The following is a 72089-nucleotide window of genomic DNA, read 5'->3' on the forward strand; positions in this document are numbered from 1 at the left end:
AAACTACTAAGCAAACAATAAATTGTTTAATTTGTAGTGTATAATAAATAATATTAAAAATAATAAACAACACTACACAGCAGAACTTGCTTACAAATAAACTGTTGTTTTGTAAATTGAGTAACAGTATTATTAAATATATAAAATAAAAATAAAAATTATATGGATCCCAGTCCGTGCAAAGCCGCCGAAATGGGATCTGTCATTCAAAACAAGAGAAAAATTTATTGAGTAATTTAACCTAGTGAACCTTTGGTAGCATAGGTTCAAATCCTACCGGATGCGCCAATATTATTTAGTATTATTTGTACACGAAGATACTTACAAGTGACTAGAGTTTTGTGCGCATGGCTTACGCCTCGCTCATTAGTTATTTTGCTAGTGTTCACACACAGCATGACGATAACAGGTTTGACATCAGTTGCACGACAGTGCTGCTAGTATGCTACGCTAGTTGCATACGCATTTACTTGTTTCGAGGGAAAATATCCATCTTTATATAACTATAATTCACCAGAATATGTAAGAAAGGATTTAGCGGAGATGGCGTGGAATGAGATTGGAAAAAAATCAATATGACATCATTCTCATATAGTTAGTTTCTTGGCGGTAACAAATGCCTTACAATTAATATTTATTTTGTTGAATGGTGAACCCAAAATAAAATCATTAAGATAATTTTTTACGCTTATTACAAAGATAAAGAAGAACAATTTTGTCTTCATCACTAGAGTCACTTGACATAGTATTAATTCCACGGCTGCAAGAGAACAAATGATAAGTATAATTTGGGTAGTGCCGTGTACTGAAAGCAGCTTTAGAGAATAGCATATCAGTAGGCAACTTGTGGTTGCATCATAGTAAAATAGCTTGCAAGTATACCTGTGAATGACGGGTCTTAGTGTGGTAGGTTATCTTAGTTTATGAACAGTTCTTCAATGATTACACTCCATTCTGATATTAATGTTGTTTATTGAATTGATACACTGTTTCAAGGAATACTAATATTGTGGACTAATGTCTAACTTTGACGATGATCTGGTAAAGAAAGAGGCGGAGAGTGAGATCGTGCTACTCTATAATGTGACAGAATACTCTTTTAATGTGAATACCTACAAAAGTCCCAACTGCTTCCAACCTTTTGGAGCCAGTGAGTCTATGGCATCCCCAATTGGGGTATGTTGTGAGGCTGGAGGTATCGGCGAGGAGAACGAGATGGGGAAGAAGAAGGTGGGGGAGTACCTGTATCCAGATCTGGTCACCAAACACGGTTAAAGCTATTTCTGCTTGTCGAGAGCCCTACCCCTCGAGAACAGAGGCCATCTACTAAATTATATCTTTATATCTACTAAAAAATGGTAGATGCGACAAAACACATACTCACAACAAGCTAACGGATAATGATGACATCGACAGGCAAAGGCGAGTACAAGTATAAAATTTTTATGAGCTTAGTAGAAGATTTCGGCTCTGCAGCCTACAGGTTTTTTAGCATTTTGTACCACCTTAAACCCAAGTAAGCTTGGGGCCAATTTTAAAAAGAGAAAGATTGAAAGTCATCAGGTGCAATACTACAATACGTACCGACACCGTATGATGTTCAGACTTCCCAGGAACTATGGTGCCTCCACCATGTATTCAGAAGGGCGAGTTCCTGGATTTGCTGTTCTAATATTAACCTGGGTGCCTCAATCTTCAATCCGATAATAATACATAAAAGTGATCAATCATTGTTTTTTATTATCTAGTTTTTAAATCTTTAATCTCTAAATAGTATAAAATAAAGTCGCTATCCGCGTCTGTCCATATTAAAACTTAATTAACAATTAATCAACTAGCTGAATAGTTAATTTATTGGCTAACTTAATTAAAATTTCCTCCTAGATCACAAGGCCGGGATGCTGAATCAAATCAGCCTTCTAACTTCCTATGGAAACCTCCAAAAATGTATTTTCATTTGGTTTTTTAAATTAACAAAAACATTTTAAGATGTTTTAATAAATAAGAATAAATATAAAAAAATTAATGGAAATTTTTTGTAAAATCCCATACAAGTTAGGAGGCTGCTTTGAATGAGTTTCACGGCCTTGTGATCTAGGAGTTTTTGGTATAACTCTAATTGAAAATTGGAACCGAAATATTGTGACGTCATATGATTGCATCCACCAATAAAACTATCTAAAAGTCTATGGAATAAACTTTCAAAGTTTTTCATTAGTGTATAGTATAATAAGTAGGCTCCGAATGAGAATTGTACTGTCTATATATTAGCATATCTATGTTTTTTTAGGACCAATTTGTTTCATACAAAAATCCCGAAGATATCGATGTAGTGAGTGGTTTACTTACGGAGGACTTGTCTTGACTCTAAAAAAAATACATTTCATTGTAATTCTAGCTAAGAACTGATTCATACATGATAATAATACCATCCACCGATAAGAGCCCCAATTTGGTTAAACATCAATAAAATTCTATTGAGTTGCTTATTGACATAAAAAACTATATTGCCACATTATAAAACCACTAGCTTCCATGTACCTTGATCGTAGAGGTGATGCTTTATTTTCTTGGCAGTAAGTATTACGAGATAACAAAATCTAACTTGGAATTTTGGCTGCTAAATAATTAATCTGGATTTAATTTACTACCCACTATGGTTTTATAATCTGATAAACAGTTTTGTCGGTAAACTTCACATAATTGCATTGTTTTTATACACTGGGGTTTAAATATTGTAAAATAATGCAATAAAATAAAGATTGTTTAATTGTTATGTATTTTTTGTTTTTATAACCGAGAATAAATATTAGTAAATTGTATGATGCACGTATTTGAAGAAAAAAGGGCAAAATTATATATCAGATGATTGCTTATCGCGATTCATTTTTAGGTTGTTATTCTATTGTTGCGTTTCTTTCTTTTTTAGCCAACGTAATCGGACAGCGTCACATCTGCGCTCTGCCCTGCTAATGGACACTGTGATGCTGTGCGAAACGTCAGGCAAAGAAGGAGGAAGCGTAAGACATTATAATAACCCAAAAAATAATCGCCGTGATACGTTTGGCCGTGAAAATCTCAAATTAATCATCTCAATATGATTTGGTTTAGCAGCCCTCGATACCTACTAGGGGACAATTTCCTGATAAAATATGAATTCTACATATAATCAGATCTGTTTCTGAAATGCGTCTTTCTCACAGGTCGGTAAGGAATCGACATAAACCGAGTGCTGACTGAGTTCCTGCGTAAAGTATGTGAGATAACTGCTTGCAGCGCAGACAATACAATTGTAAGCCTTTTCTGTGCTCGGTTTATTTCGATTCCTTACCGACCGATGAGGGAGCCGACTAACGAACATAAATACCGTTTGAAATTTGCACGGCTAAAAACACATACCTATTGTTTACACTAAAACGTTGGAATTTCGAAAAAAGTATCCTTTTACACGTAGAATCACGTACAGGCCTTTAACGCTACCTTACAGCCCATAATAACAATTCAAAGAATAATTATTCAAATTATCCTTAGGAAACCATACTACTTCCCAACTTTAGAGATATTTCGGGTACGAACTATCACAGAATTGTATAAAAGAAACGCATCATATCAAATTCATAAAGAATATTTCGTCAATAAAAGTCACCCTTTAGATAGCATCAGCAATAGATTCAAAACAAAGGCGTGATAGCCATCCCAATGCTAAGAACGACCACGGCTCAGCACCACTACTAAACTTGTATTTAGTTGTGACATGGTACAATATTGTCCAAACACAAAATTAATGTAACAGAAACATTGAAATATGAACAGTTCAAAATGCAAATTATCTCCCTGAAATTGGATAATGATATATTGTGCCCTTATATTATACGTTTACATAATCTATATTATCAAGCATATAAAAAAAAGTTACAATACTAATTCTCTAAAATTGTGTAGATTTAATTATGTTTGTAGTTAATATGAATATTGAATTTTGTTTGTCGTTAATTTGAATGTTGAATTATGTTTGTAGTTAATTTGAATATTCAATTATGTTAATTTGTATGTTGAATTACGTTAGTAATATAATAAGTCTTTGAATATTGTTTAAGCATTATTTTCTTTTTGTATATACTTACTCTTCCTATAAAAACGAGCTCCTGGATCTCACCTTATGGAGTAGTAGAATAATTAGGATTTTTTTCGAAATATTTTGCATACTGTTACAATTTGAAATCTTTTACTCATTTTGTAATAAATAAATAAAATAATATTTTTGAATATATTTAATATCTCCTAAAAATACGTAATATTATTTTGTTTTTAATTAAGCAGAACTGGGATGATGGTACGATCTCAGTGTGCCATTCTACATGATATAAAAATAATGAATTACATTTAAAGAGAAAAATAAAAAAAAAATATATAAAAAAAGAAAAATGAAGTTACAATAAGTAACGACAACTTAATATAAAAATATTAGAAAATACACCCATCGCTCATTGAGTGGAGAGCTGACCTATGTATAACTATATTTATTATGACCTGAACTATATTTCAAAAAGGACCACCCTACATGGCCATTAAAGTATATAACAACCTTCCACGTAGCATCAAACAAATAACCGACATAATTAAATTTAAATCAACACTAAAAACATTTTTTTTAAACAAATGTCACTACACCTTAAATGAATACCTTACATAAATTAAATACCTCTGTTTCTTATTTTTTATTTACATGCATTTGTTAACATGTAATTGTTGGGTTATGTAATATAACATGTTGGGTTATCTGGAAGAAATAGGATGTAACCTATAAGCTATACCCTTTGTACTCTTTTTGTGCAATAAATATTTTTTTGAATTTGTATTTGAATTTGACCCACTGATAAAGCTACGAGTATGGCGTTTGTTGACTTCCGTGTCCTGCCCCAGGAGCTGGCGATCTCCGCTCCTTTCGGTGAACATCGTAAAGGTACTGTAGAAAGTCGGAATTGCACCTTAGTGCTTATATAAATTATTGTAATACATCCTCATGTGTTTAGGGCAGTGTACTATGTCTCATGGAGTAATTTTTTGACATCGTCGCTACAATGGTAGAACCGCCTTCAGAGAATTCCGGCCCGTTTATTAATTTCTCTTCTTTTGTCGTTTCATATTTTATACATCTTCATATCTTCAGTAAGGATATGTTCCAGGTATTTAACTTATGAGACACCAAGCAGTTCATTTCGAGCAAAGATTTGTGGAATATTTAGCGCATATAAAAGAAAGCGATTTTTTTAATCTCTTACTGTGTGTAGAAATTATTTTTATTATTTGATTCCAGGAATTTTTTTTTATTGGAAATGGTTATTAGGGTAATAATTATTCATATTATCTAACGATTGCCAAATATCTCAATAAAAGCATGTTCTTGTAACCTTGTAAACATTTTTATTGGCAGCTTTTGGCTAATTCGCAAAGTATTTTGTAATCTCTTTTCACTAGCTCCTTGTTCAGAAGATTAGCAAAGTTTTTACGAGTAATTGGCCTATCTAACCTACCTAATCAAGCAAATTTTATAATTAAACTTCTGTATTTTTCAATAATGATTGCTTTATTTCATATTTCGTATGTAGATTATTTTTGATTAGATGTTATGATTATTAGCTGCCTTCGATTTTGACGAAAGTGCGTGCAGTAAAATGATAATAATTTTTTTATTAATTTTTCAATTTAACAATATTTCACTTTTTATCAATGATTTTCGGTGATCCGAAACACGAGATTGTGTTATGCGAATAAATACATCGAAGATGAATGGTTTTTGGTTTTTAGCATTGAACCGCGTAAAGAAATTTAACCTTCTTTAACCTTACACTGAAGATAAATAACTTGCGTCGTGATTTATATAATGCGGTGATACAAGGAACAATATCTTAGTATTGAAAAACTGTTTTTATTTATGCATTGTTTTAATGCTTTTTACGATAATAGATTTTTTTATTTTTTTTAATTTTTTTTTTTATTTATTATAAATTTTTAAAGATACAGGTATATGCGATTAGTTACTTGAATGATTGAACTGGCCGTAAGAATATTATCTTGTATTACTCGGAACTAGATTATCTATTTGGAGTTTAATCCAAACTGAGTCAATTTATTAGCTCACATTTTCCGACTCAATTTAAAATATGTAAACAATTAAACAGAAACATTCTAGATCTGATACAGTACCTAGAAACTCTCGAATATTGAATATAGTATTCCTAAAAATTGTGCTTCTTTCTCAATTTCGAATTCTTAATCTAATAAAACTATTTTCATCTTGCAAAATCATTCTTGTCATGTTCTGTGAAGATTTGAAATATGCATTTATCTGGGACGTCACAGATTTCTTATTCCACCAGTTGATGTATTTTTAGGACACGCTTTCATATAAATAAATAACTTAACTGCACATAACTCCAAAAACCAAAAGGATTTTCCTTTTAAATCTCATTTCGCTAATGATGAAAAGCAAAAAAATCAAAATCACCAAGAAAAATCAGAAAAAACTTGCTCGTCCTCACTGGAACAGATATTGGCAGGTTGTTCCTACAGGCAGGAAGATAAAACAATCTACGCTCACGATCTTCCCTTAGTCATCAGGGGCAACACTAAGTCCCAAAAGTTCTTCGCAATAGTGTGAGGAAGTGAACGACGGCATATCCTTTGCTTCTGAGCTGCAAGGAGTGAAATCCAAGCTTGCCCTGTTGGAAAATCGTTGTATGTTTTTTGAACTCTCCCCACCTCATGAGAATTTCATATAGTTTTTAAGCACTAAAGAGTAGGTACATATAATTCTGTGGGTGTCCTGAAACTCTTACATTTCGGAGAACCAAACCTAAAAAAACCCACCATTCGTGCAGTGAGTGATGCTAAAATGGAATGCACCAAACCATAAATGCAAGGTAATCAATTTATTACATCGCTATAAAGAATTGTCGACGAAACGAATTTATGGTGGGTAGATTATCTTAAATAATTTACAAAGATAATATAGGGTAATTACTATCTTCAAAGCTAAATCTAAGATTTTACGGAAAATAAATTATACATATGAAAATCGGTAAATTTTCAAAGGAAATAACGAATATATAGGAAGCAAAGATCTATATTACAGAAAAAAACCTTCAAATGACTTAATAAAATTTAGTAACATTTTTAACTCAATTATTATGTGATGGGAAAATACTTACAGATAGGCTGATCGGGGAGTTATTCCGGTTCTCTTAAGGATAAGGAATAGTCCTTAACCTTAAATTGGGATGATTTCGGTTGTATCCAAGGATAAGGAATTGTCTTTAACCTTAAAATTAACAACACATTTGTTAACTATGATTAACATGTTCCTAATCCTTATTTAGAACCGGAATCGCCCCTCAGACCTCTTATGGGGAGAGGTGGAACATTCAAATAGGAATCGAAACAACAAATTTTTGGTGTGCTAAAAGTGTTGACCAATTTCATTTGATCACTATTTAAAATTACTTCGAAATAAAGTCGTACATAGTGAATTCTACGACCATAACCACTATCGAAAGCCCTCTATAGGACTTCCCTATAAATATTCAAAATTAGAAATAGAATAGCAGAAAACATTATAAACTTATTGGGATTGGGATTGGATAAATCGGAATTCCTGCAGAAATTTAACAGATGTCTATACTGATACCCATTACAGAATCAGGGAAGACGGTCACACATAGGCTAAAAGAAATGTATCAAATGGTGACTAAAACATTCAGAGTAGATATTATTACCTACCTGGTAATAAGATGCGTAATAATCAACTAGGTTTGGAATTCCCAGCCACACACAACCGGCGTAAACGTCAACAAACAATGTTTTCGTTAGAATCGTACACTTCTTAATCTAATTCGAATGCTATGACGGATCAACCTACATAAACTATAAACAATAGAAAATAGAACGACATTGAAAACAAGTAGGTTTTAGAAGATAAGAAGCCCTTGATAATATTTTATTGTAGCTACATATAATAGTAAATTATTATGGAAACGCTCAGAAATATAAGAAATAAGTACGTTTTCATTAATTTATTTGGTTATTAAAGGTTAATCTGTTGCTTTTTATAAAACTATCACTGATATTTTCTGTTGTTTAACGTCAAATATTTTTGAAATTATGATTTTTGGTCCAAAAAATACTTATTTAGAATATACCTTCAGATTCATGAATTGTGTTCCAAAACAACAACAAAACACCAAGTGAAAGAAAATCACTAAAAATGGAAAAGTTCGTGACTAACATAAAAAGTATTTGGATGTTCCTCAAGGATCGATATTGGGTCCTATTTTAATTTTCATCTGCATTAAACAATTCGCCACACATATACACAGACGAAAAAATTATTAAGTTGTAGCTTTGTCCATACATTTCACACCACGAAAATGAACCAATCCCAACGAAAAAATAAATAATTAAGCAGTCAAAAGAGCGATACCAAGTGCAAGCAATCATTTGCATTCGTGCCTTCCCATCAAGTATTTTTTAACTTACTTGCTAGTTCGGAACTTGCTAGTTGTATGAAGTGCCTTAATTATCACGTGCGTTGTGTGGAGTGTCTGGATGAAGCTATTGAACATTAAAGCGAACAAACCGAAAACGTAAATATGGAGCTAGAAAATAGCCTAACACGATGTTAAATTTGAAAATTAACCATCAACGCGTTGAGGGAATGTATCAAGTTGTTATAGGTAGGCATTTGAATAAAAACTGTCTATCGCCTAACATTTTTAAAAGTGTCTTGAAAAATGGTATGACACAAAGTCTCACGGAAGAAAGAGGAGTAAATTAATAATCATATTGCACATCTCGTCATTCAAACCATATTCGCTTTGTGTTTGATTTTACGATTTCATTTTAGGCGAATGGAAGACAACTTAAATAAGAGTAGGTAAGATAAATATTCTGAAGAAAGGCTAGTGTAAGATGCTGAAATAACATGATTATGGAAGAGGTAATCTAAATATAATAAGTTGGGCACGAATAAAATAAAGAGTGAAGGAACTGTTGGATGATTGATGAGGCAATCATGGCCAAAATTGTGAGCAATGTTGCGTTTAAACAAATGCTCCGAAAAAGTAACTTACTGTGCTTCGTAAAATAGAAAATAAAAATTAATCTTTAAAGACGTTTGTAAACTCATACAATGTACTATGTTATTTTTCGGACGCTGGTTATGACAGTTAATGATGCTGTTGTTGTTTTCTAAAAATTATTATATTTTTATTGCATAAGAAAAAACCCACTTATCGTGTTAGTATCAAAAGGTTGATATGCTTTCTTCATGAAGAAATTCTGCAATTCCAAAGGGATAACTCCCAGAAGCTGATAACAACTACTGATATCAGATAAAGTTTGGTGACTATCCTCTGATAAGCCGTCAATAAACTGCCACTGATATGCCATCTTTACAGCCCCTATTTTGGTATAAATACACTTGGAATCTTCAGGATGGCATAGTCAGTTCCTCGTTCACCATTACAACACATAATGGCAAACTTCCTAGGAATTGCAGTGTGCTTTGCGCTGTTGAGCATCTTTGCTTCACAGGCAACTGCTACCAGTGAGTGCCCAAATCTTGTATTTATCATTAATTAGAAGTTTTTAAAACCAAGCGTGTAAGAATTTTTATCTAATTAAAAAAAAGATTCATAATAGAAATTTCACAAAAAAATTCTTAAAATTCAATTTCTTAGGACGGGTTGCTTCGGAGAATTTGAACAATTCTTCAAATTTCAAAGTTAATTTTCCAGTTCTGTGAAAGATTTTTTCAAGTTCTGTTATTATTTCAGTTCTGTCATGCAACTAGCCTATGATGATATAATAACAGAACTTGAATAAGACTTTCACAGTACCCAGAAATGAACGTTGAAATTTGATGAATTGTTCAAATTCTCCGAAAAAACCCGTCCAAAATTTGTCGATTTAAAAAAATGACGATCTTACGCCAAAGAAAGAAGGGAGAATTCAGATTTATTAGAGTTCTTCGAATATCTTCTTTTGGCGTTGACAATTCAAGGTAGAGTAGAGTAAAGATTGTATAAATTTCACATTGCCTGAGATCACCGTTCGTGAGTTTTTCATTGTTTTCACAATCATTTTTACTTACCATAATATCACATTTAGACGATAATCAAAGGATCCGTATTTTCGATGTGGGTGATTGTGTGAGGAAGATGTTTAAAATATTTGATTTATTTTCCAGAGCGTATGGTATGCTACTTCGGTAGTTGGTCCGTCTACAGACAGAATGGAGGTAAATTCGACGTAGAAGATATTGACCCAACACTCTGCACTCATCTAATCTTCGGCTTCGTTGGACTGAGCGCAGAGCCAGGAATCAGGGTGCTCGACCCATGGAATGAACTTTACGCCGATTATGGAAAGGGTAGGAACCAAATACTTACTCATTTTATATGTGTACTCTTTTTCAAGATGGTGACATTTTATTTAAACGGAGAAAAATGAGTATGGATGATTTATCAAAATAACGTTTAAAAATTTGACTGCATGCCCATTTCCTAATAAAATAATATTCATTCATAATATATCTGAACACATGTTCACGCAGGTGGCGTTGTTATAATAAATATAAGGGGCGAAATGCGAAAAAAATAAATTTTAAGAACACGTGTTCCCACTTCCTCATAAAATATTCGTGCTTTATATAGTTTGTTATCAAATTTGTCAATTCATTCGTTAAAGGCCTGCAGTCCCTCTTTTAACAGGAAAACGAAAAATTTGAATGGATTTTTAATAAATTAACAATATTTCATATAAGCAAGTTATCTCCGTGTAGGTATAAAAATAGTCCAAGAAATAATTATAAAAGTTGAAGTTATCGAATAGATGACCTAACACAACCTAACCATTAATGTGTTGTTTCAGGCGCTTTCGTCCGGTTCAACAACTTGAGGCTCAGGAATCCAGCACTTAAGACCATCGTTGCTATTGGAGGATGGAACGAAGGATCCATCAAGTACTCTCAGGTAAGGTCTTTTTTTTTAATCTTTCTATTTCTCAACCTTTCTTCAAACAGCAATATCCGCACACATCACTGCGGCTATGACTGCATCATAATTTCGTTTGATACATTGTGTTAGACATTCTTTATATATTAATATTTTTTCAAATTCTAGGCTTTCGAAACCGCAGCCCAGCGTCAGACCTTTGCCGACAACGCCGTGGCCTTCATCCAGCTGTACGGATTCGACGGTCTGGACTTGGATTGGGAGTACCCCGGACAGAGGGGAGGAGCTAGCGCCGACAAGGAAGCCTACACAGAGCTCATCAAGACACTAAGGACTGAGTTCAACAAGCACGGATACCTTCTAACTGCTGCCGTCGCTGCCGCTGAATTCTCCATGATTCAGTCTTATGATGTCGTGGCTTTGAACACGTAAGTTAAAATATTTATTTAGTTCAAGTGTTGAAATCCACCATATGTTTTTTGTTTAAAACACATAATATAACATTAAATTTGTATCTAGTTACTTGGACTTCATCAACGTTATGACTTACGATTTCCACGGAGCCTGGGAGAGCGTGACTGGTCACAATGCTCCTCTGTACCCAGCTGCTATTGAGATCGGAACTGAGAGGGAAGGACTCAATGTTGTAAGTTTTACACGATGGACACCTGGCTTAGTTTGATCTATAATTAATTACACACTTCACCGGAGAAGCTAATTTTATGTTCGTTTTTTCCAGGATGAGAGCATCAAGTCTTGGCTGAAGTACGGAGCATCTGCTGACAAGTTGGTTCTCGGAGTCGGTCTGTACGGAAGGACTTTCACCCTGGCTTCTACCGACTGCAGCGATCCTCGTTGCCCCATGTCCTCTCCCGGATGGGCTGGACCAACCACTGGTGAACAGGGAATCCTGGGATATAGTGAGGTAAGCACTTATTAACTTTTTTTATTACACCTGTTTTTAATGTGATATGGTAGAAACTGTAAGGCAGTTGACTCAACAAGAGGGGAAAGCGCGTCATGGCTTCACTCATATAAAATGCTGTTTCATTTTCTATTTGCTAATTCTTACTAAATTTAACCTTTTTAGATTTGCAAGATGGAAGCCACCTCTGTTGTGAAGTACGATGAGGAAGCTCAAGTGCCATACCTCGTCAGTGGAAACCAATGGGTCAGCTACGACAATCTTCGATCAGTTCAGACTAAGGTAGACATGGACGGCAACGTATCAATACTTATGTGATATTGGAATAATTTCAACAGATTTACTGCTAATTTGGTTTCTATTTCCTTCCAGGTGGACTACATCCTGAACAACAACTTGGGAGGAGCCATGATCTGGAGTATCGATACTGATGATGCGTCAGGTGCTTGCGGAAACGGACGTTTCCCACTTCTGACAGCTTTGAGTTTCGGTGTTGGCGCTGGAGTAAGTTCCCCATCCATTCTCCTAATTTTGCTCGATGCTTATTTGATTTTTTCTTTCAAAATGTGTTTTGCTATTAAATTGTGGGTTCATGTAACAAACATCTCAAATTGAAGTGTTATGTTAAATGTTATTGTATGTTATTTTAGGCCCAAGTAGCACCAACCGCCGCTCCAGCCGTTGATCCAACAGCTGCTCCAACCGCCGCCACAACCGCCGCTCCAACCGCTGCTACCACAGCCGCAACAGCCGTCCCAACCGCCGCCACAACTGCTGCTCCAGTCACCCTAGACAGCCCGTGCAGCGGAGCCGGTTACTTCAGGGACGCAACAAACTGCCAAGTGTTCTATCTGTGCAGCGACGGAGCAGTAGCAGGCACCTACAAGTACAGCAAGTTCACCTGCGGAGGAACCTTGGTCTTCGACACCGCCAACAACATCTGCAACTACCCAGCAAACGTAGTCTGCTAAACAATTTACAAGGTGTTATCCAAAAAAATCAACATTAGGTTGGCTTTAAGGCGATTTTAATTTTGTTAGCAATTTAGTATTTATTTACTGTCAACAAAACAGTCCAATAACTTCAGTAATATTATTTGTTTATTTTTAATATAAATTAATGTATCTTGTTGATTTCACATTAAAACAAACAATTCGATGAATGCAATGTCTTTATAAATTAATTTTCACATGAACATTCTCAACCGATCAACATTTTGGGACTTTACGTTCCTGCATCTGTTGAAACGATATGGCCAAGAACAATACTCATAACCCCTCGGGCGACTGGTTGTATATACATATATGTATGTACATTTACCATATTATTTAATTAATATCGTTACTCAAAATATTGATGATGAAACATAAAATTTGTTTACTGTGATTTAAAACCAATGAAACCACCTAGACTTCGTAGTTTAACCCACATTTTTAGGTTCTATAAATTTGACACATTATGACAAGCATATTATAACAAGGGTATCTTAATTATAATATAATTTATTTACTGTGATTTTTTTTTTTTTTTTTTCTTTTTTCATAAAAATATATTTGGATACAGGTTTTTTACATGCTTTTCGACTACCACACTAGACACATGTCCGTATTATGGTAGTCGAAATTTGTGTATAATTATATAAATGTAATCCAATATTTAAAGCCAATGAAACCACCTAGACTTCGTAGTTTAACCCACATTTTTAGGTTCTATAAATTTGACACATTATGACAAGCGTATTATAACAAGCGTATCTTAAAGTATGCCAAAAATCGCTAGAGTGGTTAAAAGTGAAATCCATAAATTATAAAAAAATCTCAACAACATAACAATTTACTTAAAAACAAAAAGAAGTAATACGATTATTTTGGTTATAAATTCACAATTAATTGTATTTCAGATTTTGGATAAATTGAAAACAGTGCAATGGTGCTGTTATTTACAATTCCTTACCATCGAACTTTTTTTTAAAATTATTGATAAGATAATATTTATGAAAATACGAAACAGACAAAGGATAAAGAAAATTTAAAAAAATAAACCCGTAAAAATCAGAGATTCGAAAATATCTATTTTCAATTTTCGACATAGTTGCGCCAACTCTTGGGCTGACAAGTAGCCAATTTAAAATATATACATTTTTTTTGGTTTGAACTGCGCCAAATCCCGATTGGACAGGACCGACATTCATTTCGTATATTAACTGTTATAATTTAATCCAATTTCAGAGCAATGCGTATATGTGCGTGATTGATGCGTATAGCGTAATGTGTCGCCACCCTTAGTGTGCTTGCAATATAGTATAGTGTTTCATTATAATAATAATATTTAGACGATTTGTATAACGCCGTTTTTATGAAAAATGACCTCAAGGGCGCTGTACAAATACATAATACACTTCAACAATGATCTACTAACTATATTAGTACCGAGATAATATACAGTACCATACTTACCTGGTAGGTTACTTGAGATTAACACTTAATTAACATTAACTAATTGTTTATTAGCGAAATTTAGATAAAGGATTTAGGATATAATTGGAGAATTGGATAAAATTGGACTCTCCTTAAGGAATGGTATATTTAATTTAAGGGTTTGTATGACAGCTTCAAAAAATTGTGGACGGTTCCACCTGAAGCAAAGCTGATCTGGTTTCAAGATGATGTATGTGCGACAACTTTAATGCGCAAAGACGCATTCTAGTTCATGTATCGTGCTTCCGATAGTGGAAGATGCTAAGTCACAAGTAATCTTTTACGCCAGTATTTATTTCATTTTTAGTAGGTATTTATTTTATACAAAAACAAATCTATTTGAATTTTACTTTGGGGAGGAAGGTTAAATCCTCGGTTGAACCAACAAATTTGTGTTTTGAAATAAACATTTTAATAAAAATGATGTATTATAGTAAAAAAAAATGGTTAGGTATAGCGACGAATTAAAATATTTTAACTTTTTGCAAGTATTTGGAGCGTCTCACTAGATAGTTGAAATTTTTCAGTGTTGTTTTCTTCCGAAATTTTTTATTTAAATTAGCTCCACACATGAGGCTGGGTGGGGGGTCTTTTTTGGGAAAGGAGAGATACTTCTGGGATGGAAAAAGGTATGAGGGATGGTTAGGAATTTGGGAGTCAATGTGTCCAGGAGTGACGGACGTATGAATCTATAACTCCCACTGCGGTGCAAGGCGATAGGTTGAGAGTCCAGCTGGAGAAGTCAAAAGGTCTACCTAGGTCTACCTAGTCTCTCCCGATCCGACTCGCCACGCAGTAGGTGGGCAAACGCATCCGCCGCCAAGACCTAGACAAACCTTACTCGGGCACCCCTGCTAAGTCACTAAACGTATCAAACCACTGGTGACCTAAGCTTGCTTATGCTCAATTAGTATTTACCCATACACGCCTCCCAAATCTTCTAACTTTTTAACTACATGTAAATTAAAAAATATATATATTCGCAGGCAACCTTACGATTTTTTTAAAACCTCCTGCTACTATGATTTTAAGCTGAATATGTTGCTTGTGCAATAATGAAGGATTTGCTAGGAGAAACCGACGCATTTGTTCACTCGTCTACTAACCGGTCATATATTATATGATTTTACATTTATTGTAATAATTTACCGGATGATTTTAATAATACTGATATGAGAAATAGACTGGCAATTCATTAAAAACATGAATTCTTACTTACGTAAATATTGAAAAAAAACTGCTTTGATTGGTCAATGAGATAAATATTTCATTTTTATTTTCAGTGAATATAAATCATAAAGATTCGGAGAAGTTTAATACTACCCAGGTTTGCCAGATCACCCCAGAGTATTGAATGTGTGGTGTATATCTACCCAGTACCTACCTATGAATCGAATGTAGGTATATCTCACAGGGAATGTCAGGACTGTATGTAAAGGCGGTCGGGGGCAGAATGTCACTTGTACATAACTGAGCAAACCCTTGCAGCTTGTAGTTGCTACCCCAAAACCTATTGCATTGAGAGAATCATTTGAATGACTATCTGATGTAAATCTATCGCCATTTATGAAATCTATCGCCATTTATAAACTCATATAATTAAACAAAAATATTCTTCCAGAGGAGTGAAACAGGCAAAACAAACACCACTAAGATAAGACTCGTCCGATGATTTTCCCCATATTTTTGAAAACATGTCGGTGTGGAAACATGGATACTTAGATTCAGTGAAAAAAACCCTCAAAATGTGGTGCTGAAGAAAAATGCTCAGGATCCCATGGACAGCCAGACATAAAAATGTGTCCGTTATTGAAAAGCATAACGTATTTTAAGATGCTTTGGATACGTAGCTCACCAAACAGAGAACTTCAACAGGAGAAGCAGAGAAAGGTTACCAATGCGATGGAGTGACCAAGTACCACTGGCGTCTGTTACGTCGTTATCCACAGCTCCAGAAATTGGAGTGTGGATACTCAGCGAGGGGGAGTAGACTTGAGAATAATAATCTACTAGTATTATCGTTCGGAAAGCAAACAAGAACGTTATGATAAAAATTGCTACAATCCCGTCAAGTCCTGGAAAGAGCCATGCTATGTAGATACAACAAGAAGAACCTTCGAGATAGAGTTACCATGATATTTACGACTTGATCATCAGAATCACACTAACATCAGATGGTATCTTTGGTTGGAAAGAAAAGCAGAGTTTGGCTTACGATTTGAAGAAAACGGCAGGTTTTGGATGGGTGAGAGCCGGTAAAAACTGTCAAATCTAGAAACATTTGAAGGAGGCCTATATCCAAAGAAAACTTGAAAGCCTAAGGAATAAAAATAATCTTAATGGTTAATTTTAAATTGAATTTTTATTATTATTGTTGCAAATTATTTCTTTGAATTCAACTAGGAAAGAAGCTATTCAAATATATAGTCGACTTTATCCTAGGTAAATATAAAGTTGTACAATCGAAAGATACCCCGCCCCATGCGCCCATTAATTTGCACACAGTTATTATTTTTGGGTAGAGACCGGATCGGCTATGTGCTTAAAAGTTTACAACAAAGGTAAGACCTTATCGTAACCTCAGGGCATCTTATGTATGAAGTGTATACATAACATTTTAGAACTGCTTGTCAAATACGCCTAGGTGGGTGACCACCGTAATCAATAGTATTTGGATGATTTAAATTTTTATGTAGCGCGGTTTTTATAAAAATAATCTCAAAGGTGATGTGTTAGGTTAGGTATTATCAGCGCTTTGAAAATTCGGCGCCCGGAGCGGACTGCTTCAATATCGCCCGCTTAGGGTCGTCCGTGAGTATATAGATGGTTTAATAGAAAATTTAAAGGACTGTGATATTTTACCTATGCATTTCACCCGTAGAGGTAAGCAAAGAAGATTGACTGGACAGTGGACAGCCACGCAACTCTTTCTCGACGCACATACTTGTTTGATTCACGTGTAATCACATTTCATTTTCATTTTCAAGTAATACATTTCCTAAGCACAAGCATCAGCTTACATTAGGAGAGAATCCCATTTGCATATTGCACAAAATTGTAGATTGAATACTGTTATTCATGTAAAATACGAAGAGAAAATACTCACTAATAAAGAATAAAAATTAAATGTATGAAATAAAATCTAGACTTTTAGTCAAAACAACAAAAATTTATTCGACTTTTATAAAATCAAGTATAATCGAAAAATAAGGTACAATGTTTATGACTGAGAACTCAAAACAATTTATATTAACAGAAATTCTGTAAGAACTTAACAAGTAACGCTAGCTGGCCAGTTGCAAACGTTCTTCGTGGCATCAAACAAGAGGGTTCCACTGCACTTGAAGGTGCTGTACTTGTAAACTCCGTTGGTCAGGGTACACAAATAGAAGACATTGCATTGGGTTGCATCCCTGACGTAACCAGCCTTAGTGCAAGGTGATGAAGACGCTTCTGGAGCAACAGTTGGAGCTGCCGTTGGAGCTGCCGTTGGAGCTGCGGTTGGAGCTGCGGTTGGAGCTGCGGTTGGAGCTGCGGTTGGAGCTTCAGTTGGAGCTGCAGTTGGAGCTGCAGTTGGAGCTGCGGTTGGAGCTGCGGTTGGAGCTGCGGTTGGAGCTGCGGTTGGAGCTGCGGTTGGAGCTGCGGTCGGAGCTGCGGTTGGAGCTGCGGTTGGAGCTGCAGTTGGAGCTACAGTTGTGGTTGTTGGACTCTGTAAATAGAGGAATTGTTAGATGTGACATATTTAATGAAATTTTTTATTTTATTCTAAATCGTTTGAATGAAATGGACGGTTTAGGTGTAGCAGATATCTATCACATTTATATCTACCTATCTTCTATGTATATAAAGAAGAGTGGCTATCTTTTATTTATATTAAATCAAAATAAGATAAAAAAAATATCAGTGTAAATCTCGGGGAACGCCGAGGACTTATTTATAATAGACGAGTTTATAATAAAATTGTTTGAAGTGTCGTTTCATCTTGAATCTGATTATTTTTGAAAGTATAAATTGAGTATACAGCAAGCTACTTACTCCAGTGTTAATTCCGTTTCTAACTCCGTTGCTCAAGAGGGTAAGGAGAGGGAAGAATCCATTTCCACAATCACCCTTCGAATCATCAGTATCCACACTCCAGACCATAGCGCCTCCGAGCTGGTTGTCGAGGATGTAGTTCACCTGGAGAAAATCAACAAATAGAATTAATAATGGATATGAAATTATTTTTAAAGTCTAAATGTGCATTATAAGTGCGGTCGTGGACGCTCTTTTCAGAAACACAAGGACACACCTGAAAAAGTGTAGAATTTCGCAATCAATACTCCCAGTTTTCTCTTGTAAACATTTGAATTTTCCTCTTACAGACTCTGAACAAGTGAATACTGCAAGACGAGAAATGAGAAGCAGATAAAACCAACCCTGAAATCGGCCTATGATGATGGTTCATGACAGTCTATTAAATATGGTGGGTTACCTTGGTTTGAACTGAACGCAGATTATCGTAACCGACCCATTGGTTTCCATTGATGAGGTAAGGAACCTGTGCTTCTTCATCATAGTATAAAGAAGATGTGGATTCCATCTTGCAGATCTGTAAAAACAAAATATTTGTATCAACAGAACAGATGGACGGATGAAACAGAATAATTTGGATACCAGGAGGGTTATGAAGAAGAAAAATATCATTATCATATATGTTAGCGTCGAATCTAAATAAAAATATACAAACCTCACTGTATCCCAAAATACCCTGCTCTCCAGTGGTAGCTCCAGCCCATCCAGGGGCAGACATGGCACAGCGGGGAAGGGAGCAGGATGTTGAAGCCAGGGTGAAAGTTCTTCCGTACAGACCAACTCCCATGATCAGTTTACTTGCGGGTGCTCCGTATTTCAACCATGTCTTGATACTGGCATCCTGGATCGAAAAAATACGGAGAGTAAATAATGAGTACTGAATGTCCTTTTTTACTTTGTAATCACCCGATCATTGAAAATGTTCGGTTATTTACAAAACGATACATACAATGTTTAGTCCTTCGTTTTCAGTTCCCTTTTCAACAGATGCACCGTATAAAGGAGCGTTGTGACCAGTCACATTCTCCCAGGCTCCGTGGAAATCATAAGTCATCACGTTGATGAAGTCCAGGTATCTAAAATATACAATTAATACATGTGATTTAATAATCAGTGTTTCTTATGAAATAGAAGTGCATTCATTGTCCTTAACTGATCTGCTCGGTTACAACACCTTAGAAACCCATTCACACGTTACTAATCGTAGAAGGTCAATCGTAGAAGGTCACATGAACTGAACAACTAATGAAATGTTTGTCAATAACGCAATGCAACTGCATTACGATAATGTATCGACCATTGACTGTTTAAAGCTTCATAATAAATATCTCTTGACTGACGTTTTTCCTTGTTCTGATATTTTTTCAATATTTCTTTATTAATTCATATCACAATGGACTGTATTAGAGAAATAACTCACGTTGACAGCGCATTAACATCGTATGACTGAATCATGGAGAATTCAGCGGCAGCAACGGCTGCTGTTAGAAGGTATCCATGCTTATCGAACTCTGTCCTCAAGGTCTTGATGAGTTCTGTGAAGACTTCCTTATCTGTGGTCGCTCCTCCTCTTTGTCCGGGGTATTCCCAATCCAGATCTAAACCGTCGAATCCGTACTGCTTAATGAAGGCAACGGCGTTGTTGGCGAAGATCTGACGGTTGGCTGCTGTTGCAAACGCCTGGAATTAATGTATTAAGAACATAAGCAAAAATCTTTAAATTGTAATCTAATGTAAAAGGGAATTTACTTTATCAGTTAACATACAGATGGTTGACTCCAAATGGCATTCATGAAGGCAATCGCATTACACGCTACCTGGTCGTTGCGAATTCCATAATAGGGAGCTGTGGCTTCTATGCGGTCCTACATAAAATATGTAATGCAAAATTACCTGAGAATACTTGATAGATCCTTCATTCCATCCTCCAATAGCTACGATGGTCTTAAGTGCTGGATTTCTTAGCCTCAAGTTGTTGAACCTGACGAAAGCACCTGAAATAAATTATAAAAATTGAGGTTATGTTCGGTTATATCCATACATTCCATATTTCATTATTATCATTATTTCCTGGACCAAAATTCAAGTATTTTGTTCTTACCCTTTCCGTAATCGGCGTAAAGTTCATTCCATGGGTCAAGCACCCTGATTCCTGGCTCTGCGCTGAGTCCCACGAATCCGAACATAAGATGGGTGCAAAGATTAGGGTTGATATCTTCTACGTCGAATTTGCCTCCATTCTGTCTATAGACGGACCAACTGCCAAAGTAGCACACCATTTTCTCTGAAAAGAAAAAATAACATTTTGAGAATTGAGAAGACTAGTTGTCTTTACATTGGCAGGATTCAATTAACATACCAAAAAACCATTGTCTGTGTAAAATCGGGTACTTCGTTTCACAGGTTCATATAAATTTAATTTAACAGTAATTGCTGTCTTTAAAACATAGACTTGATTTAGGTTTGATTTTGATGCATTTGTTCTATCGTCATTCAAAAATTCTAAAATCCTCCACACAGCAATTCTAACGAATACCTACGCCTTGGAAGAAACTTCAAGTCTTCTCGTGCGGAGTTTTGCTAATGTCGTTAACACATTGAATTGAAAAGTTGCTTGATATGGCTCAAGGTGTGTTTGGTGACCAGTTCTGTATAGCCAGATACTTTCTCACCCTTCTATTTTCCACTTCCTTCCCATATCCACTACATTCAGCCTCACAACATAGTCCAATTGGGAGATGCCATATTCTCACTGGCTCCAGAAGTTTGTGTGCAGTTGGGACTCTTGTGCGATATTCACATAAAAAACCACATAGACATAGTTTGTTTAGGGAACAACGTTAATTGATTTGGCGTTTGTTTGACGCAAACGTGTTCTTTGATACAAAAGCCTTTAAGACGGTTGGAAAAATTCAAAGCTCAAATAGCATGGAATACAATGAAAATAAATACAAACTTAAAAATACTTACTGGGTGTTGAAGGTACATTTTGTCCTACAGTTGTGATTGCTGGCGCTGCGGTTGGAACTGCATTTGTGGATTCAACTGGAGCAGCTGTTGCTTCAATTGTAGTTGTTGTTATTGGCGCTACAGTGGTTGTGACTGGAGATGAACCCTTTAAAAAGAAAATATAATGTTTAGCTAAGACTTTTACAACATAATTAAGAAGATATACAAATAATTTTTAACAAAAAAAATGTAAGGGTGGCCATCAACAGGACGTAACCAAAATGATACATGATGTAATAATTGCAGCTCGATCCAAAATCGAAAAAAACCTCAGAGAGCAAGATTCCGAATCGAAACATTACTTCAAAAAAGTTTTAACCATTTCTAGAAACCAAAAGTAACTATCCCAAACTTTCCCAGCCTTTTCCCCCATTTAACATTCAGCCTCTTAACAATTTCCAAACGTGGGTGCTTTGCTCTCGTACAGTATCATATAAGCAAACATACATGAAGACATATTGTTTATTTCTGAATCTGCACTATTATAATAAGAGGTATAAAATGAGCTACTCACTCCAGTGTTAATTCCGTTTTTAACTCCGTTGCTCAAGAGGGTAAGGAGAGGGAAGAATCCATTTCCGCAATCACCCTTCGCGTCATCAGTGTCCACACTCCAGACCATGGCGCCTCCCAATTGATTGTCAAGGATGTAGTTCACCTGATAAAAAAACAATTTAATCAATGAACACAATCGTAAGTAATATTTAGAAAAGTTTCTAAGGGTACTAGTGGAAATTAGAATGTTCAATCGAAAATATTAAATGTTGTGGTCTAGGTTACCTTGATCTGGACTGAACGCAGATTGTCGTAGCTGATCCATTGGTTTCCTCTGATGAGGTAAGGAACTTGTGCTTCTTCGTCGTAGTTCACAATAGAAGTGGATTCCATTTTGCAGATCTGTAATAACAATATTCGCATTAAAATAATGTTAGCATCATCTGCACATCAAGGAAGATGTTATTAAAAAATGTTACTTATTCAAGTCTCAATAGGATTACGATAGACAATTCTTATCGAAATACAATAAATTATTTTAAATCATCTTTAAAAGCAGTCAATATCTTTAGACAAGGCTATCTTGACGAGTAGAGAAAGTGGCAGCCAATAAACGACAAAAAGGAGATATTTAAAAAAAAGCCTTTATCCAAAGCCTGTTGCCAGAAGGCCCATGAAGAAAAACGAACACCAGGATGTATATTATTGTTCCTATACTTGGGAAAAGAATAAGCAGATAATTATCACATAATTATAGTAGACAAGCTAACCTCACTGTATCCCAAGATACCCTGTTCTCCAGTGGTAGGTCCAGCCCATCCAGCGGAAGACATGGCGCAGCGGGGAAGGGAGCAAGAAGTTGAAGCCAGGGTGAAAGTTCTTCCGTACAGACCCACTCCCATGACCAGCTTATCGGCGGGTGCTCCGTATTTCAACCATGTCTTGATACTGGCATCCTGGTTAAAAAATATGGTCAGTAAATAATGAGTACTGAATGTTTTCTTTTACAACAAAATCATTAAAAATTTTCAGTTATTTTCAAAACGATACATACAACGTTCAGTCCTTCATTTTCAGTTCCCCTTTCAACAGATGCTCCGTACAAAGGTGCGTTGTGACCAGTCACATTCTCCCAGGCTCCGTGGAAATCATAAGTCATCACGTTGATGAAGTCCAGGTTACTAAAATATCAAACATAAATATTACGTTCTCTTCTTTGGTTAAAAAAACCCAAATGGGATCCCCAGTGATAGCATAGATTCACTGAGATTCCGGAAGGTTTACTGTGCAGTGTAAATATAAAATAGAGAAATAACTAACGCTGCCAGAGCCTCGACATCGTAAGACTTAATCATGGAGAATTCAGCGGCAGCCACGGCCGCTGTTAGAAGGTATCCATGCTTGTTGAACTCTGTCCTCAAGGTCTTGATGAGTTCTGTGAAGACTTCCTTATCTGTGGTCGCTCCTCCTCTTTGTCCAGGGTATTCCCAATCCAGATCCAAACCGTCGAATCCGTACTGCTTAATGAAGGCAACGGCGTTGTTGGCGAAGATCTGACGGTTGGCTGCTGTTGCAAATGCCTGGAAATAAAAATATATATTAACGTCGTAGTGAAAAACATTAAATTGTTTACCGAATCGGAGTAAAAGGAAACTAAAAAGTTTATAAGAAATTTTTACCTGAGAGTACTTGATGGATCCTTCGTTCCATCCTCCAATAGCTACGATGGTCTTAAGAGCTGGATTCCTGAGCCTCAAGTTGTTGAACCTGACGAAAGCGCCTAAAAGAATTGGTTTAACATTGTTTAAATATTATTCTTAGAAAAGTTTGGAGTACTCTCATAGATATGATAATAAATTTATGAAAGTCGATTAGTCAGTATTTTGTTTTCACCTTTTCCGTAATCCGCGTAAAGTTCATTCCATGGGTCGAGCACCCTGATTCCTGGCTCTGCGCTGAGTCCCACGAATCCGAACATAAGATGGGTGCAAAGATTAGGGTTGATATCTTCTACGTCGAATTTGCCTCCATTCTGTCTGTAGACGGACCAACTACCGAAGTAGCATACCATGCGCTCTGGAAATAAAAAAATCCATTTATAAAATGAAAAGCAACATGACGGTAGCGTCTTATCATTGTCACACGAAAAAGAATCTTTAGAATTAGTTTCACCACACTTATACAACGACTAAGCCAAACACTTGCAAGTAAAATAAATAAACACTATTTAATTTTATAAACACTTACTGGCTGCCGCAGTTTCAGAAGCAAAAATGCTCAATAGCACGAAGCTTACTACTAGTACTAAAAACTTTGCCATTGGATGTTCTTCTGTTGTAATCGAACAAGACAATGAGTGACAATTGCAAAAAAAGTTCCCATTTTATAGGTAAAAGCGGGTTGTAAAATCTGCACACTATCTCAGCCGGTTTTATTGGAGTATTATCGACTAGAAATTGCAAGATATTTATGTTCAAGATTACCCAAACCAGCATCATATTATCAAAATAACCCGTGAAGGTGATGTATTATTTTAAATTTGTTAAGGTACTCGTTTTATTTACTAAGATTTGCGACAAATTTGAAGAATTTTCACATCTCTCAACGCCTTAGAATTATGTACACTTTTTGACTTTACAGTTTACGCCATATAGCATCCCAAATTGCATATATTTATGTTATTGTATATCGCCTCGTCTTACTCGCTAACTTTAGCTATTTTGACTCCTGAGGTAGGTACTGTAGCGCAACAGAAATGTTAACGGAGGGACGAGTACACTCTTAACTTAAAATATTTCCACTTCTTATGGTCTAATATAAACATACGTTTTATTCTTTAATTATTTCTAATATATAAAATTCTCTGGAAACTTTCCTGTTATTTTTTTAAACTTTATTTTATTGTTCCTTTATTGAAATATAATTCCTACATTTTCATACAAAAAAATAGATTAAAATTATCAGAAATTACCATAAATAATTATCAACGATTAGGTTATATGAAAATAAATAAAATAATATAAATCGAAAATGATAGACATATAAGCAATGCAAACAAAACAAGTTCTGAGCTGTTTATTTCATTAACACCTCCCTAATTGAGAATAACTCGTGTTTACGGAGGGAGTGTCGTTTTAATTTTTTTACATTAATCAATTTTGGGAATACTACCATACATATATACTTTAAAATTATGAAAACATGTGTATAATAACAGATGTCTATACGCTAAATATTGCAAAAATAAATTAAATATATTTTTTTAAAAGTACCGTGTATATTGTATACAAATATTTTTAACACTGATATTTTTTACAATAATTGTGATGTATGGTAATAAGTTGAGTATTTAAGCGATAGATGGCGCTAGTCATAAAGCTTACTCCAGAGCCCGACAGATGTCGCTAGAGTGTAACAATTACTTGTGAGATGGGATTGACAGGGAGCAAGCTTCTCGAACCAGAGAATTACCAACCCTCGGGTAATGAACAGTGTAGCTAAATCCAGACCTATTATTTGTAACGTAAATAAACACAATTATAAGTAGAACCTTTTACTTTTTACAAAGAGTTCCCAACACTTAAATCTGCAAAGTAAGGCAGATATAACAAATAATATACCAAACAAACCAAATTAGTTTGAGGTAAAGTGTATTTTAGGATAATTTAAAAAAAAATTATCTGCTTGTATTTCTTTAGGGAGTTTGTTAAAACATTTAATGACTGAGTATGTGTAATGGTGTTGTTTTGAGTTTAGGGATAATTATTTGTCCCGTGGTTCTTGTTCTGGTGCCCAATGACTATTAGTTTATTTTCATTGATTTTAAGTATTGTGTGTTTTTTTTATTGTTTAAATTTAGATGCCTTTATTCAATAAACTAAACAATTCCGTGTTTTTTTTGTCAATTTTTATATCATAATTGTATTCTAAGTCTGTATTGTAATGTAGTTTGTCTCTTAAGTAAGTTATCATTAAAACGTTTGCATTTTTTTATTTTTTTTTTATTTTTGCTGTGTTTTTCCTAAAAGTCTTTGTATCTTTCTCATTTTATCTTTTTAAAGAAAGAAAAATTTCCCGGGTCATGAATAACCTGACATTATTTGAAAATCTCCTACAACCATCATTAAAAGCGCAAGATGTTACTTGTGCAATGATAGAGGACTTAGACAGCTGATAAATTGAACCCACGATATCTGGATGAGAATCTAACGCATTGGTCAACTCAGCACAGACTAATTTATGTTAGGAACTGCATTGGACTACCACTCCATACCTCCTGGATTTTTTTGTATAATCCAAAGAAAGCGGCAAATTTTGCTAAAAAAATTCTTTTAATTGGCTTCGTTTATGTTTCATTATTTGATTTGGAAGTAGGTGGAAAGGTTGATGAGAAGAACTTTATCTTACAAATCAGTGAAGTTTTCACAAAAGTTTCAAAAATTTTACGTAGACTGATTTAGTAGAAACCATTAATTGATATTAACATCGAAAAAAAAAACACAAACACAATAAATCGTTTGAATAAGTACGTGTCCATAAAATTTTACAAAAATTCAAGATAATCTTTAGATCATAAAAACGAGCCTTTGTTTTCAACTGTTTTTTATGGACACATCATAAACTAATTTTCTTGCAACCGTTTGGAATTTGATAAAATATAAGATGTTTAAAGCACCCTCATAAAATACGTTTATCTGGGCGTAGAATGTGCTATTATTGTACTTACAAAAATAACTAACTGGTTCGGCCATATGATAACTGCATTCTTGAACATTCACGATAATCATCTCCTAAATCAGCAACGTCATCGGAAGTTTGAAGGAACAATATCGCACTCGAAAAAGTTAATTTGGAAATTGCTCTATTGTAGTATTAAAACCCAAATCTTTGGATAGACCACTAGATGAACTCGACTGAGCCAAACTCAAATCCAATCTCTTCGACAAACCACATACACAACGCGATAGAATCGAAAAGCTTATTTACTTTGTACGATTGAAGAATTTCGGTCTTCTTTGTCTTTAAAGCTTTTTCATTCGTTTATACCACAAGTAAACTTTTGACCACCTGTACCAGTACACAGATTATTATTCAATTACAGACTTAATACAGGTAAGAGGATCAAAAATTAAAAGATATTTTGAATTGCAGTTAGATTATTACTAGCTTTGTTACTTAGCACTCCTTGGGTATTTGATGAACTCAGCAAAACACAGATTAATCAACTATTTGTTTTATAACTGGAGCCATTGAATCTTGACGAAATGCATTGCAGCAATTCAATGGGAAAATATTCGATTTGCAGGTTATTCAACTTCACTATGAAGATGAAAACTGATGATGATGGCTCAATTGATCTGAGGGCGGCCACAATATAAAATTTCCTTGGCGCCAAATGTAATTCTATATTCCATTATTACTAAATAATCCTAAAGGAAACAGGACGGATGAATTTAGAAATTCTTGTTTCCAAAGTGGTATCTGGTGAATAGCTGAGCTATGTATAAGTACGTTGTTCTTTGTTACAGTTCCGGAGAGTGTTAATTGTATTTAAGATTAATGCGAAATTGCTTAAAGCCGACGGTCGTTGCACCAAGCTCTGATACTCCCTGGGAATCTTTTCTTAACAACAACCAATTCTCTTTTTGTAATCTAAAATAAACTGGTTATTGTATATAAATAATTACTGCCCTTTTTTATGTTTGAGACGTTGCGTCCTACCCTTAACGAACAAACCAATGTTCACAATTGCAATTTGGATACTGGTGGCACTATAATATCTTTTGCCGATGATACGGTTATAATATTTGCAGATGAAAATTTGAATTCAACATTTGAAAAAGCAAATCATGGTATAAATGAAATAAAACACTGGTTAGATTCCAACCTCCTCACTCTAAATATTGAGAAAACTAAATACTTACTTTTTTCCATACGCAAACCTAATCTCCCTCAAAACTATCATAAACTTACCATACATTCATGTTCACAGAAATTCAACATGGCTACATCACCTCACAAAAATTGTTCATGCGATAACCTTATAATATCAAACGAAATTAAGTACTTGGGGGTCATTATAGACAATCAACTGCGATGGGAGGCCCATATAAATTCTACAACAAAAAGGCTTCGCAAATTATGCTACATTTTCTACTCTCTCAGATCTATCCTTAACCTACAAACACTAAGATGTGTATACTTTGCACTTTTTCAATCAATTACTACATATGGTATAGTGGGATGGGGAGGTTGTGCAAAAACGATTCTTCATCCCATGGTTTTAATTCAAAAACTGTTACTAAGGATAATATTCAAATGTAAGCCAACAAACCCATCAGAACCACTTTTTAGAAAACTCAGAATATTAGATATTCGACAATTATATGTTAAGACCATTCTCATATACATACGGAAAAATGACTTGGTGAATAAAACACAACAAAAAATTAACACCCGTTACTCGTCACACCTAAATTGTAAAATTCCCCAAACGAAAACAGCTTTCGCCCAGCGGCAGTTTTCTTATATTGCTCCCAAAATATTCAACTCGCTGAGTATTGATATCAGAAAATCAAAAACTCACAATTTGTATGTCATAAGTGTTCAAAATTGGTTATTTATAAAGGGAAGGAACTTTTTCAAGGAATGCCTGCCATCATTAAATTAAGCTCATTTTCTTTATTAGTCATTTTTGTTTTTTCATTCAATTCTGTAAAGAAAAAAGTTTAATAATTAATTAATTAATCTTTATTTTCATTATTTCAACAAGTTCATTTTCATAATTTCTACTTTATTTTCATTATTTTAACAAGTAAAGTAACCTATTTATTTGCTGATTGTGTTCATTTTATCTCATTAATATCAACAGTTTAAAATACGGTTGATGTACACTTGAGCAATCTACTGAACTGGGAACCAGTAAAAGTGTCACCTATTATACACATACATTGCATGTAAAAAAAAATACTTAGATTAACAAGTTATCAAATATTACATTTATATAATTATATAAACCTATGTATATAAATTTCGACTACCATAATACGGGCGTGTGTCTAGTGTGGTAGTCGAAAAGCATGTAAAAACTGTACACATTAATATTTCATGAATAAAGGAAAAAAAAAAAAAAAAAAAAAAAAATTGTTCCAACAAACTAATTAACGCTTGAAAATAAGGTTTCAAGAATTTAAAATGGCACATGAACTCGATAATCTTTTGGGAATCCCTTAGTAAGGGATGTGATTAAATTTAAATAATGTGACTTTAATAAAATTGCGACTGCAATGGGCTGGCAATGTGGAAATAATGTTATATGATAGGATACAGTAGTGATATAGATATCCCATTGGAAGTGTTGCAGAGGCAGGCCGAAGTAGATGTCAAGTGCAAATCACTTTTAAAAATATTAATGAATTTAAAAATAAATAATTCAAGTCTCAGTGTGTGATCAAATAATCCACATCAAACATAAGTGTTCGAGATTCACTTAAACGAAGACAGCATAATCACAACGTAATCTAAAGTAAATCCTAAAAAAATTCTCGTCACCAAATATTCATAATTCCTTCCTAAGCCCATGAGCCGGTGAATTACTGTCTTAATCTATAGAAATGATTTCCTTATCAGCTGTCAAGAATAAGGGGGCCAATTCTGAGGCATAAATAGTTAATAATAAATAGATTACTTACTTCCACCCATCTACGTATTCTTGACAATGACGTAGCACCATAAAAGCCAAATTTCAAGCCATAAAGATGACGCCATATCACGTGTATTGTACATCAACATACTAAGGTAGATATTTTGACAACGTTTCAAATTCTTTGGGTACAAAAAGGGATATTCTTCGCATAGAATGCAGCAATAGTGTTTTTTAAAGGTATCTATTTGTGGTATTTTCAATAAGTACATGGTTGTTTGTGTCATAATACAATCCTAAATTGTATTATAATTTAGGATAAAATTATCCTAAAAAATATAAAAATAAATCAATCACATGTTTTCTTAATTTAAGTTCAAACATGTTTATATTTTCTTCTAATTTAATTTCTTATGGTAATTCGAAAATATCTTCATTACTCCGTACATCAACTACTTTTGACTTTGGCTATTTTTCTGAAGGGAAGAATTTATTTAATAATGTGTGTTTTTATAATTTCAATTCCCTTTTTTTAATTTTTTAAAATTATATACTATTATTTTTATAGTTAGATCTAAATATGTATAATTCGTTGACTAATTTAAGTAGGTATATTTTTATAGACATTCATTTTGGTCAGGTGATTTTTTGGCATGGCCGTCTGGTTCATGAGATTTTGTATCTTTTATACCATTCATCTTTCTTTGTAGGTTTCATAACACATGCGATGATGAATAAAAATAAACAATTTATTGATTAGTATGTTACTTTATTTCATATCTTTATGATTTCAGCAAACAACATTTTGTGGGTAGTTGCAGACATTATTTTTAGTATCAAATACGAGGACTCCACCGCAAGTGAAGGTGCGGTACTTGTAAACATTATTGACCAAGGTGCAAACGTAGAAGACATTGCACTTTGTAGCATCCCTGATGTAACCAGACCCGGTGCAAGGTGTTAACGAGGATCCTGGAGCAACAGTAGTTGATGGGGCTTTGGTTGTGGTGGTAGGAGTTGTTGTAGATTGAGTTGCTGATGGAGCGGCTGTTGTTGGAACTGGATCAAGCGGTGTTGTTGTCGGTGCTTTCGTTGTTGTAGATGTAGTTGTGTCCCCCTTTAAACATACAAATATAAAATTAATTTTGTGTTATAATATATATCAATCTATTGAGTACCCGGAGCCAACAATACAAAGTAAAAAAGCAAACTACTCATAGATCAATATAAATATTATTTATTGCATTACTTTTATTTTTCTTCACAAATCGACCTATGAGGTGAGTTATAGTAGAGAGTACAGAAATTTAGCGTTGTTTATGTGAGAGGTGATATTCATCGGCGTGACCTCGTAGATTTAATTATGAGTCTTAGTTCTGTTAACATTTTTATGAATTCATTACATGTCTATGTTGTTTACTTTTTTCATGTATGTTTATATTTAAAAAAAGTTTAAATTTTTAAACTATTAACAATAGTTCAGTGATACAAAAAAACTTGTAAAATATAATTTAAAATCCCACTAGAGCGCGTAATTAATTAATAACAATAAATCAAACGAAAAATGTGCCTCACACATTTTGACTAAATAAATTTTGCCATCTTAGATCGTGAAATACCAATTGGGTATGAAACCATTGTAATATTCCGTTTCAAAGTCTTAAAAACTGTGATAGACTAGTCATCCTAAGAGAGGTGCCGGATCACAAGACCCTGAAAATAATGATCAAGTGGATTCCTCAGTGGATACGACCCAGAGACAAATCGAGGAAGAAGTGAACATTTGTGAAGGAGGTCAAATCCTACCTTTAGATAAAAGTCAGTGATGATGATCTACAATATAAGGAAGGAAAACATTTAAGCGACAGTTGAAGGAAAAAGACGTTGGGTGCATGCCAAAAAATCGTCAGAAAGGTTCCTGATTCGGATCCCCAGAGTCTGAATATGTTTTAAGCAATGTCATGGCAAATAGGTGGTATGGATATTTTTTATGTGTCTGAGAAGACCAAAATAGGTACTAATTTTACTATTAAGAGCACTTTGGATGCGACCTTACCACTTTCACAACGGCGCCCTTATGAGAAACATTTATGCTTTCAAAGTCCGTGCCTGCGGGATTAGTGAGCAGTATGCAAGTACTTAAAATAACATAAAACAACGAAAAGAAAAATTAAAACAGCAACCCATTGATAAGTGTTAGTAACAATAAACAAAAAATAAAAGCCGCAAACCTTCATAAAAGACTTCTGGGTAAGAGCTGTAAAAGTAGAGGATAAATGTAATGCAAGTATTTACAGTGATATCAGTGGAAAATAAAATTTATGTAACGAAAAAAAAAATCCTGAGAAGGTATTCCACTAACCGCCTGGCAGTCCCAATGAGAATGCATCTGGCGATCGGCCCGACCGCTTAATATACCCGACGTCAGCACCTTTAAGCAGCTTTCCGATTATGCCTCGACAAAATGTAAGTTATGGAGAGGGGATAAACCACGAAGATCCTGAGAAAAAATGAGCGTCGGGCTGCCGGAGGAGAAACGGAAGAGCGCTGGGATTGCATAGTCACTCCTCGGGACATTGCATGTCGCTTGGGAAGGTGCGATTGGGTAGCGGAGAGTTGCTCTGAGTATCTAGCACAATTGATCGATAAAGATTTTATCGATATCGTCGGTAACTTGCCATCGTTCGCGAGCACCACTTCAGATTGTTAACGTACAAACAACGTTTAAATCGAATACATTCAGAACACTTGGTCGTTGTGAACTGCTGTTTACGCATTGGAGATCTGCATTCATGCTCGGGAGAGATAACAAGTTACCGACGTGATCGATAAAGCCTTTATCAATCGACTGTGCTATATACCCTGGTGTGCATTCGCCCTATCCTACCCTCTTTTAACCCTTAAAAGACGGCTAATATTTTGTAAATATCTGAAAGCCAAATATAATATTGAAAATTATATTTGAAATAATTGACAGGCATCTACTCAACTTTTTACGTTTTAATTTTCATGGACAATGTTGAAATTTGTTCAAAACTTCTAAAACCAAGCTCTACACACTGCACATTGCAGTGCACCTAAAGGTAGTCATGATTTAACTGAACTGTTATTGTAGTTGGTCGTCCTAAGGGTTAATGGGGATAACGACAATACAATATGTGCAGAGTTTAGTTGAGCAATTGCTGTATAGTTGCGCAACAATTAATGGAAAACTAAAGGAAGACAAATATCAAATTGTAAGGGCATATGTATAAAATTGTATAAGTGAAGAAAAGATATTTTTTACATAATTATTGATACATTGAGCAATGGTATCCTCATTACCAAAGCATAAAACACTTCCTGTTAAGGTAAAAAAGAGAAAATTAGAACTATTAGAAATAAATTGTCGACTTACTTCAATGTTAGTTCCTTGTTTCATTCCATTGCTCAGTAAATTAAGTATTGGGAACACTCCGTTTCCACACTCGCCCTTGAAGTCATCAGTGTCGATGGTCCAAACCATAGCACCTCCCAATTGATTATTGAGGATATAGTCCACCTGAAAGAAAATTTTATCAATGAACAATTGAAATCTTTCAAATTTTTGAAAGTAGAAAGTCACAATACAGTGTAGCTGTTGTTATGTATGTTACCTTAACTTGGGCTGAACGTAGATCATCGTAGCTGATCCATTGGTCTCCTTTAACAAGGTACGGAACCTGTGCTTCCTCGTCGAAGTTCAGGACAGAAGTAGGCTCAAGCTTACAGATCTGAAATAACAAATACAATTATAAAACATTATTAAAGGAAGTAGCCAATAGTGTGGTTGAAGTCCAGAATTATTTAAGTTTGACGTTTTTGTGGAAAATGAGAACAGCAGAAACTTCAAAAAGTTTTAAGAACTGAAGTAAACCGGAAAAGGTAAGATTATTTTGGCATTAACTCCATACAAGAGGCCCAAAGAAAAATAATTCCTCTCATGCCTTACGTCATCTTTGGGAAGCTGTCTGGAGGAGTTTTAAAGTAAATAAAGTAGAGGAAGTTTTGGGATGGAATCAGGTTCTAGGGGTGGGTAGGAATCTGATAGGGCTATGTGTGTCCAGGACGTATGAATCCATTCCAGTGCTGCTGGAGAAGTCAAAACGTCTAACTCAACCAGTGTCCGGTGATCCGGCCCGCCACGAATTAGGTGGGAAGAGGCATCCCCCGCCAAGACCTAAACAAATCTCACCTCCATGAAACCGGGTACCCCTGTTAACTTTCCAAACATAGCGAAAAGGAGTGAAAGATCGCTCTGTTGTTTAACCACCATTGAGAAATGCAAAGTTGCTTAAAATGGGTTTAGCTGTGTTTGGTGACCAGATCTGAATAGCCAGGTACTCCCCCACCTTCCTCTTCCTCATTTACATCCCCTTCCCACAACCTTAAGCCTCACAGCATACCCCAATTGAGGATGTCATAACCCCACTGTCTCCAGACGGTTGGGAGTAGTTGGACACTTGTTCAGTATTCATGTAAAGACAACTTGGGGTGAGTGACTTGATTAGAGTTTATCCAATAAATGGTTCTCAAGACGGCGGCACCCATACCCGCCTCTCAAATCGAAAATCAACCAGTTTTAAAGCTTTATTAGGAATGCACAACTTAAATACAGACGATTAGTGCTGACCTCATTGTATCCCATGAAACCTGCTTGTTCAGTTGACGGTCCAGCCCATCCAGGTGCAGACATGGAGCAGCGAGGAAGACTGCAGGAGGTGGAGGCTAGAGTGAAAGATCTTCCATAGAAACCAACACCCATAACCAATTTTTCAGGAGAAGCTCCGTACGCGATCCAAGCTTTGATGCTATCATCCTGTTTGAAACAATCAAAATTAGATCACAACAATTTTCTTCACCATAAAAACACTGAAAATTGTATTTTATTTTTAGAGTTAATGCTTACTACGTTCAGTTTCTCGTTAAATGTTCCCCTTTCTACAGCAGATGTATATAGAGGGGCATTGTGACCAGTCACCTTCTCCCAAGTTCCATGGAAGTCGTAAGCCATAATGCTAATGAAATCTAGATACCTGAAAAACATAAGATTAATTAATATTACATCGAAAAATGAATAAATAAAATGATTCAATTACAAAAAATTATCAAAAACAACATTTTATTTTTATCTTATTTTGAAGGTTATTACCATCAATGTAATATATAATAGAAGAAGAAGATAAAACCTATAAATTTTAACGAAACGTGCAACAGAACAAGACGCAGAAATAAAAACTAAAGGCCATAGCTATTTGTAGATCTCATATTTCAAATTCGGAATAACTAATTTTTAATCACCTATTAATTTCTTGTACCAATATGTATTTGTTGTAACAATATGTATTTATTTTACCAATGTGTAATTGTTGTACCAATATGTTTTTTGTTGTACCAATATGTATTTGTTGAACCAATATGTAATTGTTGTACCAATATGTATTTGTTGTAACAATATGTACTTATTTTACCAATGTGTAATTGTTGTACCAGTATGTATTTGTTGTACCAATATGTATTTGTTGTACCAATATGTAATTGTTGTACCTATATGTATTTGTTGTACCAATATGTATATGTTTAACCAATATGTATTTGTTGTACTAATATGTATTTGCTTTGATGGGAAAAGTCCTCAGATACTTGAAGAGCAATATTGTGGATCAAGGTAATATTGCCTAATAAACTTTAGTAAATTTTAAAAGAAAATGAGCTGCTATCATGGAATGAAGGGATAAAATAGTATGACCCGAATAATGACTTACGTTGATAAAAATAGAATGACATGAATAATGACTTACGTTGATGAAAAGAGATTTACCTGAATAATGACTTACGTTGATAAAAATAGAATGACTTGAATAATTAAAATTAATTATTATAGAATTAAAGTTGTGGCTGTACAATGCAAATGTTGAATCATTATTCATTTAATTTTTACTTTTTTCTATTTTGTTTCTGTATAGTTATTATTATTTTATTTTGTGTTCTTTTAATTCATATATATTATCTTACAATCTTTATTTTTACTTTGATTTATTTTTAATATGCACCTCTTGCACAATCTTTTAGACTAACTTTAATTATAATCCTACCGTTTTTCTTTATTATGCTTACTGTTTTTTTTTATTTTTACTGTTATATATATTTTTAGGTACAAAAATCTAATGTATTAACTTATATTACCCACGCACAGGCTGCGCCTTAGTGGGTTCCCTTTCCTTTTATTATAAAACTTGTAATGTGAAATATATAAATTGGGAAAAAATAAAGGATATAATAAAAAATAAAAAAACTTATGTTGATAAAAATAGAATGACCCGAATAATGACTTACGTTGATAAAGCCTTGGCATCATAAGACTGAACCATGGAGAATTCAGCGGCAGCCACTGCCGCTGTCAGGAGGTATCCGTACTTATCAAACTCTGCCCTCAAGGTCTTGATAAGCTCTGTATAGGCTTCCTTGTCTGAAGCCGCCCCTCCCCTTTGTCCAGGGTATTCCCAATCGAGATCCAAACCGTCAAATCCGTACTGTTGAATGAAGGCAACGGCATTCTTGGTGAAGATTTCACGGTTGGCTGCTGAAGCAAAGGCCTGGAAGCAAAATAATTTTTTTAATGGGTTTCCAATGGTGTTCGTTCATTGCATATGGATTTTTCATTAGTTAGGTATTTATTTGTTTTACCTGAGAGTATTTGACGGATCCTTCGCCATCTCCTCCAATAGCCACCAGGGTTTTAAGATCTGGGGCATTGATTTTCAAGTTGTTGAACCTGACTAAAGCACCTAAAATAAAATTTCAATCGGTTAGAATTTTAGACAAAACAGAATATTGACGAGGAAATTTGAGGAAATGGAAAAAAAATGTGGCTTTTTCTACCTTTCTCAAAGATAGTCGACATTTCATTTTTTGTATTTGTTATTATTTATTTAGAAAATATAGATTAATTCGAGAACTCACCCCGCCCCAACTATTTCTCACAGATTAACTTTAGAAGCAACTAAATATAGCTTTAAAATATTTATTACGTGTAAATTTAAGGGAAAAAATAAATGTAAGAAATTATTATCTACAGTAAAATGAGAGAAAGAGCACAATGTATATAAAAGTTTGAGGAGAAAAACTTAATCAAATATGGTGTTGTACAGAGAAACGAGAAAAAAGTACACAATATATAAACGATGCATTTCGAGGTTATTTTGGATGTTTTTTTTAAAAACATTTTGACTGAATTTTTTTACATTATTAAAACCCAGAGAAACTATGTTGGACAAGTTGTTGCCTAACGAATAATATTATTAAATTCCAAATATCATTGGATGATTGAATAATATTTGACTGATTCTTGATTGCTGTTCTCACCCACCAGAAGCCAGTTTTTTTCTTTAGGTCAACTAGTTGACCTAATAGATGACCTAAAGAATAGTTGACCCAAAGTATAGTATAGTTGACCTAAAGAAAAAAACTGGCTTCTGGTGGGTGAGAACAGCAGTCAAAAATAAGCAAAACTGGGGACATTTAAGGAAAGTTTTTCAAAACTGGCCACCAGACTTATGAAGAATATGGTCAAAATATTAGGAAGTTATACCTTTTCCGCCGTCGGTATAAAGTTCATTCCATGGGTCCAGAACTTTGATTGAAGGTCCATCGCCGAGACCCACAAATGAGAAGATCAGATGGGTGCAGAGGGTTGGATCAATGTCTTCGACGTCGAATTTACCGCCATTCTTTCTGTAAACGGCCCAACTGCTGAAGTAGCATACAACGCGATCTAAAAAATAACAAAAAATTGAAAATGCTCATTTTTAATACCACTACATACTCACAGCACAAATAATTTATTTATTGACATGCTTATTTTTAATACCACTACTCACAGCACAAAGAATTGATTCACTTGCTCATTTTTAATACCAGCACTTTTATTTAAATGATTTATTTATTAACGCCTTAATGGAATTTTACACGAAAATTTAACATTGTATTACACCATGTAAGTATAACTCGTTAAATACATTTGTAGTACTTACTTATTGATAAAACTTACTGATTTAAAATACTGTACATTTATTACAAATCTGGTCAAATTATTCTGTTTCCTGTTAAAAACGGGACTGCAGGCCTTTAACGAATGAATCGACAGAGTTCATAACAAAGCGATTGCTTTATGAGGTATTCGGAACACGTGTTCATACAAATATTGATATTGATATTAATATATTGTCGCATTCCGTCGTGATATTTATTATGAAAAGAAAACGTGATCTCGATATATTCTGAATGACTAATATGTTATCAGGAAATTGGCATCAAATTTTTAGCAGGATAATTTTTGTATGTTAATGTATGGTACAAATGAAACAAAAGAAAAGGAAATAATTAAAGTTGAACCCATAAAAAAACCAAAACTAAAAATAAAAATAACGTTGCTTGAAACGGCTTTGGCCATGTTTGGTGAACATATCTGAATAAACAAGAAGTTCCTCACCTTCTTTTTCCCATCTCCTTCCCCTACCCACTAAAAATTCACATTCACGATTGTAGTTTGATTGTTATTATTTATTTATTTGAGAGTGACCCAGTGAGTCATCCAAATTATTAGTTTGAAACCACGCGAAAAAGAACGAAAATCACTAAAACGACCTTTAGTTAAGTTTAAACAATAAGTGTGCAAAATTTTCATGGTAATAATGAAAAAAACTTTCCGGCAATTAACTCTGAAATCAGTATAATAAAATTGAAAACAAATTGATTTTCATTGTAACTAAATATAAATAAGTAATATAAATAGATCGTCTGTACGTGGCTTCAACACAGTTCGACGATGCCTTCAGTAGGCGAAACAGCTGCCAAGCGTAATAATAATTATACGGTAGAACTTGCTTAACCTTTTAAATAAATTTAATAGTAATATTATTTAAAAATGTATAAAAGAAGACATTAAAAAAAGTTAAACCAAATGTGAAAGAATGGTTTGAAATTTTTAATAAACGCACCATATTTTTTCTGGACAGTAAATTAGTGATTTTCGGAAGTATTAATTTAGACACATCTGAAATTTAAGTAAAACGTTTTTCAGAATGAATTAAAATAAACCTTAAGGAAAGATCGATATTCTAGGCTCGTCAGGGCAAATTGATTTTGCACTTTATTTTAGTGTTTTTGACAACGCAAATTCGACCGTAAGTCAGTTCAATACACAAGGGCAGCGCGTCGCATATTTTTATACATGCCTTCTGCACTTACGTCGTTAAGATTCCGACATTATTTTAGGATATATTTTCGTCTTAAAAATAATAAAAGGCCGAACACATCACGTATATTAAGTACTAGGACATGGAAAAATTAATAAATATGGTACGAATAAATAAAGTTGTCAATGTGAAGATTTTTATAAGATGGATATAATTTTTTATACTCACTTTCAGCTGCTGCCAAGGTAGAAAAAATGCTTAGCAAAGCCAAGCACGCTGCTATTTTCAAAACTTGTGACATGTTAAGTACTCTAGTATTAAACAAATAGTGAACGATTATACGATTGGATATCCGGTTTTATGAATTTAGCGTATTTATAGTGAAAATTGGTCTATAAAACACTTTTATCTGAGGGATATTCAATCAATGCGTTCAGCGTACATACTTGAATGAAGCGAAACGTAAAAATATAAAAACACGTTAAAGTGCAATTCGTCATTGTTTTAAAAATGCCCGCTATTATTAACTGAGCATAGCGAACTATAATAATATTCTATTACCTACGTACAAAAATTTGACTTCACAACTTTGAGACATAACCAACGAAAAAATTCAAGACTTTTAAATGGAGTTCATTGAACGTCTTAACCCTTTCAATACCAGAGTTCTTACTGAGGAACATGCATAAAAAATTAATATCTCTTGATTTTGTGAAAAAAAAATCGCTCAATTGTTTTTGGTTATCTCTTGTGAAGGACATTCCTCGTGTTGTCAAACAATTATAATGACATCCTTTTTTGTTGTTTGTTTTTGGGGTTTTATGCCGTGTTGCGCTAACTCCTTCTTTAGCCGACGTTTCGGACAGCGTTGCAGTGTCCATCATCAGGGCAGATCCGGTAGATCCGAAGATGTGGGATCTGCCCTGATGATGGACACTGCAACGCTGTCCGAAACGTCGGATAAAGAAGGAGTTAGCGCAACACGGCATAACACCCCAAAAACAAACAACGAAAATGCTTTTGGCCGTGAAAATCTAAAAACTTACCATAATGACATCCTGTTTTGACTGTTGTGCTTGGACTGGGATCCATTATTTTTTTAAGTTACCTTTATATTTTTGCATGTTACACTGTAAATTAATATATTTTTTAAATAAAGCCATTGTTTTTTTATTAATAAAAAATAACCCTTTGAGACCTAAAAATAATAAAAATAAAATTCGAAAAAATCTAAATTAATGAGAAAAAAAAATAATAACCAAATTTTTTCAAATAATTGTTTGATAATTGCTTAAGGCGATGCACTACGTCGTGTAATATTTTAAATTGAGCCGCTATCAATAATAACCCTTACGTAGATGGTGATAAGGTTTAAATTCCCGCTTAACACCATCCGCCTGTTTTGATTTATGCAAGAAAAAAACATGGCCAAAAAGTGCCTTTTATTTTATTTTGTGTATGTTTAGGCATAAATATTAAATTTTTTTTCGATCATTTTATAAATAACTTAATTTGCCACATTATACAATAAAATCATAACCGAAAATGGGTTCGTAAGTAGGAGATTTTGAACTTTAAAGCAGTTTTCATAGTCCTATACATTATTTTTTCTGGGCTTATAAAAAGACTTATATAAAAAATACTCGATTATTTCAAAGGCCAAGATGTATTCTACTCGCAGTATTTAATTAAAGCACCTGAAACATTTCTAGGCGACAAAATTTTCAAACCAAAAACACATGATTTTGCGTTACTACGTATGGCATCGCCTTAAAGGGTTAAAACCTTTTTAGTAAATATTGTTTTGTGTTTCCGATTAATTTGTCTTACACAAGAGTACACGTCCACTGAGTTCATCGTAATGATAGCCAAACTCCGATGCGAGGGGACATCAAAAGTGGAAAGAAATATTGAAATAATAATAGTAATGATGATGCCGTAGTGGTCATTTTAAGACTCTTGACAACCTAGTTGTATTACCAAAATTGTCTTATGACTCCTGAGATAAAACATATTTTTTTCTTCAAAGTTTTTTGTTTTCTCTCGTATTTGGAAACTTATCAATAAGCCCTCATATGAAGAGAATTTCTAGAACCATAATACGTTACAGAATGCTCACGTAACCAAAACGTTAATTTTATTGGTGACTTATCAAGAATACGTTTAATAGATTAAGATTACCTTAAACTAGCGTCGCGTCTCTAAAGATAATAGTTGCTTCCTTTGAAAATATTTGTTAGTCATACCAGTTCATAAAGAGTGAAGGAACTCTTTAGGTGAGGTTCATTATGAAGAAATGATAAAAAAAGTAAATTTAGGGAACCCACATTGATTTCGGTTAAGGATGTATTGCACAATGTGGCAAAGTTCCGTAGAACATTACAGTAAAACATTAAAATATTTGTACTTCGCAAAATAAAATTTAGCACATTTTTTTGGCGACGTTTCTTCTTGCGTACAGAAAATAATTTTATTATTTTTAATGACAAAATAATATTTTTAAGAGATAAGATATTTTATGCATATCACGGAATATAATGTATATTTTTAAGCAATAATTGTTAAAAATTTTAATATTAGACAAAAATGGTTCACCAATAAATGAAGACATATTTTTAAAATTAATTAATTAATTAATCAAACAAAATTATTCACGCAAAACATTTCAATTATCTCAACCAAATGTATGTTGAGAAATTTTCGTCAAACAAATGGTTGAGTATTGGAGAGTTGAGCGCAGAAATAGAGGGATTTATGGTTGCCATTCAGGATAGAGTAATTAATACTAAAAATTATAGGAAGCATATAATAAACGATACAAATCAAATTGATGATGTATGTAGAAAATGTTTGGCTTTTTCGGAAACTCTTGAACATATATCGGGATGTTCTATAATATAGAAATATTATAAGCTAATATTATTAGCACCGTCCGAGAATACATTTAGGCACAATCAAGTTTTAAAAAGAATTCACCAAAGTTTGGTAATTGACTGCCGTAATAAGTACCATATTATCAATACGAACCGAATTCATTTTTAGAAAATAAATTTAATAAAATATATTATGATAAAACTATACTAACATACCGATTAGTCATAATAGACCCGATATAGTTTTACATGACAAAATTAAAAAAAAATAAATTATATCATTGATGTCGCTATTCCCAATTCCTGTAATAATGTAATAAAAAATACACAAATTTAGGAAATGAGATTAAAAGAATTTGGCATTCTCAGACTACAAAAATATTGCCATTTGTTATTTCGGCTACTGGCATTACTTAGATCTCGCATTCAAAATTTAGGCGTATTAGATCTGTCAACGAATTTATATATAAAAGTGCAAAAATCAGTCATTTTAAATACATGTAGTATATTACGAAAGATTTTTTAAATATTTATATTGAGGGATCAGTAGGATTGATAGGTCCAGTTAGGAGTTCTACCGAGCCGAACCCTCTAATATGAAAAAAAACTATTATATGAATTATATCCTCTGATATAAATTATTTTCTCATTTGATCTTTGGTCGGTTGACGTATTGTAGTTGTATTGTTTTGTATTTATTAGGCTTATATAATGAATTTGCATAATGTGGATTGACTAAATGATCATTTGTGGAAAAGTGTGTGGAAGGGTTTAGATTTTCCTGTGGGGAAGATTTAACCCGGACATAAAGTCGGAAAAAGTATCTCTCGACGCCATCTAGTAGGAGATTTAACATTATTAATGCCTTTCCTACTAAAATAAAGTCGATTGTTTTCTACTGAAAAATCTAAAAGGCAATAATTATTGAATGGAAAATAATTCAATAATTTGGCGGGCAAAAGCATCAGCTTTATCAGGAGACTTTGTGTAATATAATTTATTTCTACTCCTCTGAGCACGAGCACCAGCTTTATCATGAGACTTTATGTATAATTTAAATCAACATTTTTTTGCAACATAAATTTATATGTTGTAAAAAAAATAATAATCGTAGTTCTGGAAGAGAACAAAAATGCAGGCTTAGACGGGATTTAAGAGGAACTGAACAGTTATTCTTTTAAGAGTGTACCTTTTCCTTAATAAGAATGCCAAATACAAAAAATACGAGCTACTTAAAATTACACAATTATACAAAAAAATATATATCACTCACTTTACGGCATCGAAAGCACACTGAATCGTTTGTGAGATAATAGTTTAATTCAAATACATAATATTATTTGTAATAAATCATTCAAAACATCGCGAATTATTTTTAATTCGCGATAATCGCCATAGATTAAATGTGCCTTTATACGAAAATGCGTGTTATGACATATCGTAAAATAATCTTAGTGCAGCTTTTATGAATTTGATAAAAAAATAAAATTTAAATCTTACCAATAAATAATATTTCAACCTAAGTTTCTTATATATTGCTTGGTAAATATATTATAACACACGTGTTTTCTTTCAATAATAAATAGGCTTTTGACACTTTTATTATATGTACGTATTCATTGTACTAAAAAGTGAATACGTGTCATGTTTTATGATTAATATTTGTGAAAGGTTAGGAAGAAAGTAGATATTTAAAGTTATGAGTGAAAACAATATGAAAAGGATAGACGAACAATATAAAAGAATTGTTTTGGTTTAAGTAAATTGCAAGGTTATTAGATTTTACTACTTAGGGTACAGTGGATAATAATATCTCTTAGAGAATTGTAAGTTTTGCAGATACGTCTGAGTGAAGAGTTTTGGGCGTATTTTGATTTGAATTGTTGCATGTAAAATAAGGTATTCGATTTGGTAATGCGTTTAGGGCAAGAAAATGCAAACCTTTCTAATGATGAGTCAATAAGGCAGTTCACGATGTTATATAGAAACAGTACATCATTTTTTTATGTTTGTAATGAGTGATAGGATTATATTGATGATTTTCAAAGCGATACGACAGGTGTTTCCAATTTTTATTTTAATATTTTCAATTCTTTTAATATAAGTTTTTTATTGAGAATTCCAAATTTGAAATGTAAATTCGAGTTGAGCTCTTACCTATGCCATATATAGCTCTTACGTATGCCATATGAAGTTTAAGTGTAAAAGGTTTATTGAATGGTTTTGTGATGCGTAGAATGAACCCCATCTGTTTGTAGGCTTTTTCTAATATATATTTATTATTTTATTAATGCAATTACGTAGAGAAGAGTGTTGCAATAGTTTGTGTTAATCATGTTAAGTGTTCGATGGTACTGTCAGACGATGCCATACGCATCGAGGGTTTTTTTGTGTGTTGCCTATATCACCTTATCGCTCGCAATAAAATCCCATACAGACATGTCACACCAAACAGATGATGTGTTTATAAGTGTATATCTGCTAGTTAGGCGATATTTGACAGTGATTTCACTCTCACTCCAGGTCAATTTTGGAGCTGCCGTGGTCACGCGGCTGTCAGCTGTCAAGGTGACAGATCCCGTTGAATATAAATGATATAGGGGGTGGGGGAAGGAAGATTATAGCATCATGTGACACAACATATTTTCTGTATAGGCCACTTCCCAAAAAACGCATGATGCGTGTAGCGTAATCTGACACGGGAAAATACAAGGAATATAAAAAAATAATTTTAACAAAAAATCCAATGTAAAAAAATATATTTTAAATGTATTTAACACTTAATTAATTATTACATATTTATTATTATTATTAAAAATTACTTATTACACAAAGTTTTAGTTTTCTAGGAAAAACGTATGTTTAAAATGAATGTTAAAATGACTCAGTGAGTGTATTCGAGTTGAGCTGTATTATTTGAGCTGCGTATGAATCATCTTTCATATTGAACTTTGAAAGATATTAAAAAAATTCTTACGTTTTTTAGACATCGCGTATTTTGATTGGCGGAAGCGGCCACACATGTGTGATCAATGGTAGCTTAATTCGCTAATAACATCCATAAACAAGAGCATTTTCTCTTATCACCTTCATTGTGTCGTCACAAAGTCGTAATAGCTTCGATTAATGAGTTGCAGTTTCAGAATGGTATAATATTCTCTCAGTATCAACCTGGTAGACAACCAATCATAATCAAAATTTTGCTTATAATAATGTATTTTAAATAGCCATTTATTTAGTAGTTTTGTGAACAGTAGATCTCACGTCCAAAAATGCATGTTTCTAATTTTATCTTATTAAAAAAATCAAAACAAAAATTTATTCTGAATTCTACAGCTTTGTAAGTAGGTACTTAAATACCTACATATTATGATGTTTGAGATCAAATTTGGTCGCCTAATAATTAAGGGGTGCGTGGCCAGCGATCTCGAATAATTGTCTATTATGCTTATTATGTCTTTCATGTTTTCTATACTGCCTACAAACAAACGCGAATTATGCGCGATGTTCATATCGGTGTTCTGTCAACATGGTGTGTCGTATGGCAAATTTTCTCGTAAACAATATTAAATATCAACATTTTTCAACATCGTAAAGCAAAAAGTTGTTGTTTATTGTCATTAAGTTGATCAAATGATTGTTTTTTTTAAATGCGTGCATAAAAACGGTAGTTGTAGGTAAATAATTACCATCATTTTTAGACAGATGAAATGCCAAATGATCGAGTTACAACTTCGCTCAGTCAAAAAGTACCTTTGCCGTGGTTGGTGCCTAGTACATCGCAACCTTCCTCTGCTCATTTCCATTCCCTTACCTTCACTCACTCCCTTCAGTCTCACAACACTAACCAATCGGGTGTTGGAACTCGTTGCGGTAATTGTCAAATGTTACCTCGATAGTTTTTCGGCTCTAGCCACAGACATCCGAATTAATAGACTTGCCCTAACATGAAATTAGAGTATCATTTTGACGAGCTGGATGCAACCCACGTGACCATATTTTTTGCACCAGAAAGGTTCGAGAATGCCTTGAATAAACTATAACCAGACCCTGCGCAGAAGTTCCCTAAAGTAAGCGCAGCGCAGTCGATTGTGGGACATTATGCGCTTGATCTGAATGTTCGTTTTTATACGAACCGCTTGGCGTAGCGCCGTTAAAAATGAGTAAGATGGGTAAATTATAACACATTTGTAAAAGTGTCAAACTAAATAGTGAATAAAATTTTAAGTTCTAGAAACAAGCCCGAAGAAATGTTTATCGGATTTGGGATTTGCAGATGAGTTTTTTGCGCAGCCAGCAATTTGCGCGCCATTGTAAAAGGACCAGTAATTCGTAAGCAGATTTTATTTTCAAGGACCGAATGGTGATATTACAATGCGAGTTGCCTGTACTTTTTTTTTTTTTAAACGCCATAAAAGGCTTTTACAATAATGTGATACATGAGATTATAAGTACACAGTGGTACATAGGCGAATATTAGTATTACATTTAAGAACACAACAATATGTATACAAAACGACAATGAATGTGATACAGCTGAAATTTTATTAAGGCATAGAATGCTACAATAAGAGAAAGCACTTCATTTAAACACGATAAAATATACAGAAAAGGTGACTTGCCAACAGATATAATCTAGCAAAATATTATAATAGCGCAAATAGTAGTGAGTTTATTGTTACAATCAAATTTATCTCCACTTAGCCACTATGGCCGGCGGGTAAGCTGAAAGTAGCTTCAACAATTCAACTTACTTAATTCATCAGATTCATTTATTGAAATGACAAAAATCACACACTCCTCGAAACCTGGTTAGTTCCCCTTTCCCTGATAGGCTGGTCCATAATTTGAATTTCAAAGGCTCTTATAGCTAATACAAAACTGGGTACCTATCAAGACGGACTATCTTTGGATGTTTAAGAGTATATACTATACAGAATATCATTCTCCACGGGTGCAATCTTCAGTACAAATAGATTATTTTCAATTGTTGAGAACAAAGATATTTGGAGTATAATCTTCCAGCCATAAAACGCGTTGACAAATTATTAACAACTTTGATATCCACGGAAGGCGCAGCTGATAAGGTACATTTTTATATTACCGTCATTTACAATGTAGTTACATTGTTAATAGACCCTCGATAAACAATAAAGTGAACTTTATCCCAATACCTACTGAATTTATAGGTGTTTCGGCTAATTCGATAAAATGTGTTATATCACTCAACTACATTCCAAATATTCGATAACGTATTCTTCCAATTTAATATCACATGAATAAAATTATAAATCATTGAAAAAGGCAAATACGTAGTTACGTACGTACAAATACATATTTAAATAATAAATAAATTACCTCTCTAGGTTGAATCTGTTACGAGGTGGTAGAAATTAAATTGGATTTTAAAATCTGAATCACAAGAAAATTAGACAAAAAAAAATTCAGCCTTAAAAATGAAGATTTTTATAACTAAAATACATCTATTTTAAAATATTACAAAATTGGTTTGACTGAGGATTGCATCTTCCTTCCCAGAGACTGGAGCCAAATCTCGCAAAATGTCATTCGGATAGGACATTAATTTATTTTGTATATTAACTGCTGTAATATCGTCTAATTTCAGAGAAATGTGTGTACGTGATTGCCACCAAAATATGATAAAACACATTGTCATTTTAATTAATTAAGGGTTAATGTTCGCTTCCGAGATTTGAATTCAGTCATTTCCGAAGAAAAAAGTGAAATTAAAATGTATTCAAAAAGAATAATAATAAAGAGATGTGAAAAAATAAAACGAAAGAAATAGAAAAGAAATGCATGAATCTAATGTAGCCACCTTAATATGCATTTTCGTATTTAAATCTCATTCCTAGCTTTTTACAGAAATACACTTTTTACAAATTACACAGAAATCGAATTATTCAGTAAATTTCGAAGTTAATTTTCATGTTTTGTTATTATTTATATTCTGCGAAGCAACTTGCCCATACTTATATAAAACAGAACTTGAATAGCACTTTCACAGAACTTTAAGATTTGATAATTGTTCAAATTCTGTGAAACAACTGACCCATAAGGGTCAGCGTAGGTTTCAACGACATACAACAACCAAGAAAAAATTAAAAAGCAAGAACTTAAAATTGTAAATTTAGGTAAAGTTCCGCTTTTCCAGAAGACTTGCTCCATTTTATAAAATCGTTTCTAGTTTTCTCAATGTCTTCACTAAACTTTTACTTTTCCTTCCCTTAGCTACTTCTTTTCTTCTCATTTGCCGTTAACCCAAAAAATTCAATAAGTAATATTAATTCCGGTTGAACAAAAAAAAATCACAAGTTTTTTCAACAAAGCCAGCATCTACCGAACAGTGCTTGCGGCCGGACAGAGTAATAGCGGGGAAGGGAGGGGAAGGGAGAAGGTCTCTTCGCCAATATTATTCCATAATGAACTATTTGTATTCGTGTCTTGTTACTGGCGCTATTTTTCGGTCTCTTTTTTCACAAAACTGCTTTTCTGTGTCCAATGGCACTACAGCCTTAGGGTGACCACCATTTTGTATATTTGAGCAGGAAAGGTTTTTATTACTAATTTTTAAGTCAGGTTTTCTATGCCACAGATACAACACTTAGCAACTTTTCACTTATTATTTCAGTTTAATTGAAAATCTGTTCATAAAGCTGCTTCTCCTTCAGAATGGGACTGTTCATCTACTACGATTCCCCTCAATAAGGTTTAATTTTTTTTATTTATGCAAAAAACAACTTCGCCAAAATACATGTTTTATTTTGTTTTAAGAAGTTCAGGCACAAATATTTAAAAAAAAGTCTACTATAATCTAGAAAACTTTATTTACCTCATAATAATGGGTTCGTGAGTGTGAGATTTTGCTTAAACACATTTTTATAGGCCCGATATTTTATTTTTTCCAGGCAAACAAACTTACTTCAATGAATAACCAAAGCATCCATTATGGTAAAGGCCAATAATGCTAAAGTAACTTAAGGCGATGCCATACGTAGTAATGCAAAATCATGTGTTTTTGGTTTGAAAATTTGGTCGCCTAGAAATGTTTCAGATGCTTTAATTAAATACTGCGAGTAGAATACATCTTGACCTTTGGATTAGTCGAGTATTTTTTATATAAATCTTTTTATAAACCCAGAAAAAAATAATGTATAGGCCTATGAAAACTGCTTTAAAATTAAAAATCTCCTACTTACGAACCCATTTTCGGTTATGATTTTATTGTATAATGTGGCAAATTAAGTTATTTATAAAATGATCGGAAAAAAAATAAATATTTATGCCTGAACATCCACAAAATAAAATAAAAGTCACTTTTTGGCCATGTTTTTTTCTTGCATAAATCAAAACAGGCGGATGGTGTTAAGCGGGAATTTAAACCTTATCGCCATCTACGTAAGGGTTGTTATTGATAGCGGCTCAATTTAAAATACTACACGACGTAGTGCATCGCCTTAATGAATGCATCTACGAGCAATATTTCTAAGCGATTAAATTTTAAAACTAATGAAAAATGATTTAAATTTTTTTAAAGTAATGGGTGAACCCGCAAAATATTAATATTTACTTTTTTTAATCATACGTTAGGTTAGGTTACGTAAGGTTAATTGTAACATGCTGTGAGTTTGATAACGTTTTACCTGTTTCTAATTGGAAAATTGGCTATGAAATATTATTACTGGGAACATATTGATAGGGAACATTGTTACCAGTAAAATTATTATCCAGAACCGAATGACAGAATGTAAATATTTATATACTTATGTAGTGTGTCATGAAACTCTAACTAAAAAAACCTATGCTTAGTTGTTCACTTGTTTTAGTCAAAGTATTGTGCATTGTTGATTTAACTTTTTTTTTTTTTTTTTTTTTTTTTTTTTTTTTTTTATATATACAATAATATTATTATTGGGTTTATAAAAACAGTTTATTTTTAAACAAGTTCTGCTGTGTAATTATTATTACGCGTGACAGCTGTTTCGCCCTCTGAAGGCATTATCAAACTGTGGGTAGCCCACTTACAGACGATACATTTATATTATTTCTAGGTAGGTATTTTAATTTCATTTACTGATTTCTTAATTGATTTCTAAGTAAAATATTAAAAATTATTAATGGTTATTACCCCAGCAAAGTTTCCCCAATTAGTGTAATGTTTAAATTTGACTGAATGTCTTTATGTTAGTTATTCCCAAACGATGACTCATAGGGTTATTTTAATAGCATAATTAAGTACTTCATAGTGCACTCATATTTGCATCAGGTTTGAAGATATCTAGTAGGGGTGAACGAATTATATTTGTTTGTTCATTAATTAGAATAGCTTTCGGATTATTAGAGTTTTTGTTAATTTCTAACTGCTCTAAAAGATTCAGTTTACGGCCTTTATTTTGTACGTGTAACAGAGTTGGTTTATTATTATCATTAAGTGAGTGATTTTCATCTAGGAGATGTTTGGCAAATTGAGATTGTATTTTATTATTATTTTTAAAAGATCTTATATGTTCTTTAAACCTAGTGTTAAAGGACCGGCCCGTTTGTCCAACATAAACAGCGTTGCATTCGTCACACTGGAGTTTATAAATGCCAGTGTGACGAATGCAACGCTGTTTATGTTGGACAAACGGGCCGGTCCTTTAACACTAGGTTTAAAGAACATATAAGATCTTTTAAAAATAATAATAAAATACAATCTCAATTTGCCAAACATCTCCTAGATGAAAATCACTCACTTAATGATAATAATAAACCAACTCTGTTACACGTACAAAATAAAGGCCGTAAACTGAATCTTTTAGAGCAGTTAGAAATTAACAAAAACTCTAATAATCCGAAAGCTATTCTAATTAATGAACAAACAAATATAATTCGTTCACCCCTACTAGATATCTTCAAACCTGATGCAAATATGAGTGCACTATGAAGTACTTAATTATGCTATTAAAATAACCCTATGAGTCATCGTTTGGGAATAACTAACATAAAGACATTCAGTCAAATTTAAACATTACACTAATTGGGGAAACTTTGCTGGGGTAATAACCATTAATAATTTTTAATATTTTACTTAGAAATCAATTAAGAAATCAGTAAATGAAATTAAAATACCTACCTAGAAATAATATAAATGTATCGTCTGTAAGTGGGCTACCCACAGTTTGATAATGCCTTCAGAGGGCGAAACAGCTGTCACGCGTAATAATAATTACACAGCAGAACTTGTTTAAAAATAAACTGTTTTTATAAACCCAATAATAATATTATTGTATATATAAAAAATAAAAAAATAAAATGGAGTTCTACAAATTAAACTTAATAACAATAAATAAATTGATTTAACTTTTTTGTTAGAAAATGTAATTGATAACAAAATATACCCACCCCTTTTAAGTATATGATATGTAAATGGTGGTGACAATAAAAATGATAATTCATCACATCTTTAAAAAGTTTTCCATCGTTTTTAATGACTTTAAATCACCTTTTAAAAGTGTGTTGAGTTAGCATGGAACCGTAAATGGTATTGAGTTATATTATTTGGTTCGGTGTTATTAAGTATTTGGAGAAAATTGAGTACATTTTGTTTTGATTCAGACCGAAACCTTTTATTTTATTTTATGTATTCGTGATTGCGGGTTGTTTCATTGGAGTATGCGTGTTGTTATATAGTTGAACGGGGTAGTACTTAAAGTGTCTTTGTATTATTTTAAAAAAAAGGTTTTCAATAAAATCTTTCATACGCCTTGGTCACCGTATTTATGGAACCCTCAGATTATGTAGGATTTAAAACATTTCCACACACTAGCTCTCCGTCCGCAAACGTGATTTTTCCCCACACACAGTTTCCATAGTTTCCAGCGGTTCTCGCTAGAAGTTCCACTGTTCTCTGCGGGTCCACAGTACTAACAGTCTGTGGAATTATTCGGCGAACTTACGGCGTCCGTAAACCCTCTCGAGGAGGCATTACTCCTGACGGCCGTTTAACGGCTCACTATTCGAGTGCTCCTCACAAAGCCATAACTTATCAGACTTATAAGTCCGCAGTTTCTTGTGGAAAAGAGGGATGCGCATACTTTTATTTTGTGAGAAAAGGCGATATCTTTTCAAAGTTTATGTTTCATTTTGAAGATTTTTCGTACCAAGCTGATATACACTTTTTAATCTTTTTGGTAGAAACATGAACTTGCACGTGAAACATAAACATACTATTTTTAATATTTCATGTACAGTGAAAATATAAAAATTCAGTGCCAATCACTCCCATGGGCGGATCAATCATATGTAATTTAAACGGTAACAAAATCTCCAGGCAGCGAATGCGTTAATGCGTTAATCCCCCGCGTACCCAATTTCTACCGATTTATAACAAGTTTCTCGTTCTTAAGCTTAAGTTAAGTTTTTTAGTAAAAAAAAATATGTATGTTATTTTTTAACATAATATCTATACATTTGTTCTGCCGAAACGTTAATTATATGAAATTCGCTCGATAGAAAAAAATCGCAAAGTGAGCTCCCAAAATGATTTAAAACTGATTGATGTTTTGTTCCGTTGTTTAATATGTTTTAGGGATGCAAAAATTCACAGTGTATCTTTAAATGCAAAAAAAGCATTTGTCAAGAAATTTTTGCTCTATTTCAAACAAGTTTTGTTTTTTTTAAAAATATTTTCACCATTTTCGCTTAGTTATTTTCGTTTTTTATTAATATAATCACGCTCACTCTAACCTTCGTATTTTCATCTCCCTTTCAAACTATCATTGAACGCTTACTACGGGGCCACAAATAGCAGAACAGAAAAAATAATTGCCAATAGGATATTAATATATATTATTTTTGAATGTATTCATGTTTAACATTTATTTATTTCATAGCATGGGGTCTAAACAATTGGAATTAGGAAGATTTATCTCAATAATGTTATATCAATATGTTTAGTAGTGTAGTGTCAATAGAAGTTAAATCTCTATATGTAATCTTATTAAAGTAGCATTGTGTTTTAAGTCATTAGTTATTAATCTTTATTGTAAGCAACTAGTAGTAAATCGAATAAATAATTGATAGGGTATAGGTTAAATGTGTAAATTAATAATAATAATAACAATAAAATAACTTTGTTTTCATACAACTTTATTGTAAATAGTTTTAATATATTAAACCAACCGGTTTTGGTTCACCCCAAACCTTCATCAGGTTTATATAAAAGCATATTAAATCAATAACAGAGTTACACTGCATTTATAAGTATACCATAAATATATATATACAAAGAATTTTAAAGTTTTTTCCGTATTTGCAATTACAATTTATTCCAATTACTTAAAAAAAACTCTTTTTGAATTAATAGCAAGTAGGTACCCACTCAATAATTCTCTTAGTTTGTAATATTTTATAACAATCAAAATTTTTCCTCTGCTACAAAATCAACAAATCATATTTCTCTGCTATGCAATATCAAATCTTGAATAGGAAAATAATTTATTTGAAAATCTATTAATTTTAAAATGCGGGTCTTAAATTTGATTCACATTGTGAGCTTGCGCACAGCAGCGAAATTGAAAAGTTCACATTATAAATAAACGAGGGTACTAACAACGTACAATGACACAAGATTGTACAAATAATCTTACATTTTACTACTGCGAAGAATGCAGCTCAAAGATGCAGAAGGAAGGTTATTTCATATTTTACAATGTTTTAAAGAAAATATGATTTTATGTGTGGTATTTATGGTTTTTTTAATTAATAATTAATCAACCATCAATCATTTTCTCCGCAGGGATAGGCGGAGAGGACAGGCCGCCAAACAACTCGGTCTTGGCATGCACACTACTTGCCTTATTTACATTTAAACATCGTCTCATACATACTCTTCTATTATTTTGACTCTTTACATGACCCGACTAAAGTATCTGATTCATTTTGTCGTGTCATGTCTTCCTCGGGCGTCCCCGACTTCTGCTACCATTCACATTTGCTTCACATATTCTCCTTACACACCTTTATTCGTATACATGCCCAAATCATCTAATCCTCCCTTTCTTGATCTTACTCATTACGCTTACATCAGCTTTGCACTCTTTGCGGATCTCCACATTATGGACATTTAAGGATGTCTTTGATATTAAAGGACATTTATTGATATTTTTCGATTTAGTTTTATGATATTTCGTAGTTTTTACGCGTGTAAATGGAAGGTTACGAGTATTTAAATATTTTTACAGACAATTGTGGATATTCAATGATTTTTACGAAAAATTATAGATATTAAAGGAAAGTTTTGGAGATTAAGAATATTTGTGGATATTCATGAATGTGTAAAAATACTTGTGGACTATTATAAATATTTAAGGATAATTTTGGATACTAAAAATATTTGTGGATATTCATGAATGTGTAAGAATAGTTTTAAACAATTATAGACACTTAAGGATAATTTTCGATACTAAGAATATTTGTGGATATTCATGAATGTGTACTAATACTTCTGGACAATTATAGATATTTAAGGATAATTTTGGATGTTGAGAATATTTGTGGATATTCATAAACGTGTAAGAATATATATGGACATAAGAATATTATAGATATTTGACTGTTTTTGGATTTTAAGAATATTTATGGATAGATATTTTTGGATGATAAGGATATTTATGGATAAGTGTGGTGTTTCATAGTTATGTATTTACGTTTATGGATTTTTATGAATATTTTTGAATGTTATGGAAATCCATGGTAATGCTTGGATGTTTATAGATATTAGTAAAAAAATATATAAAATGATTAATTGATTAATTGAGTCGGATCAAGTCCGAAATCAGAATGACAGAAAATAATTTTAGAGAAGATGCGTGAGTGAAACAAGAAACTATCCAAGAGGGGATTATGTTGCGGTCAATCCTCTCAGCTTACCCTTGCGGGGAAATGTCTTGATGGTTGGTTAGTTAGGTTTCCCGTGCTTATTTTAGTGTCCATTATTTAAAAATGATTTTATCAAGCATTCATTTATTTTGAGTCAATCTAATATTTGGTATAGAACGATTCTGAACAACTGTTCATACTTCTATACGAAATATCAATGCTTTTCTACCTCTAATTACAGGGTCACCAGCATGCTAAGGTTTTAATAACAATCCAAAAAACCATTCTCGGTAACCAGAAAATGAAAATGAAATCTTTGTTCAACTAAAATTACTGTGGTTTTGTCGTTTTCGACGTTTGCGTTGGTACCGTTGAAAATTTACCATATTGCCCGTTTTTGGCGTTTCAAATGTTTATGTAATAAATGTTTAATTTTCTGGTTGTGTATTGAGTTTCGTAATGTTAATTTGAATGAACACAGAGAAAACAATATTTTGGGACCAAAGTTGGAATCTGATTAAAACGCATAAAATTTTTATGAAAAAATGGGAACCGTTTTATTTAATCCTCGGAATATGCTTTTTAATAAAACAACACTTAGTTTCAAATTTTGTAGATGGCGAAGTATCCATTTGTATGAAATTCGATGCCATAATTTGTTCATCTTGCCTTTACGCCTCCATTTTTTTTTACAAATTCGTCGTATTTCATCGAATTTAAAATAATGTTATTTATGCAAGTATTACTAATGTGCACTTTAACTACAGACCAACGGATTTGTATATTCACTGCAATCTCCTTTTGCACGGTGGATACAATATAAGGTTTCGGTTTATTTTCAGCGATGGCGTAGCAGTATTATTTGTTCAATTATTTTACAAATGTAACTTCGTGGAGAGAATGAATTGCAGTAGGTTACCCATTAATTAATTTGCTACACTTGCATTCCATACCTGCTAAGTATATTTTGTTTATCTATACTTCAATCACCGGGCGCCTCTGCTTCTAACCCCTCTCCCAATGTTTATCTATACTTCAGTCACCGGGCGCCTCTGCTTCCTTACCCCTCTCCCAATGTTTATCTATACTTCAGTCACCGGGCGCCTCTGCTTCTAACCCCTCTCCCAATGTTTATCTATACTTCAGTCACCGGGCGCCTCTGCTTCTAACCCCTCTCCCAATGTTTATTTATACTTAAGTCACCGGGTGCCTCTGCTTCTAACCCCTCTCCCAATGTTTATCTGTATATATATATATATATATATATAAACATTATTTTATATATATATATATAAAAACAAATATATATATATTAATTTTTCGAAGAAAACTTCTTCTAACTGCTTTTCACTTTGTGATGGCATTATTTATTTTTTATTAAAACACAAATAACATTGTTTACATAACTTTATTTCGATACAAAATCTCAACATGTTTCATGAACCAAGTTCACTTCATCAGGAGCACAAGTATACTAAAGTTATAATTAAAATTAGGTCTAGAAAGAAGAGGTAGAAGGAGCGGGGAGGGGTAAGAGTGGGGGAGGGTTATTCAAAGTAGGAATTAAAATGTCATTAGACGGGAAAGACCGGGTAATTGGGAAAATATTTAAAATGGGGTTTATAAAAATTTTTTGTTTATTAATAATATCTGCTTTCATATTCACTTGTTTTCTTATTTCTAGGATTTCAAAATTATTGATTTGAGATACCTTGTAACCAGAATGTAGTATTTTAAAACCTGAATTAATATAGAAAGTATGGTCGTTATTTAATAAATGATCCGCAAATTCTGATTCACAGTTTCCCTTTAAAGCCCTAAGATGTTCTTTAATTCTGATCTCAAAGTTTCTATTAGTTTTTCCTATATAAAAGGAATTACAATCATTACAGTTGAGTTTATAAACACCTGATTTTTTAGTTTGACTATCAATATCTTTATTATTAAGAATATATTTTTTTAATTTGTTATTCGTATAAAATGCCGGTTGAATAGTGAAGGGGATGTTTTTATTTATAATTTTGGAAGTATCATTATCTACAAATAGAATTCTACGCCATTGTTTGTTTGTATCTTTATAAATAGGATAAATATAAAGTTTAAAGAATTTATGTTTAATTTTTTTATTTAGTATTTCATCTATCAATTTATTAGGATAGCCGTTATTAGATGCTATTTGTTTTATGATATTTAATTCTGAGATATAATTAGGATCCGACAAAGGAATCGAAATTAATCTATTAAGCATAGAATGGAAAGCTGCGACTTTTTGAGAAAAGGGATGATTTGATGAATTATGAATGACAATATCAGTGTACGTATCTTTACGGAAAATATTAAAATCTATTTTATTACCTATTATTGTTAAATTTAAATCTAAGAAATTCAAACTCTTATCTATACCTATTTCTAATGTAAATTGAATATTTTTGTGTATTTTTTTTTTTAAATAAAATACATATATATATAATAGATTAATTTCGATTCCTTTGTCGGATCCTAATTATATCTCAGAAAGAATATCATAAAACAAATAGCATCTAATAACGGCTATCCTAATAAATTGATAGATGAAATACTAAATAAAAAAATTAAACATAAATTCTTTAAACTTTATATTTATCCTATTTATAAAGATACAAACAAACAATGGCGTAGAATTCTATTTGTAGATAATGATACTTCCAAAATTATAAATAAAAACATCCCCTTCACTATTCAACCGGCATTTTATACGAATAACAAATTAAAAAAATATATTCTTAATAATAAAGATATTGATAGTCAAACTAAAAAATCAGGTGTTTATAAACTCAACTGTAATGATTGTAATTCCTTTTATATAGGAAAAACTAATAGAAACTTTGAGATCAGAATTAAAGAACATCTTAGGGCTTTAAAGGGAAACTGTGAATCAGAATTTGCGGATCATTTATTAAATAACGACCATACTTTCGATATTAATTCAGGTTTTAAAATACTACATTCTGGTTACAAGGTATCTCAAATCAATAATTTTGAAATCCTAGAAATAAGAAAACACGTGAATATGAAAGCAGATATTATTAATAAACAAAAAATTTTTATAAACCCCATTTTAAATATTTTCCCAATTACCCGGTCTTTCCCGTCTAATGACATTTTAATTCCTACTTTGAATAACCCTCCCCCACTCTTACCCCTCCCCGCTCCTTCTACCTCTTCTTTCTAGACCTAATTTTAATTATAACTTTAGTATAGGTACTTGTGCTCCTGATGAAGTGAACTTGGTTCATGAAACATGTTGAGATTTTGTATCGAAATAAAGTGATGTAAACAATGTTATTTGTGTTTTAATAAAAAAAAAAAAAAAAAAAAAAAAATATATATATATATATAATAATAAATATAATAATAATAATAATAAACATTATATATATATTTATTTTTTGTGTATCTTTATTCATTAAAATTTAAATGATTACCGTTTTTTGTTGTCTACAGCCACCATACTAGGCTCATGCCCGTTTTATCTTTAGATTACAATGTTGAGATGTTAAGATGTACACAAATAAGAAAGAGAAAAATAAAAAGAAAATAAATGAATAGAATGGAATAAAATAGCAGTTAATTTAATTTAATGACACAAGACATTCTTTGCAATAGTTCCTTCCTTTTACCAATAGCCAATTCTGAATATTTTTTATATAAAGATGTTCAGTTTCCGATTTTCTATTATCTATATTGAGTGAATTGAATATCTTGGGAGCAATATGAGAGAAATGTAGCTGGACGAATGCTGTTTTTGTTGGAGGAATTACACATTTTAAGTGTGACGAGTAACGGGTGTGAATATTTTGTTGTGTTTTTTTTCTCCATATGTATATAGAAATAGTCTTAGTGTATAATTGACACATATCTAGGATTTAATTTTTTTTGAAAAGTGGCTCTGACCGGTGTGACGGGTGACATTTGAATATTATCCTTAGCAATAGTTTTTGAGTTAAAATCATGAGACGGAGAATTGATGATGCACAACCTCCACACCCCACAATCCCATATGTAGCAATTGCTTAAAAGAGTGCAAAGTAGCCACATTTTAATATTTTTAGCCTAATTTAAAATGAGTACACGACTAATGCTGGTGAAAAGAACATTGCTCTAGAAACATTAAGATTTTGCATCTAATAAAGTGGTGTAAACAAAGTAATTTTATATTTTATATTAATAGGTCCCAATGGTCAAGTTGGCTAAAAGATCCTGAGTTCGATTCCTAGTTGTGACCTTTATCTTCCTATTTATCTATTATCAGCTTCTTGAATGATATCTTAAACTGATGGGTATAATCTTCAAAGTTAAAAAGAAAAAGTTGTTCCTAAATAATCATTAGACTTTTAAAATGTCAATTGATCCGAGACACTGTCTAGGTTACAAACAAATTTCATGAGAACTTTGTTTAAATTGAAAAAAAGGTAGATGCCAGTGAAGTAAGTAGTAAATTCAGTAGGTTTTTAAAAAAAAATACAATTTTGATGAATTTACCGGAAATTTTTTCATCATTCGTTGTACTGAATGTACGAGTACCAGCACAATGTTCCGTTACATTATGTACCCACATGTAGAGGTAACATTGCAGCGGTATTGTACCCCGGAGCGGCCTCGGTTTTCGCGAGACGCAATTTCCTTACGCGGTCTGCTCCAAGAGAAAGATTGACTTACAAATTTGATTCTCGGCACGTATTAAATTATTAGAAAATTTCATCGGTAACAAGGGTTTCTATTGTACCTACCAAAGTTGTTAAAATTACTAAGAAATTAAACCGAAAAGAATTAAAGACTGAAGGAAACTTTCGCCTTTTTTATTTTTTATATACGAACCATCACAAGAGTTCCAACCGTCTGGACCCAGTGAGACTATGGCACCCCTAATTAGGGTATGTTGTGAGGCTTAAAGTATCGGGGAGGTCAAGGTAATGGGGAACAGGAAGGCGGGGAAATACCTGGCTATTCAGATCTGGTCAACAAACACGGCCAAAACCGTTTCAATTCTGAATGGTCTTGCACCAGGGCGATACTCAAAGTATCTTCCACTCTGGAGGGTGCCGCCATTTTGTTATATGTTATTTTAAATGAGTAAATTGACCAAAAACAAATAATAATCAGTTAAAAAAATTAATTGCGCACGCTGGGATTTGAAACTGCGACTTTCGGCTTGCTAGTCTCCCCTAGAGCCTTACCCATCGACCACAGAGGTCATCGAAAAAGAGTTTTAATTTATTATCTTTTCCGACTTAATGTCCGGGTTAAATCTTCCCCATAGGAAAAACTAAACGTTTCCACAAATGATCATCTAGTCAATCAACATTATGCAAGTGCATTATATAAGCAAAATAAATACAAAACAACACGTCAACTCACCAGAGATCAAATGGGAAAACAATTCACCGACTACAGATATTTTCATATCAGAGGGTTCGGCTCGGTAGAACTTCTAACAGGGCCTATAAATCCTACTGATCCCTCAACATAAATATTTAAAAAATCTTTCATTATCCTACATGTATTTAAAATTGCTGATTTTTGCATTTTTAAATATATATTTTTTGATAGATCTAATACGCCTAAATTTTTTATGAGAGAGCTAGGTATAATGCCAGTAGCCGAAATAACGAATGGTAATATTTTTATAGTCTGAGAATGTCAAATTCTTTTTATCCCATTTCCTAAATCTGTGTATTTTCTTATTTTTACTTTTTATTTTATTTTTTTTTTATTTAAAAAAAAAAAAAAAAAATATATAAATATAAATAAATATAAATATAAATATCATTTATTGATTGCGCACTGTATTATAATTAAATGTGTGTAAAGGTATACCTGTCGTAAAAAGCGTACTATTTCTACCTGAAAGATTTACACTAAGCTATGAATAAAATGGTCATAAAAAGTTCTTCAATTTATCTTAAAATTATGATATTCTGCATACCATTTCTTTAGTTGTCTTACTTGCCATTTTTGCAAGAGAATTATTTGAATTAGTCTATTTCACTAAAGTTTTCCCAGCAATGAATAGAACATTATCTCTGAGCACTGAAGAGGTAAACGCATAGAAGTGTGTTGTGGGCGTTTTCAGTGTGCCCGAAGTAAGGTGAATTTTGCCTTACTTAATTTTTTAACAATATATCCAAATTCTTTCTCAAGTCAATTTCATTGGTCAGTCTGAGGGTTAGGAGTCAAAAGGCCTTACAGAATTGTCGACACCAGCTTTACTTTAATTCGATACAAATCAAACTTTTTATAAATTATGTGAAGACCGCACAAGAGTCCCAACTGCCCTCTATCTGTCAGAATCCAGTGAAACCATAATATCCCCAATTGGGGTGTGTTGTGAGGCTGAGGGAAGTGGTGAGGGGAAGGAGTTGAGTAAGAGAAAGGTTGAGAAGGAGAAACGCAGCTTTTTCTGGAGTCGAAAGGTCTTAGATTGCTTTTTGATTGATTTAAATCACAAACCTAGGAGTTTTGGTTCACTGTCTGTAAGCATTTTAAGTCTATTGTGTTGCTTTTGTTGGTATAAAACTTTTGCCGACACTTTGCATTCCGCATTCAGAGACTTTGGGGACTAGGGCTGGAATGACGGAAGGTATGCAAATTAACCCTACCCCTTTCCCATCTCCTGCCGGTCCCAAAGCAAACTAACTTCAAATGGACAAGAGATGAAAGCTATAATTGCGGGTTATACTAAATGTGAATTTAAATCGAATTACTTTTTTGTGGAGAGTGGATGTGTGAGAGTAAATTAAAAATTCTGTAACAAATTGTTGATCTTCGTGGTATAGATTGAATCCGTTTATTACAGGTTCAAATACCGACTGAATTCTTCAATAATTCTTCAATAGTTCTTCAATAAATCTTCAATAATTCTTCAATAATTCTTCAATAAAAGTAAATTTAGCAAACAAAACAATATATTTTTCACGTTGTTAATACGTACTGGAATAGAGAATCACTGTTTTCGAAGAAGCAACAAACATACCGCTCAGTCTTATTTTTTCGGTTTTTTTCAACAAACAACTATTATCCGTTGAGTTAATTTGTTCGCTTTTTGGAAAAGATCATATGGTCTTCCTTATTCAGAAATATGAACTAAACGGTGATTACACCGTATTATTTTTTCTAAAAAGAAAAAATACAAAGTTTTATAATCAAATATAAAAGTAAACTAACTATCTAACCATCACGCCATTTCATAAAAAAACGATAAAAAATGAGGTAGCAATAATGTTTATAATACATTTTTATAAAAAAATATGTTTTTTTTTCGTTAGCAATATTAGATCAGTGTTTAGTGTTTGTTTGTTTAGTGACGAAATTTTTTTAAACTTTTTGCGTTTGATTTCAAAAATGCAATATTAAAAAAAAATACTTTTATTTTTAATAATAAAATTCGAAGGCGTATTTCACAACAGTTTTTAGTTTTAGGAAACGTTCAGAAATATCCAAATTATTTGGATTTTATTGAGAAGCGGAAATACACACAAATTTTTCGACTTTTTGACAGCATCTTTGTAATGTAACGGTCATATCAGAGGCACGAAGGGTAATATTTAAAAAAATATGGAATTACTGACCCAGAAAATTTTTTTAACATGTTTGATAAACTACTAGATATACGCCAACTATACTAAAAAACTGTGACCCGACTGTTGATCCCGTGATAGTTGGCTCCCGGACAGTTAACCCCCCGCACCGTTGATTCACCGGACAGTTAATCCCCCGATAGTTGGCTCCCGGACAGTTAACTCCCCGGGCAGTTGATTCCCCGGACAGTTTACCCCCCGATAGTTGGCTCCCGGACAGTTAACCCCCCGGACAGTTGATCCCCCTGACAGTTTATCCCCCGATAGTTGGCTCCCGGACAGATAACCCCCCGGGCTGTTGACATCCCGGATAGTTGATTCCCTGGTCAGTTGATCCCTCAGACAGTTGATCCCCTAAAGGATTAATTTATCTGTAAGTTCTCGTTGGTAAAGTATGTGTGCAGAGAGGATATACGGCCACACAACAAAATTAATAAATAAAATATGCTTACATCTGCAGGCGTCTTGAGTGTAAATCCGCCATGCAAATATTTATGATAACCTTCTAGAAGGAGTATACAATTAGGATATACGGCCGAATAACAAAATACGACATACTTATTATATGTGCAGTTTGTTTAGAGGAATACACCATATCTGCTTATATATTCGTATATATATTTATAATATAACTATCTAAGTGTCCCCGAAGGGGAATGCAAAGAAGATATGCCGACTTATAAAAAAAGTTGATATACTTACATCTACAAGCGTCTTGAGTGGAAATCCGTTACACAAATATTTTTACGAAGAATAATAATGCTGTGTCTCCGAAGGATGTATACAGCCGAATAACAAAACACGACACGTTTATATATGCAGTCGCAGATTTTTATAAAAATCATAGCCACGCTGCCCCTTTCTTTATATAAAGAGATGTTTCCAAAGAATAATAATATATTGCGAGTGTTTTCTACAACCATAATTTTCCCGTACCTATTTAATAAAAGGCTTCCCCTTAAAGGCTTTACCCCAATCAGGAACCAACTGAATCCCTTTTATAAACTATAAACTGTATTTAAGTAAATCCCCCACTTCTTATTAATTGCGAAATTATACAACAGTGCCCATGAAAGCCTTCCTTACGATACAACCTTTGTGGAAGGATAGGGGAGGGGAATGGGTCCGAGATCTTCCCATTGTGTGGCCCGTCATATCAACTTCAGATTGAAGAACAGAGAGATTTAATAACGGTACTGGGATGCTGGGAATTGGATCTCCGAAGTGGGCGATTTCGTTTGTTGCGATGAGATTAGGGGAGGTTTGATGGTTTAATGTGTGTTGGGGTGTTTTCACGTGCTGTGTTTTGATAATTATTAGACTGAACGGATTGTCAGAACAGACTCTTAAAATGTTTATTATTTTTTATTTCATCTTTTTACCTCAAAAATCTCGGAATATAAGTGTCTTAATTTGTAAGAAAACACAGATTGTTTTATTTTTTGATATAACTTAATGAGTAATCGAATTGTAACATTGGTTTAACTCATTAAGTTATTAAAAAAATATATATTCATCCTGCACTTGTAAAAAAGCCTATAGGTGTCACTCATTAAAATAAAAATGGATATATTTTTCCAAAACACTATCTAGATTGCATTCAGTTCGGGAAAAATCTTGCGATTTCTGAATTTATAAAAAAATATTTTTTGTAATTTGAAAAGCGTTGACAAAGCAAATTTTGAGTTAATTGGATAAGATTTCACGCAAGATAAATTAACGTACGGCATAGACAACTGAAATTAGAATGTTTGATAACAAATTTTCAACCCATATTTTTTATATGTGAAAATCCATTACCTACCAATAAAGGTTTTAATTTATTATCTGCGTACAGAATTTGTTGATTGGATTCAAAGGGGATTTCCAGGAATCGATTTATTTTTAATAGGATTTTCCGATAATAATTTTGTGTAAATTTTCACATTCGAGGTACATTATTTTAATTTCGTAAAACCTCCACAATAATTACATCCCGTTTTCTCAAAAATATTACATTTTTTAATCGAGCTTCATGAACCCACACAATTAACAAGCAGCACCGAATAAATTTAATAGTAGGCTCTGTAGGGGTAGGCAGAGAGAATCGTGTAAATACATACATCGTCTCACAACTAATCTAACGTTGTACCGACTCTAATCATAATCCTCAAAACTTAAGTATTTGAATCTATAAGCGTTTTTAATAATATTTCTTTTGTGAATACTACTGATAAGTTCAAACTGCTCAGTGCCAGTGATAAAGTGAAATACACAAATGGGTAGGTATGTTGTGAGGCTGAGGAAAGGGGTAAAATGAGAATGGAAAAGAGGATGGTTAGAGAAGTAACTAGCTATATCTATCTATACATATGTAGTTATGTTCGGTATTCTTTTTATTAATAAATAACTACGAAATTTGGCTGAAGCGGTTTTTAATAATGCATCCAAAAACAACAAATAAACGTAGAAAATAAAACAGAATGATTTACGAAAGGAAGGTTCGAGAATGTTCCAAAGCGCGTCACGCAGGCAAAATAGTTCGATCTCAATGTCGCGGTTGCTGGTACTGTACTGACCATTTCGTTCACGTTGTCGCTTATCTAGTGGAAAATAAAAAATTCTCGAACATTCCAGTTGCTACAGAAACAGATATTAAAAAAAAAAGATAATCCAGATAGCTTGTTTGGAAACTTCTAGAATAACGTTCGAGTCAAGTAGTGGCGTACCACTAAATATATTAAAAAAAATGTTTTTGTTTGTGCCCTATAGACTTATAATTACTATACCGATTTTTCAGAAAATTTCAAAGTTCGTTCTTATTTGTGTCAGAAGTGTTTAGATAGTAGTTTGAATGATAGAAGAAGTTGGGGACGCTCAAGTAAGACTCAAAGCATTATCTCTGCACTGGATAATGGTACGGATTCTAATAAAAGTCAAAATCTGTAGTTTTTTTAATGGTAACAAGATGGTATACAGTAATGAACGGTAGAAAAAGTTGGGCACGCCCGAAGAAGACTCATTATATTACATGAAGTGAATGGTAGGCAAAGTCGGAGAATATGAATTAAATAATTGTGTATGGTATAATGAGGCTTAAGAAACGAACGAAGGGTGAGAAGAGAATGTATACTGTAGAAGTAAACGGTGGAAAAAGGTGAAAAAAATACGGTAATACAGTTATATCGTTTCTCCAAACCATTCATAACCCCGAACAACACAGGGTACACGTCAGTTACTAGATTATAAACGTAACCAAACAAAGAGATACAGAAAAATAAGGAAAACTGGAAGAGAAAAACTATTTTTGTCAGTTTTTCGGGTTTACACTGGCGGCTATTTGACAGTTTAGCTATTATGCCATCAGATACGAAAAATTCCCCGTCTGTCAATATTCTGTGGAAGTTTGAACTTAAAATTCCACCAATAAGTGTGGAGTTTTTGCAATGCAGTTATATCCGGTCTAAACGTGCTACAACAATATTAGCGATTTCTAAACGATAATCTGAAACAGAAAAATCAGAAAAGGATACGGTCACATCTAGGACTCGAACCCAGGATCCTTGTCTTGCCGGGACACCGCTCTACCACTTAGCTAATGGGACCCTATCCCCCTCGGTCACTTTTAACTGTATCATACTTCGAATAAGAACTACCAACATTATCTCGCACATTTTTATTGGCAACTATCTTTATGTATGATCGCAAGATTCAACCCGAACTAAATGCAATCTAGACAGCATCTTTTTAGTTAAAACTATCTTTTTTTTTTTTTTTTTAATTTTTCATTTTTATTTTTTTTTTTTTTAATTTTTTTTTAATGTGCGACATCTATTGACTTTTCTGCAAGTCTAGAATAAATGTGCTACACGAATACTGCTTGGCAGATGTTAGCGAGCTCAGTTATTACTATTGGGCATGGTGCGGCGGTGTGATACTACTTAAAAGTTGTATTTAAAAATAAATAAAGATTTTGTCAACTTTAATACAGCACCATTAAAATTCGATTTCAACAAAGTTGATGGTATGCACGGCTCTTTATTCGCAAAAGCTCAATCTTTGTAACAATGTGGATAAAACCTCCGTATGATTTCCCTGAAAGAAAACACAATTGAATTGCATTAAGTTAAAGTTGCAAAACGGAACGGTAAAACTTATCATGAATTATGGATTTTCTCTCCCTGCCCGGTGGAGCCAGAGAAGGTATTATTCTTTTATTATTTTTTGACAACCCCAAATCAAGGTTGCCACATACATTATAGGAAAGCAAAAAAAAAATACCGGTAATTATTAGTGTATGTTATGTCACCAAACCACAACACACATGTTTGAGATATATACATATAATATAATGGAGTTATGCATGATCATCTACAGACAAGTTCCCACTAAAAAACTCAACACATAAATACGCTACAAGGCTCACAGAAAACTTACTAATACCAAAAGCAAACAAAACAATATTCCAAAAAGGACCATACTACATGGCCATTAAAGTATACAACAACCTTACACATAACATTAAACAAATACGAGATGCACACAAATTCAAATCGTTACTAAACACTTTCCTTGTTAATAAATGTCACTACACGTTGAGTGAATACCTCACGTAAATGAAACGCCTATTTTTATTGGTATATATTTTTTTATTTTTTCATTGGTATATTGTTATTTTATCTGTATAAACATTGTAATTATTATGATAAAACAAATAATATTATATAAACATTGTAATTAAATAAATGTGGTTAGCTGGAAGAAATGGGGTCTACCCATAAGCTACACCTTTTGTAATTTGTATTTTACAATAAATAATTTTTGATTTTGATTTTGATTTTGATTTTGAATTTGATATTTGTAAATTTATATTTGAAAGATAAAATATTATTTTTTAACATGTTTATATATGTACAGTGTGATTATTTTAATTATTTTTCTTTTTTTTGAGAAAATACAGAAGCAGATCCTAATAAACACGACAGTAAAAAAATATATTGATTGGAGAATTCGCTTGCATCCTAACTATTTGTCACAAATTAAGATTTTGTTGTAGATATTTTTCAATTCGGGAGGCGGGTTTGGGTATCGCCGCCCCGGGAACCATTTATTGGATAACCAACACCTCTGCCATAGGTCACCCCAAGTGGTTCGTTACGTTTGGTGATTTATAAGAGGTGCCTGGGTTCATCGGGTGAGGTGTGTTCCGATGCCAACCCGCAAGCTGCATGGTGTGCCAGATAGGGAGAGGCTAGTTTGGGGAGACTCTTTGTCCTCTTCAACTGATCTCTAGACCTATCGCCTTGCACCACAGTGAGAGTGATATATTCGTTTGTCTGTAACTCCTGGACACACTGATCCCTAAATTCCTACTCACCAAATTTTCTCAGGGCCTCGTGTGTGGAGTTAGTGTAAAAACAAAAAAAAAACACAATAAAAAAGCTAGGCGTGTGTTTGGATGATGTGTTATTATGTTCGTTATTTGTATGTTCCGTTTATATTTTTAAGTATTAAGATAAAATTTCAAATATTATTGTTATTAATAGTTCTGATACTTTCTGGTAACACATTAAAAAAACTTTACTGCGAGATGTTTATCTCGGAGTAGTTCTTTTTTTACATTATGGAGTTGGCGTTTGTCTGAGTTTTCTATTATTTTTAAATGGTTCAGTTTATTTAGAATATTATCTTTGTAAATTTGTAATGTTGAATGGTAGAAGTATAAAGCATTTTCTGACTTTAAATTCTTTGAAAAAAAGTTTTGATGAATATGTGTACAGTGTGTCCGAGGGGGTAAAGTGCGCTAACTTAACATGATTTCAGAAATAAATAAAAATGTAATTTTTTTTCGAAATTCCAACGTTTTAAGGTTGTTTCTAGGTAAAAAGGTTGAATTGTTTGCATGGGAAAAAAATATTCTTCATTGGAAAAATATATTAGTATGAAATAAAAATATTTATCTTTTTTAATTCTACCATCATATAGAATCATCTCCCGAAGTTAGCGCGCCTTACTCCCGGACATCCTGTATATGGTTTAAGTAGAATGGTTTTTAATATTGAATTAATTAATTAATTTAATTATTTATATTTTTTGCTATGTAAAGCGGTTGTGAGTGTTTTCTGAATAATATTGTTTATTTCAGCAGAAATGAGGAGTGGTAAATTGCACTGTAAATTATTGTAGTCTGTAATGACGAAATGTGGCAGCCCTATTGCGCACAACAGCATGTCGCAAGTTCCCACGTGTGTTATACAGTTATACATATGTATTGACACGTGTCCCAGAATATCCGTGGATAGTAATGTCTTATTCAATATTCCCGTCGCTCTCCCGTGATTTCCCGCCACTTTATTGTTTTTCGCTTTATATACGGAACTTCACGACGTGGCGTCGGCGCCACGGTACTTTTGGGGTTAAGGACGGCCCCGCAAAATGGACGGCAAACGTTATTTCTACTTGAAATAACAGACATTTTGAAAATGGTTTGATTTGGATATGTTTATAAGATACGTCGCGTCGTTGCGTTTTCTATTAAATTTCACAACGGGTTCAATAGCAAGAAATGATGAATAAATGACATCATCTTCTATGAAATAAAACTACCTAATGCACGCTGTAGTTAATGCACTCTAATTAATGAACTGTTTGAATCTATAACAGTGGTGAACCACGAAGACTATAATGTTATAAAAAATATTTTTATATGCATGATTGTAATACTTTGTTTAACACGACAGGAAACCGTCACACTCACAATTAAGATGTTTATTTATAAGGTATTTAAATACCGTAAAATGGGGTGAGTTTATCAATTTTCAACTTTGAAACCAATGAATTTTTATAAAAACATTCGAGTAGGTATTTTAAATTGTATTTATAATATATTATTGCTTATTGTAAAAGCTAATTAAATATTATTTAGGTAGATGGACATCGATATGACATATTTAAAGGGCGATTGCGTATGTTTGTTGTTTTCTTGTAGATATGTTGTGAACTCAAAAAAATGTTATTTTTGAGTTGATGTTTTAAAAATAAAAACATTCTGTTGTCAATGTATTATGCAGTAAATTATGTAAAATATGTATAATATAAAAGACCATTAGAACGTTTAAATTAATAAAATAAAATAAATAAATATAAATGACATGAAACTATTATAAAATGAATTTGCATTTTCTCTCTGTCTGAAAATAAGCTTTTAAAAAGCTTCTAAATTCATCCATTAATGTGTTTGAATATTAAGTCGCCCGTCGATTCAAAAGTTGTCCCATATTACGGTTGTATACATTTTAGTTAAAGCAGCAATGATGTACGTTCATTTTTCAGATTACCCGATACTATTAAAATAATTAACTTAAAAATAACTGAATGAAACGGTACAACGGTTGATGTTAAATAGGTATATTGAAGTGAAGTTACCATTTTTCTCAACAAAAATTATAATATCCATCAAGTATGTACTCCACGTAAGTGTGACTGTGTTGTGTGGGTATACTAGGATAGAGAGAGAGGTACTTTTTAGTTTGACAAACGAGCTGGTCCGCTTTGAATTTTAAATTCGTCCCCTACACGAGAAGAGGTTTTTGTGGCGTGCAGGCGAATGTTGGAAAGGAAACTATCATGGGGTTGACAGGTAACTTTATTGTTATTTTAATGAAAATATCGCACAAGAGTTCCAACTTCCCGGACTGGATAGCACTATGGCGTCCACAATTTATTAGGGTATGGAAGTGGAGATGAAAAAAAATAGTAATAAGAAAGGTTCGGAAATATATGGCAATTGAGATTAAATTTGGTCACGTAACGTTTCGATACTGAATGTTGATAGCTCACTTTTTTACCGCACGGGAGTCCTGACATCCCTATTATTGGGGTACGTCGTGAGGCTGAAAGTAATAGGGAGGGAAAGGAGACGGAGTAAGGAAGGTGGGGAACCAAACATGGCTAAAGCCATCTCAAGCCACATTTCGATTCTGAATGGTGGCATTTCACCAAGGCGATACTGAAAGTTACTACAACTAGTTAACTAACTAATCATAATGCCGTTTCCATGCAGGTTTAGGCAAAAAAGGGTAGACTGCCGCATACTCTGCCCTTGCACACACTCCTTGCTTAAATCATATTCATAAATTTTCTCATAAAAACTTTTCTGTTTTGCGACTTTTGTCATATCTTTCTTGGGCATCCCGGAATTCTTCTAACATTCACTTCACAATGTTTGAACCATCTAACGGCCGTTGTTCCCAATCCTACTGATCAACTGTTGAGCCGAAATTTTGGCTCAACACTGCTCATATGCACAACTACGGTCTTTTCAAGTGATGACTGAGTGATCGATCAATTACCAAGGAAGCCAAACTACTGGATTAAGCTCGCCTCAGTAAATGACTAGTTACAAAAAATGTCGACGGAGTGAAAAATATTCGCAACGTCTAAAACATGGTGGTATTAAAGTCAAGGTAACACTTTATTTTTAATATATTACGTACGTTTGATTAAAAAATTAAAATATTTGTTTTTGTATTACAGTATTTAAAAAACAATATGCCTCAATAGTAAATGCAATAATTAATTTGTCATTATTAATTTAAAATTGAAAGTTTTAACTTTGATGCCATTTTATTGTCTATGAAAGTTGGCGGAGACATTTAAGATAATCAACGGTAAAAATGTTTGGAAACAGGCAAATCGAAGGTTACTGAATCACTTACTACTGATCACTACAATTACGGGATTGATCATTCAAAAATTTAGGAATATCGACTCTAAGCGTCCTTTTCTTATTATTGTTCACTACTTCAGCTTTGCATTAATTCCTACACTGTTTACCATTATTTCACTACACATACACCCCAGAGATCTCATTTCTGCTACATCCAGTCTACTCAATTCCCAAAAGAAATGCAAATATAAAATTTGAGCTAAAAGCTTGGAACTGAATAATAAAATTCTAAATCTTTCCTCAGGTATTTGAAAAAGTTTAAAAGCGATGCATCTTTAGACCGGGAATAAAACACCTTAAATACGGTAAGTGGGATAAACTTTCATTTCTCCTCCCGCTCTGGACCGGAGGGATGAAAAATGGTCCCCCAGGATTATAAATCTCCATTTCTCCTTCAAAAAATATTTCAAAAGTCTTTTTAAACTACAGCAGAGTTACTCCGAGGAGACTGAATTATTCAAAAATACCCCGAAAGAGTTACGATCCGTTCTCTGGCCGGCCGAATGGAATTTGCTTTGTGAAGATGTTGTAAAAGATTGTTATTTTAATGCTTTGTCTTAAGCCCTCGTATACCTAATTTCCAACGATCTATAACAAGTGTCTTATTTAAAGTTTTTAAGTTCCAAAAAATATATGTTATTTTTAAAGACAATATCTATATGTTTGTTATGCCGAAACGTTAATTATTAGAAAATTCTTCGACAGAACAAAATAGCAATTAAGCTTCAAAAATTTTTAAAAACACGTTTTGTTCTGTTATTTAATATATTTTAGGCTTGAAAAAATAAACAGCGTATTCTTAAAAGCAACTTAAGCATTTTTTGAAAAGTTTTGCTCTATTTAAAACGAGTCGTGTTTTATTAAATATTTTAACCATTTTCGCTAAATTATTATCGTTTTTCAATATAAACTCGCTCCCTCTAACATTCCTATTTATATATCTCCCTTTTAAACCATGTTTGAACGCTTATCATAGGGTCTTAAGTGATATATTAAAGTGCGGTAACACAGAGATAGTTTAAAAAAAATGATTTGACGTTTCAGAACGTCAAATAGCTGCCAGTGTTGCCATCGTAAGGCGTTTTTCAATTGATAAAGTTATCCAAATACTAAGTACCTACTTAAGCAGCATCAGGCGTACTTTTGATATTGGTAAACTTAG

The 72089-nt window shown here is 33.1% G+C and overlaps 2 protein-coding genes across 2 annotated transcripts; one reads left to right on the top strand and one right to left on the bottom strand.

The window, feature by feature from the left end:
* Window positions 1–10251: 10251 nt before the first annotated feature.
* LOC149411862 (chitinase-3-like protein 1) lies at window positions 10252–12908 on the top strand. The gene is made up of 8 exons (XM_089646257.1): window positions 10252–10429; window positions 10930–11030; window positions 11181–11440; window positions 11532–11658; window positions 11752–11937; window positions 12103–12219; window positions 12310–12441; window positions 12588–12908. Exons 1-8 carry the CDS (start codon window positions 10252–10254, stop codon window positions 12906–12908), a joined length of 1422 nt encoding a protein of 473 aa, XP_089502383.1.
* A 4777-nt stretch (window positions 12909–17685) lies between these two features.
* On the bottom strand, window positions 17686–39150 carry LOC149411863 (putative chitinase 10). The gene is made up of 24 exons (XM_089646258.1): window positions 39078–39150; window positions 37244–37426; window positions 36340–36440; window positions 35989–36248; window positions 34598–34688; window positions 34286–34471; window positions 33270–33386; window positions 33032–33175; window positions 30490–30751; window positions 23886–24068; window positions 23672–23772; window positions 23313–23572; window positions 23047–23173; window positions 22763–22948; window positions 22278–22394; window positions 22012–22155; window positions 20590–20809; window positions 20382–20482; window positions 19909–20168; window positions 19438–19564; window positions 19144–19329; window positions 18889–19005; window positions 18450–18593; window positions 17686–18123 (listed from the first exon to the last, which is right to left on the bottom strand). Exons 1-24 carry the CDS (start codon window positions 39148–39150, stop codon window positions 17686–17688), a joined length of 4128 nt encoding a protein of 1375 aa, XP_089502384.1.
* Between the last annotated feature and the right edge of the window lie 32939 nt (window positions 39151–72089).

Source organism: Hesperophylax consimilis, chromosome 24, assembly GCF_061612785.1.
Source record: "Hesperophylax consimilis isolate HC1 chromosome 24, BYU_Hcon_1.0, whole genome shotgun sequence".
Taxonomy (NCBI): domain Eukaryota; kingdom Metazoa; phylum Arthropoda; class Insecta; order Trichoptera; family Limnephilidae; genus Hesperophylax; species Hesperophylax consimilis.

Excerpts from the sequence above, each read along its gene's own strand:
- LOC149411863 (XM_089646258.1), bottom strand. The coding sequence starts at position 39,150 with ATGTCACAAGTTTTGAAAATAGCAGCGTGCTTGGCTTTGCTAAGCATT. Across the intron at positions 30,752-33,031 it reads AACAAGGAACTAACATTGAA|GGGGACACAACTACATCTAC; the intron begins GTAAGTCGACAA and ends GTATGTTTAAAG. Across the intron at positions 19,330-19,437 it reads AAAACGAAGGACTAAACATT|GATGCCAGTATCAAGACATG; the intron begins GTATGTATCGTT and ends TTTTCGATCCAG.
- LOC149411862 (XM_089646257.1), top strand. The coding sequence starts at position 10,252 with ATGGTATGCTACTTCGGTAGTTGGTCCGTCTACAGACAGAATGGAGGT. Across the intron at positions 11,031-11,180 it reads GATCCATCAAGTACTCTCAG|GCTTTCGAAACCGCAGCCCA; the intron begins GTAAGGTCTTTT and ends TTCAAATTCTAG. Across the intron at positions 12,220-12,309 it reads TTCGATCAGTTCAGACTAAG|GTGGACTACATCCTGAACAA; the intron begins GTAGACATGGAC and ends ATTTCCTTCCAG.